This window comes from Oryctolagus cuniculus, chromosome 7 (genome assembly GCF_964237555.1).
Source record: "Oryctolagus cuniculus chromosome 7, mOryCun1.1, whole genome shotgun sequence".
In the NCBI taxonomy this organism is placed as follows: domain Eukaryota; kingdom Metazoa; phylum Chordata; class Mammalia; order Lagomorpha; family Leporidae; genus Oryctolagus; species Oryctolagus cuniculus.
The window spans coordinates 132,993,318-133,063,999 of NC_091438.1; the positions used below are offsets into that span (position 1 = coordinate 132,993,318).

Consider the following 70,682-nt stretch of genomic DNA (forward strand, 5'->3'; position numbering starts at 1 on the left):
TGGAGGACACAGGGCATTTTAAAAAAGCTTTACTTATTTGATTTTTTTAAAGATTTTTTATTTATTTATTTGACAGGTAGAGTTACAGACAGTGAGAGGGAGAAACAGAGAGAAAGGTCTTCCTTTCGTTGGTTCACCCCCCAAATGGCCGCTACAGCCGGAGCTACGCCAATCCGAAGCCACGAGCCAGGTGCCTCCTCCTGGTCTCCTCCGCGGGTGGAGGCACCCAAGCACTTGGGCCATCCTCCACTGCCTTCCTGGGCCACAGCAGAGAGCTGGACTGGAAAAGGAGCAACTGGGGCTAGAACCCGGGGCCCATATGGGATTCCGGCACTGCAGGCGGAGGATTAGCCAAGTGAGCCATGGCGCCGGCCCTATTTGATTTTTTTAAAAAAACATCTATTTATTTATTTGAAAGGCAGAGCTACAGAGAGACAGAGAGAGAGAGAGAGAGAGAGAGAGACAGAAACAGAGAGATCTTCCACCCACTGATTCATTCCCCAAATGGCCAGGGTGAGGCAGGCCAAAGCCAGAACTCAGAAGCTTGGGCCAGCTTCCATTGGTTTTCCCAGGCCATTAGCAGAGAGCTGGATTGGAAGTGGAGCAGCCAGGACTTGAACCAGCACCCAAATGGGATGCCAGAGCTGAAGGCAGTGGCATTTACTCACTATGCCACAGTGCTGGCACCAAGATCTATTTATTTGTAAGGCAGAGGGACTGGCGCTGTGGCATAGTGGATAAAGCCACTGCCTGCAGCACCAGCATCCCATATGGACGCTGGTTTGAAACCCGACTGCTCCATTTCCTATCCAGCTCTCTGCTGTGGTCTGGGAAAGCAGTAGAGGATGGCCCAAGTGCTTGGGCCCCTGCACCCATGTGGGAGACCCAGAGGAAGCTCCTGGCTCCTGTCTTTGGATCAGCACAGCTCCAGCCATTGCGGCCATCTGGGGAGTGAACCAGCAGATGGAAGACTTATTTCTCTTTCTCTGCCTTTCCTTCTCTCTCTGAGTAATTATAACTTTCAAATAAATAAATAAATCTTAACAACAACAACAACAACAAAAAAAAAAAAAAAGAAAGAAAGGCAGAGTGACAGAGAAAGAGGGAGAGACACAGAGAGAGATTTTCCACTTGCTGGTTCACTCCCCAAGAATGCAATAACCAGGACAGGACCAAGCTGAAACCTGAAACTCCATCTGGCTCTCCCACTGGGTAGCAGGGACACAAGCACTTGGGCTACCATCCACTGCCTCCTAGGAACATTAGCAGGAAGCTGGATCAGAACAGCTGGGACCCAAATCAGCACTGCAATATGGGATGCAGATACCTCAAACAGCAGCTTAACCAACTGTACTACAAGGACTGTCTTTGGCAGATACAGGTCTGAGACTCATCAAGGCAGAAAGATGATTGAAGCCCAGAATGATAAGTTAGAGATATAAAGGGGCTGGAGATATAAAGCAGAGAGCTTGAAAGAGTCATGAGGGGGCTGGCGCTGTGGCATAGCAAGTAAAGTTGCTTCCTGTGGCGGTGCTGGCATCCCATATGGGCGCCGGTTCGAGTCCTGGCTGCTCCACTTCCAATCCAGCTCCTTGTTAATGTGCCTAGGAAAGCAGCATAAGATGGCTCAAGTGCTTGGGCCCCTGCATCCATGTGGGAGACCCAGAAGGAACTCCTGGCTCCTGGCTTTGGGTGGGCGCAGCTCTGGCTGTTGCAGCCATTTGGGGAGTAAACCAGAGGATGGAAGACCTCTCTCCCTGTCTCTCTCTGCCCTTCCTTCTCTCTCTGTGTAACTCTGACTTTCAAATAAATCTTTTTTTTTTTTTTTTTTTTTGACAGGCAGAGTGGACAGAGAAAGAGAGAGACAGAGAGAAAGGTCTTCCTTTTGCCGTTGGTTCACCCTCCAATGGCCGCCGTGGCCGGTGCATCGCGCTGATCCGAAGCCAGGAGCCAGGTGCTTCTCCTGGTCTCCCATGCAGGTGCAGGGCCCAAGGACTTTGGCCATTCTCCACTGCACTCCCGGGCCATAGCAGAGAGCTGGCCTGGAAGAGGGGCAACTGGGACAGAATCCGGTGCCCCGACCGGGACTAGAACCCGGGATGCCGGCGCCGCAAGGCAGAGGATTAGCCTATTGAGCGTGGCGCTGGCCATAAATAAATCTTAAAAAAAAAAAAAAAAAAAAAAAAAGGAGGAGGAAATGGAGCAGCCGGGACTGGGGACTGGATCTGGTGCCCATAAGTGATGCCAGTGCTGTAGGCTGGGGCTTTAACCCACTGCGCCACAGTGAGCACTATGCTTTTAAAGCTAGAATTCCTTTGCTAACAATAACGTGCATCCTTACCTCTACACACACACACACACACACACACACACACTTACAGTGAGAAGCTCTCCTCTTAAGCTTTTTTTCAGAATTGAGTGAGCCATACCTCATCCAACCCCATAGAAGATGGGGAAGGAGGTGGTTGGGGACACTATCTGGGCATGTGTACAAACGGCTTCTCTGACTCCCTTTTGCCTTCTTTTGTCTCCTTATTACTCTGCAAAGCTTCCCATTAGAGGGTTGTACGTTGTTTTCTAGAAATACTTATTAACTCCTGGTCATACACTGTAATTTCCCAATTGTCCCTGGGACTTAATGTCTCTAATTAGAATTTCAAGTTACAGAATATCTTTCAGGAACTATTTTTAGTATAATTTAGAGTTCAACATATTATTAGGGAAACAGAGTTACAAATAAAGTAGCCTAAGGTATGTATGAGGTGGGGATTTGGCATAGTGGTTGAGACTCTACTTGGGATGCCTGCCTTCCACATCTGAGTGCCTGGGTTTGTGTCTAGGCTCCATTTCTTATTCCAGCATCTTGCTAATAACACTCACCTTCGGCAGGCAGCAGGTGATGGGTCAAGTAGTTGGGTCGTTGCCCTGCCATGAGAGGAGAGCAAGATTGAGTTCCTGGTTCCTGGCTTCAGCCTGGCCCAGCCCTGGCTATTGAGGGCATTTGGGGAGTGAACCAGTAGGTGGGAGATGTTTCTCTGTCTCTGCCTCCTTCTCTCTCCATATCTCTTTACCTTTTGAAAAAAAAAAAAAAAGACGACAAAAAATGAATAAAAAGCATTACAAAATTTGTCTCCATTCGCTTTTGAAGAGACTGGCAGGATTACAAAGATGGAGATGGCGCTCTGTTTTTCTCACTTCTCATCTGTTTTGGACCACAGGCTCCATCCTGATTTAGGAGTCGTTCCTGCTCAGCATTTCAGTGATAACTCTCCCCATGGTCTACAGGATCCCTGTTCTCCTTGTTTCTATAGCAACAGTCCTGTGTTGCTTGGCTAGAAGCAATTTTCTGCTGCTGTGGTGAAGCCCCATTTTTTCATTCCTTTCTTCCCAGTTGCCTTGGTAACCAGTCTCTTCCTCTTCTGGTCTCCCAGTGGTAAATTCCACCCCCACCCAACCACCCCCCTTCTGTTTTTCTTTCTAGTAACAGTCACCTGCTCCTGACTTGGACAGTGCTAGCCCATCTGTGAGTGAGCATACTCTGTCATAGTCAGATTGTCATCATGAAATCAGCCGCCCCTTTGCTTTATTTGCATGATTTCTCTGGTCTGCCATCTTTCTAGTGGTTGTCATGGCAACTGTACCCTCTGAAAGTCTCCAGGCAAAGGCTCTACAGTTAACAACCATCATGTGAGAGTGTCTGCCAATATGTGGCCACACATCTCCATTTTAAACCTGGTCCCAGGCGGGTACCACAAATGGGAGAAAACAGGGCTTTTGATCGAAGTAGGCTGGATGGAGACTCAGAACTGGGACCTGGTGTTTATCAGACAATGTATGTGTTTATGAGGTTTAGATTGGGTCTGTAAGAGTGACCATTATTCCAAGGATAATTCAAGTGACTGAGAGATGTACTCCTGTTGACAGTTATTCCCGGCAGCCTAATCAAGGGACGCTGGTCTGACCAGAGAGCAGGAAGAAAGCAATTAGAACTCTTAAATTGACTAACAAGGGGTTAGCACAATAGGTACTTAAGCACTTTTACACATCACTGAAAATTTCTCTGTCTTTAGGCTATTGTTCTCACCTCTTTACCAAGGCAGATGGGATGTCACCATCATAATAAAACGAAGTATTCAACAAATGGTAGTTGTTAAGTGTCAGGGCACTGTAGCTGGCGCTTTTCAGACAGCACTTCATAATCCTTATGGCAATCTGCAGACACGTTTTAAGGTAAGTTCCCTGAGGTCGGGGTGGGGGGGCTATGGCACAGCTGGTTAAGCTGGTGCTTGAGACACCTGCATTTCACGTTGGAGTGCCAGTGTGAGTCCTGGTGACTCTGGTTTTGATTCAGTGTTCTGCTAATGTGTCCCAGGAGCCAGCGAATGATGGTTCAAGTGCTTGGAGACCCAGATGGAGTTCTGGGATTCAGGCTTCTGCGGGCATTTGGGGAGTGAACCAATGGAAGGAAGAGCTCGCTTTGTCTGTCTCTGTCACTCTGCCTTTCAAGTAGATTCAAATAAATAAAACATAAACATTAAAAATAAGGAAATCTGAGGTTAAGAGGTCACACAGCTGGTAAATCACAGAGCTGGCATTTGAACTCAGGTCCATCTGACTGTGAATCCATTTTGTCTCCTCTCTTCTCGCTCTCTCTTTCTTTCTTTCTTTTTTTTTTTTTTTTGACAGGCAGAGTGGACAGTGAGAGAGAGAGACAGAGAGAAAGGTCTTCCTTTGCCGTTGGTTCACCCTCCAATGGCCGCCGCTGCAGCCGGCGCACTGCGCTGATCCGATGGCAGGAGCCAGGAGCCAGGTGCTTTTCCTGGTCTCCCATGGGGTGCAGGGCCCAAGCACCTGGGCCATCCTCCACTGCACTCCCTGGCCACAGCAGAGGGCTGGCCTGGAAGAGGGGCAACCGGGACAGAATCCGGCGCCCCGACCGGGACTAGAACCCGGTGTGCCGACGCCGCTAGGCGGAGGATTAGCCTAGTGAGCCGCAGCGCCGGCCCTCTCTCTCTTTCTTAAGATTTATTTATTGGGGGTGGCGCTGGGGTATGGCAGGTTAAGTATCTGCCTGTGGTGCCAGCATCCCACATGGGTGTCAGTTTGAATCCTGGCTGCTTCACTTTTGATCCAGCTCCCTGATGATGGCCTGGAAAAACAGTAGAAGATGGTCCAGGTGCTTGGGCCCCTGCACCCACATGGGAGACCCGGAAGAAGCTCCCGGTTCCTGGCTTTGGATCAGCACAGCTCTAGGCATATGGCCATTTGAAGAGTGAACCAGTGGATGGAAGACCTTTCTCTCTTTCTCCCCCTTCTCTCTGTATGTCTGCCTCTCAAATAAATAAATAAATAAATCTTTTAAAAAAATTTACTTATTTACTTGAGAGGTAGAGTTACAGAAAGAGAGGGAGAAAGAGAGGATCCAGATCTCCCAGGTGGGTGGTAGGGACCCAAGCATTTGGGTCATCTTCTGCTGGGTTCCCAGGTGCATTAGTAGAGAACTTGATCAGAAGTGGAGCAACAGGTACTTGAATGGCCTCTCTCTCTCTCGCTCTCTTTCTCTCTCTCTCTCTCCTCAGGGGTCCAAGGACTTGGGCCATCTTCTGCTGCTTTACCAGGAGCATTAGGAGGGAGTTGGATCAGAAGAGGAACAGCTAGGACTCAAACTGGCTGCTACTGCAGATGGTAGCTTAACCCACTATGCCAAGTGCTGGCCCTACAAAGCTCTTTCTTTCTTTTTTTTTTTTTTTAAGAGATGTATTTATTTATTTATTTGAAAGTCAGAGTTACACAGAGAGAGAAGAGGCAGAGAGAGAGAGAAAGAGAGAGAGAGAGAGAGAGAGAGAGAGAGAGAGATCTTCCATCCACTGGTTCACTCCCCAATTGACCACAACGGCTGGAGCTGGGCCAATCCGAAGCCAGGAGTTGGGGGTTTCTTCCGGGTCTCCCACGTGGGTGCAAGGGCCCAAGCACTTGGGGCCATCTTCTACTGCTTTCCCAGGCCATAACAGAGAGCTGGATTGGAAGTGGAGCAGAAGGACTTGAACGGGTACCCATTTGGGATGTCCGTACTGCAGGTGACAGCTTTACCAGCTACACCACAGCGCGGGCCCCCAAAGCTTTTTCTTAAAAGGGTGTGAAGTCTCCTGAATTTTGGTCCTGTTCTAATCTGAGGGTTGCTATTAAGTTTTTCCTTTTGCCTTCTAGCCATTTCATCTTCCTATATTGTAGGTTGTTGTTTAATTACTTGTTTTGCTCTGTGCTCACCCTACCTCTTGCATCCTTTGGCCAAAGGGATGGAACGTTTGTCCTGCCTTCTGATTGTGTCTGAGGCTGCACCATAGAATGAAAACAGTATGGTAGCTGCCCTTGCCTGAGAACTGGGCAGATATGATTCTGGAGAATGTCACACCCCAAACTCCCGGGCTTCAGTAGTGATAGGGAAGTCATTTTCTTTATTTAACAATTAATTGGGTGTTTATTTACTAGTTACTGTGCCAGACATTGGCGATACAGCAATGATTTAGACCCTTGCCTTTATAGAACTAACAGCTGGAGTAAACAAGAGGCTAATATATAATTCTATTTATTTATTTTTATTATTTTTTTTTGACAGGCAGAGTGGACAGTGAGAGACAGAGAGACAGAGAGAAAGGTCTTCTTTTTCTGTTGGTTCACCCCCCAATGGCCGCTCCGGCCGGCGCGCTGCTGCCAGCGCTGCGCCGATCCGGAGCCAGGAGCCAGGTGCTTCTCCTGGTCTCCCATGCGGGTGCAGGGCCCAAGGACCAGCCATCCTCCACTGCACTCCCGGGCCATAGCAGAGCACTGGCCTGGAAGAGGGGCAACTGGGACAGAATCCGGCGCCCCAACCGGGACTAGAACCCGGTGTGCCGGCACTGCAGGCGGCGCCAGCCTAATACATAATTTTATATTGTAATTAGTGCTAGATGCCGTGAAAGGAAGATTAAGGACAGATTTATTCTAGATAAGGCTGTCAGTCACCATTCAAGGGAGCAAAAAGTCGAGGTTCTGACACGAGGTAGTTGCTAGCAGTGCAACCCTGGGTCTCTTAAGCTTGGGACCTCAGGCCCACAGGCTCCCTCTGCGCTTAGCACCCGCCCCACCGGGGACTGAGATCTGCGCAGGCGCGCTGACGGTTGCCATGGTGACAGCTGCTTCGGCGCAAGCGCAGAGGCCTTCAAGATGGCGGCGGTGGCGGCTGCTCGAGCGGTGCCTGTGGGCTCGGGATTCCGGGGTCTGCGACGGACTTTACCTCTGGTAGTGATTCTCGGGGCCACCGGCACTGGAAAATCCACCCTGGCATTGCAGCTAGGCCAGCGGCTCGGGGGCGAGATCGTCAGCGCAGACTCCATGCAGGTATGACCGCGCGGCTGACCCCAGGTCTGGGAATCCCGGCGGCCGCGTGCAGGCCTCTGGCCGAAGTGGTCTCCCTATCGCGTGGTGGTGGTGGGTGAACCCCGAGCTTGCGGGGGGCAGAAAGGGTAGGTGGAGCGAGCCTGTACCCAACTAGGCGCCCACCATACGCCAGACACAGTGCCGAGCGTTCCCTTTCATCGTCGCGTTAACTTCTCCCGTCGTTACCATGGGTTGGCTACTGTTGTTAGCTCCAGTATAGGCTCCTTAGGGAATTGGAGCCTAGGGAGCTGAAACGATTTTCCCCGTGTCACACAGCGAAGAAGTGGAAGAGATGATATTCGAACCCACAAGGTTGACATATAGGCGTCCATCACGTATTTGTTGAATGAAAATTACTCTAGAGGTTTTGCTAGAATCCCACCCTTAACCCAGCGAGACCAGGTTGAGTCGGATACCACCTGTGAGCGTCTTCTGGGGGACTGTAATACCGTGGACAGGCAGGAGACCTGGATTCCAGTCCGGAATCTCCACTTGGCCACGTGGTTTAGATGAATAAAATCTATTAGGACGTTGCTTTATTTATGTGTAAATGGAGAAAATATCTCAGAGGACTGTGGTGTTTAGTAAATGAGATCTCGAGTGTTAGAATGAAAAACAGTGGCCTGTTGCAAAGAAGACCAAGGCACGACATAAATGCTTGTTGAAGCTGAGGTTTTTAACTTTCCTGGCTGATCTGAGTTGAGGGGGCTTTGTCCTCTTCTTTGAGCTGGGAGGCTCAGAGGAAGTGTAGAATTCAGGGCATTTGGGAGCATTTGTGCCCCGTGGAGGGTGAATGACATTCTGGGTAAATCTCTAGTGGAGGGAGTACAAGAGCTGTTTGTGGAAGAGAATTACTACTCCCAGTCTTCACAAGATGAATGAGATATTGGGCATAAAATGCCTAGCCCTAAAGCTAGCATCTGTTCTGTACTCAGCAGGGAAGGGCAGTCCTTGTCCCCATTCTAAGCCTCCAGGCATGGTTTCTACCCTCCTTAGTTTATTTGGGGTGGTAAGGGCATCAACATATGTGAAGACATAGGGTAATTCAACAAGTATTTGCAAGCCTACTCTGTGGAACTTAAGGAGACAGAAGTTAACTTAAATCCTGACTCTCTTTTCTAAGGTAAATGACTTCAGCCTACCCTCTTCTTGCCTTTGTTTCTTCTGTAAAGTAGGAAGAATATCAATAACACAACATTCTTGTGGTGACTAAATGAGATAAAGTATGTGATGCACTTGATATGTGTATGGCACACAGTAAGAGCTAAAAATATGGTAGCTGCTATTTTCTTCAAGGCTGTGTTGGAGAGACAAAACCATAATCCCTATCCTCAATGTTTAGTCCTGCTGACCTTGTAACAGGGCAGAGATAATAAGTGAACAGAGATGTTAATGATGCTTTCAAGGTGGGTGGGGTTGGGAGAGGAGAGACTGCAAGTGCTAGATATTATGATAAACTATTAAGTTCTATGTAAATTCAGAGACAGGAGAAATGAATGAAGTTGGACATATTTGGAGAAAGTTCTGTGTAAAATGGCTTGAAAAATAGGTTTGGATAGGTGAGGTAGAAGAAAAGATATATCAATGGAAAGAACATGAATGAAGGTTTAGAAGTTGAAGTGGGCATAGTGTGACAATAGGACAGTGAAATGAGACTGTTCAGTGGGGGAGGTGTTGTAGGTGGGGAATGGGAGATGAATAATGTGATGAGGGCATTTTATAAAGGGCATTTATTTGAGACCAGTAGGCATGGTGAGTTGGATTGGAAATGAGTGGGAGGAGTATTAAAAAAAAATCCAAGTGTGGTGTAATAGAGTTTTGGCCTGATACTTAAAGGACTTGAGTAATGGCCTTCAGTAATGATGAGTTACTTTGATGATCTCTAAAATCCATTCAGTCTTTATGTTCTGTAATTTCTGTATTTTCTGGTTGGTGTGGTGTTAGTGGGGATGGAAAGGAAGAGAAAGATGTATTATTGTGAAAGTAGCATCCTGTTACATTATGGCTTGGTCACTGTTTGGGGGAATGAGAGTTTAGCACACAGTATGAGCAGGATTCAAGTTTGGGTGTCTGGAGAGTATGGTGAACCTGGAAGTCAGGAAGATCTTGCAGGGCACAATGGGAGTAGCAACCAGGCATCCAAGCAAAGGGAAGTCCAACTAGTGGATGTTTGGAGAACACTGCAACGTGAATCTGCTTCTGGAACCTCTGCTCCTATATAACCTAGTGGCTTACTCTCTTTCTTTAGTTGGATCTTTCCTTTTTAAGAAAAATTATCTAAGTGAGTAAGTGAGAGAGAACTCCTATCCACTATTTCACTCCGCAAATGCTTGTAATGGCTGGGACCAGGCTGGGGCTGGACTCAGCCTCGGCCAGGTTGACGGTGAAGGTAGGAGGATGGATCTCAATCCATGTTTCCCACATGGGTGGCAGGAACCTGATTACTTTATCCATTACTGCTGCCTCCCAGGGTCTGCATTAACAGAAAGCTGGATTCAGGATTGTAGGTGTTATGAAACATAGGTACTTCCTTGTGGTATGCGAGCATAGCATAATTTTTTTTTTTAAGATTTATTTATTTATTTGAAAGGCAGAGTGGGGCTGGTGCTGTGGCATAGCGAGTGGGTAAAGCCACCACTTGCAGTGCCGGCATCCCATATGGGCACCAGTTCAAGTCCTGGCTGCTCCACTTCTGATCCAGTTCTCTGCTGTGGCCTGGGAAAGCGGTAGAAGATGGCCCAGTCCTTGGGTACCTGCATCTACACCTGTGTGGGAGACCTAGAAGAAGCCCCTGGTGCCTGGCTTCAGATCAGCACAGCTCTGGCCATTGCAGCCAATTGGGGAGTGAGTGAATCAGTGGATGGCAGACCTCTCTGCCTCTCCTTCCTTTCTCTGTGGAAAAAAAAAAAAAAAAAAAAAAAAAGAAAGAAAAAAAAAGGAAGAAAAGCAGAGTTACAGAGAGAGAGAGAGAGAGAGAGGGAGTCTTTCATCCAATCTGAAGCCAGAAGACAAGAGCTTCTTCTCTCTCTCTTTTTTTTTTTTTTTTTTTTTTTTTTAAGATTTATTTGTTTGAAAGAGTTACAGAGGCAGACAGAGGTCTTCCATCTGCTGATTCACTCCCCAAATGGCTGCAACAACAGCCAGAGCTGGGCCAATCCAGAGCTGAGAGCCAGGAGCTTCCTCTGGGTTTCCCACGTGGGTGCAGGGGCCCAAGGACTTGGGCCATCTTCTACTACTATCCCAGGCCATAGCAGAGAGCTGGATTGGAAGTGGAGCAGCCAGGACTTGAACCAGCGCCCAAATGGGATGCCGGCACTGCAGGCGGCGGCTTTACCCTCTATGCCACAGCGCCGGCCTCTAATTAATGTCAACTTATCGAGGCCTGTCTCTGACCTCACTCACACACATCACACATAGTCCCTGTCAAGAAAGTGTTTTCAATAATTCATCTGAATTTTATATATATTTTTAAGTAAATGGGTTCTGCAATGAGGGTTGGGTTTGTAGCTCTGTAATAGCTATTCCATTCTCAGAAGTGTTTCTTGGGGCTGGCATTGTGTTGCTGTGGGTTAAGCATCTACCTATGATGTTAGCATCCCATTTGAGTGCTAGTTTGGGTCCTGGCTGCTCCACTTCTGATGCAGCTCCCTGCTAATGCAGCTAGGAAGGCAGCAGATGGTGGTCCAAGTGCTTGGGTCCCTGCCACCCATGTGGGAGACCCAGATTGGGTTCCAGGCTTCTGCCTGGTCTAGCCTCGGCTGTTGTGGCCTTTTGAGGAATGAAACAGCAGATGGAAGATCCCTCTTTCTCTGTCTCTCTCTCTCTGTAACTCTACCTTCCAAATAAATAAAATAAATCCTTTTTTAAAAAAAAGTGTTTCTTTACTCATAGCTGTGTGTGGTAAGGATGGAATTTGCTAGTTTTTGCTTGCTGTAAAATAGATCAATGGGAATCTATGACTTATATAGTGTTAATGAGATGATAGATCTCTAATATTTGATGAAATATCTTATTAAAATGGTTTCTTTCATTCTTCAATGCTGTGAGGATTAATATATGAAAACACTAAAGATTATTGAGTTTTCTGAATTGACTACAGATTGCTTTTAATTTTGACTATATCTTGGATATTCATGACAACTCTTCTTGATTCCCTACTGGGAAACTTTGATGTTTGATTTTTACTTTTTTTTTTTTTTAAGATTTATTTATTTGTGGGACTGGCATTGTGGCCTAGTGGTTAAAGCTGCTGCCAGCTTTGCCAGCATCCCATATGGGTGCTTGTTTGAGACTCAGCTGTTCCACTTTCTGTCCAGCTCCCTATTAATGAGCCTGGGAGAGCAGCAGAGGATGGCCCAAAAGCTTGGGCCCCTATACTCAGCATGGGAGATCCAGAAGAAACTCCTGACTCCTGGCTTCGGCTGGGCTCAGCCCCCACCATTGCGGCCATTTGGGGAATGAACCAGCAGATGGAAGGTCTCTCCTTCTCTGTCTCTCCTCTCTGAAACTTTGATTTTCAACCAAATAAGTAAATTTAAAAATAGACTTATTTTTAAAGATTTTTATTTATTTGAGAGGTAGAGTTACAGAGAGAAAGGTTTTCCATCTACTGGTTCACTTCCCAAATGGTTGCAAAAGCTGGAGCTGAGCTGATTTGAAGTCAGGAGCCAGGAGCATCTTCTGGGTCTCCCATGCAGATGCAGGGGCCCAGCACTTGGGCTATATTCCACTGCTTTCCCAGACCGCAAGCAGAGAGCTGAATCAGAAGAGGAGCAGCCAGGACTCAAACTGGTGCCCATATGGGATACCAGCGCCCCAGGCAGAGGCTTACTTTACTGTGCCACAACACTGGCCCCAGTAAACACATTTTTTTTTTTTTAAGGAGTATTTATTTATTTGAAAGGCAGAGTTATAAAGAGAGAGAAGGAGAGATGGACAGAGAATTTTCCATTTGCTGGTTTACCCTCTAAATGGCTGCAAAGGCCAGGGCTGGGCCAGGCTGAAGTCAGGAGCCAGAAGCTTCCTCTGCGACTCCTATGTCGGTGCAGGAGCCCAAGGAAATGGACCATCCTCTGCCGTCCTCCTAGGTGTACTAGCAGGGAACTGGATCAGAAGTGGAGCAGCTGGGACTGGAACTGTTGGCTCACTTAGGTTGCTGGTGCCGTGGCTTAACACACTGTGCCATAGCACCACTGCCTCCCCACCTTGTTAAGATTTATTTTATTTATTTGAAAGGTACAGTGACAGAGAGAGAGAGAGAGAGAGAGAGAGAAAATCTTCTAACTGCTGGCTTACTCCTCAAATAGCTGAAGTAGCCAGGGCTGGGGGCCAGTCTGAAACCAGAAACTTAGAATTCCATCCATGTTTCCCACATGAGTGGCAGGGGCCCAGCTAATAAATATGGCCATAGTCCACTGCTTTTCTAGGTACATTAGCAGGGAGCTGGATTGGAAGTGGAACAGTGCCCATATGGTTTGCCAGTTTCATAGGCAGCAGCTTTACCAGTTGCGCCACAATGCTGGCCCCTTGATTTTACTTTTAAGTTGAGATAATGAAATAAAGTATCTGTGTCTCACTTGCTATGGTATATATAATTCTTTTCTTTTTTAAATATAAGATTTATTTATTTATTTATTTGAAGCAATTACAGAGATAGAGGAGGGAGGGAGAGAGAGAGAAAGAGATTGATTTTTCCATCTGCTGGTTCACTTCCCCACATGGCTGCAACAGCCGGAACTGGGCAAGGCCAAAGCCAGGAGCCAGGAACCCCATCTGTGTCTTTCATTTGGATGGCAGGGGCCCAAGCACTTGGGCCATCTTCCAGTGCCTTTCCAGGTGCATTAGCAGGGAGCTGGGTTGGAACTGGCACAGCTGGGACTGGAATGGCACTCATATGGGATGCTGGCATCACAGGAGGTGGCTTAACCCACTACACCACAACACTGGCCATAATATATACAATTCTTTTTTATTTTTAAATTTGTTTATTTTATTTGAAAGGCATACAGAGAGGCAGAGACAGAGAAATCTTTCCACTCTTTTACTCTCCAAATGTCTGCAATAGCCGGAGCCTATCCGAAGCCAGGAACCAGGACCTTCTTCTGGGTCTTTCACATGAGTCCAGGGGTCCAAGCACTTGGGTCATCCTCTGCTGCTTTTCTAGGCACATTAGCAGGGAGCTGGATTGGAAGTGGAGCAATTAGACTTGAACCTGTGCCCATATGGGATGCTGGGCCACAGGTAGCAGATTTACCTGCTGTGCCACAGCACTGGCCTCATTTTTTTTTTTTTTTTAGATTTATTTATTTTATTTGAAACCTGGTATACACAGTTCTTAACTTATGCCTTTGCTCACCATCCTGCCCCTAGAGTAGCAGTGCTACTCTGTTTGTTTGTTTGTTTGTTTTTTCAAAAGAATTATTTATTTATTCATAAGGCAGAGTGACTGAGAGAGATACCTTCCATCTGTTGGTTTACTCCTCGGGTGTCTGCAGTGTCTAGGACTAGGCCAGGCTGAAACCAGGAACCAGAAACTCCATCTGGGTCTTCCATGTGGATGTCAGCGACCCATGTTTTCCCCCAATGCATTAGGACGAAGCTGGAGGGTAGCAGAGCAGCTGAGACTTGGGAACCAGCACTGCAATATGGGATGCCAGCTTGCAAATGGCAGCTTAACCTGCTACACCACTAAGCTAGCCGCACTCTGCCTTTTTTTTTTTTTTTTTAGAAGTAGATTTACAGAGAGAGAAAGGGAGAGAGAGAGAAAAAGGTGTCCCATCCGCTGGTTCACTCCCCCATATGGCTGCCATGGCCAGAGCTGGGCTGATCCAAAGCCAGGAGCCAGGAGCTTCTTCTAGGTCTTCCACATGGGTGCTTTCCCAGGCTATAGCAGAGAACTGGATCTGAAGAGGAGCAGCGGGAACACAAACCTGTGCCCATATGGGATGCTGGCACTGCAGTTGGAGGCTTAGCCTGCCATACCACAGTGCTGGCCCTTCAGCTTGCTTTTAAGACCGTAGGAGACACTGTTTTCTAGGTGACTTGAGGTTGACTCAGAAAGTATTCAGAAAACATGTGAACAGAATGAAATTCTTTTTTTTTTTTTTTTAAGTTTTATTTATTTGTTTGAGAGGCAGAGTTACAAGGAGAGAGGTCTTCTGTCCGCTGGTTCACTCCCCAAATGGCTGCAACAGCCAGAGCTGGGGCGATCCAAAGCCAGGAGCCAGGAGCTTCTTCCCGGTCTCCCATGTGGGTGTAATGGCCCAAACACTTGGGCCATCCTCTGCTGCTTTCCCAGGCTATAACAGAGAGCTAGATCAGAAGTAAAGCAGCTGGTACTCAAACCATTGCCCATATGGGATGCTGTAGCCATAGGCAGGGGCTTAACCTATTATACCACAGCACCGGCCCCCATTCTTAGTGTTGTATCACCAACTCCTTGAAAGAATGTTTTCAGTTTCATGTAAGTCCACAGGCAAAATAATTAACAACTCAGATTTGTATATCAGTGTTTATAATATCATAAAATAGATATTAATCATTTCATGATTAAAGATCTGGCCCAAGGTCTCAGAGCAAGTAGCAGACCTAAAATTGAACATTGGTCTCTACTTCGAATGTTCAGTGCCTTTTCCTTTGCACAAAGTCATCCTCCACGTGAGGCAGAAACTGGGATTCAGTCATTATGGGGTGGTTCTTTGCTTGTATGCCACTTAGCCTCCACAAGAGTGTGCTGCATTTTGATCAGGATATATAATATATTGGAGGATTATAGTGCTGTCAGTTGGGAGTTTTGACCTGATTGATGGCGGCGGCGGCTGCTGCTGCTGCTTCTGCTTCTTCTTCTTTTCCTCTTCCACTGCCTCCTCCTCCTCCTCTTCCTCCTCCTCTTCCTCCTCTTCTTCTTCTTCTTTTTTTTTTTTTTTTTTTAATTTCAGTCAGTTATGGGGTAGGGGAATAGGGGAGGAGGTCTTCCATCTGCTGATTCAATCCCCAGGTGGCCACAACTGCCATGGCTGGCTAGGCTGAAGCCAGGAGTTCAGGACTTCTGGGTCTCCCATGTCAGTGGCAGGGGCAAACACACTTGGACCATCTTCCACTGCTTTCTCAGGCACGTTAGCAGGGAGCTGAATTGGAAGTAGAGAAGCCAGGACACAAACTGGTGCCCATATGGGATGTCATGTTGCAAACAGCAGCTTTATCCACTATACCGCAGTACCCAACTGATGGCTGCCTTTTTTTTGTTGTTTTTTTAAGATTTTATTTATTTCTTTGAGAGGTAGAGTTACAGACGGAGGGAGTCAGAGAGAAAGGTCTTCCATCTGCTGGTTCACTCCCCAAATGGCCACAGCACCAGAGCTGAGCTCATCTGAAGCCAGGAGCCAGGAGCTTCTTCCAGAACTTCCATGTGGGTGTAGCTTGGGCTGTCTTCTACTGCTTTTTCAGGCCATTGCAGAGAGCTGGATTAGAATAGGAGCAGCTGGGTCTCAAACCAGCGCCCACATGGGATGTTGGTGCTGCAGATTGAGGCTTAGCCTACCATGCCATAGTGCTGGCCCCAACTGATGGCTTCTTGATGCGTTGCTTTGGGGGTTAAAACTTGCTGCAGCTAAGAGTTATAATTTAATGTGAAGTTGATACTAAAGACACAGAGTGTTTACTGGAACAAGGGGGAAACGACCTCGTGGAGAGTCTTAACAGAACTGTAACAGACCAAAGGGTGATCAAATGGAAAGTGATAATTAGAGGGCTTTTTCAAGTTTCCAAACTGAGTTTTTAGAAACCGATATTTGCATTTTAATAATCCCTTTTGGTATGCTGCTCAGAATTTTGTATTCAGAAGTGTAACAGTAACTCAGAAACAATTGTAGGGGTAGGCATTGTGGCACAGTGGACTGAGCTGCCACCTGGGGCCTGCATTCCATATTGGAGTGCTTGGTTTAACTTCTGGCTACTCTGCTGCAAATCCAGTTCCCGGCTAATGCACCCAGGGAGGCAGCAGATGATGACCCAAGTACTTGAGTCCCTACCACCCTTGTGGGAGATAAGGATGGAGTTCCTGGTTCCTGGTTTCAGCCTGGCCAAGCCCTTGTGGCCATTTGGGAAGTGAACAAGCAGATGGAAGATCTTTGTCGCTGTCTCTTTTCTGCTCTGCCTTTCAAATAAATAAATCTTAAAAATTTGTAAAACATTGCCTTAAATCGTAAATTGCCTTGCACCTCCTACTTATGTCAACCCTTGTCTTACCTTAACTGTATGGTGATCCTAAGGCAAACCCTACTGGCATTTCGTTTCCAGGGAAAGTGCTTGTTTTTTGTAAACTTGAATAAGTAGGTGTTTTAAGTATTGAGGTAGCTTCCATGAGGTAAAACTACAATGTGGTGGTTAAGTGTAGTATGTCCAGCATGGTAATTTCTCCGTGGAACCTGATATGCAGTGACTTGGATCTGTAGCCACCAAGCATCTCAAGGTCCTGCCTGGCCTCTTGCTTCCCATTCTTTTGTCTGTGATTTGTAGAGTGGAGGTCAGAACTGCCAGCTGAGGGATTATTTAGTTGCTCAAACACTTGCTGGGTACTACTACAGATTTCTTTTGCCAGGAATGAGAAACTACATTTGTGCTTAATTTTCTGAGCTTTCCGAACCCCAGCACCTTTGCAGATTGTAGACGCAAACATAAATATTCTCATTCAGTAATGGAGAGTCTGAATTCCAGGATAGACAGGTAATGCAATCTTTGTTTTCCAAGATGGAAAAACTGAGGCACAGAAAGATTACAGAGCAGACCAGAGATCACACTGTGAGACACTCACAGCTGGGAATTGGATCTGGGTCTTCTAGCTCCTGTGTAGAGTCTGATACATTTCAGGAAGATGATACTCACGGTCTTCCTTTCAGCCCAAGTCCTATCTTGGCACGTAAATTCAAGGTACAATGCATAGCCTTCAGTGACCAGATGGGACATTGTTCTGAGAGACTTGAAGGCACTGGCCACACATGGCCAATGACTGCCTGGAAGTACAGACCACCAACTATATATGCTGAGAAAAAATAAACAAAGAGCTCTGTTTGGGTTTACAGAGAGGAAGTGTCTCTAATGCCTTAAGTCTTCAAGTGCTGTGGAGACACAGCAATCAGACCCAGAAGCGCAATTCCCTTTGTGTTTGCCTAAACCTACAAGGGGAGAAGCAAATGATTTTTGGCAGACTGACTGGTAATCAGGGTATGTGTCATCTAATAGAAGTGGAACTCTGTGTTCTTTTTGTCTGCTTTGGGACATAATTTAGGAACAGTGTTTTGTACCAAAGGACAGTCTGTCTGATAGTGCTCCAGGGAGACCTGGGATGCATAGGGGAGGGATAGGAGAGGTGGGATGGTAGATCACGGTGGTTTACCAGAACATGAAATTAAAGGCATGAAGGCTGATAAGTTGGGAGAGACCAGGCCTATCTGGGGGCCCTTTGACATAGTTGGCAGTGGAGGTATTTAAATGGAATGAGACTGACAAGAGGCTAAAGAGGAAATCTCAGTTTTTGAAACATATGTATGTGACTTTCAGGTCCCTTGGGCCTCCTCCATTGTAAATGGATTTCATTTTCCTTTGGCTACAGTATTAAGTTAGGTAGATTGCACAGATATGTCCATTTTTTTGCTCTAAAGGGAGAACTTGGAGTTAAACCTATGTTATTTAAAGAAGGAGAAGTGACTACTGGCCCACTGGGAAAGTGTAGGCAAGCAGGCAGGAGGCTTGCAGATTCAGTTCTGTGAGAGGGAGGTGCTGCCCTTATACTTCAGGGCCTGGGGCAGGGTGATGAATCAGCACCACTTCAAAAAAGAAATGCTGGTATATGTTAAAAGAACAAATGTGACTTGGGTGTATGGGGATTCACACATGTGCTCTAGTGTGATTTAATGGAATTGGTTTGGTTTCTATGTTTGTTGGATTCTTTAGATATATTTGACTCAGAGCAGGATTTTTTTTTTTTTTTTTTTTTTTTTTTTCTTTGCTTACTTTGGTGCCTGATTCTGACCAGGAGCCTCACTGTTCCATCCTTATTATGGCAGCTGGGTTTCCAAGACTCACTAGTGGGCTATGATGATGATAATTATACAGAATATAGCAGGAATAATATATATGTAGGCACTGTTCTAAAAATGACATATTATCTCATTTAATGTCTTTGTCACAACCTTTTAGGATGGGCACTATTATAATCTCACCTCTATGGAAAAATACATTCTTTTTTATTTTCTTAATATGTGTCTATTATGTATTTGAAAGGCAGAATGACAGAGAGAGAGGGAGACACACACACACACACACACAAATATGCATGTACAGAAGAGAGAGATCTTCTATTTGTTGTACTTCTCAAGTGCTCCCAACAGCTTTGGCTGGGCCAGGCTGAAGCTGGGAGCCTTGAACTGTGTCTGGGTTTCCCACATGGGTGCCAGGGACCCAAGCGTTTGGGCCATCCTCCGCTGCCTTCCCTATACATCAGCAGGAAGCTGGATCTGGAGTGGAGCAGGTTACATGTGAACTGGTCTCTAGCATGGGATATGGGCATCCCAAGTGGGCAGTTTAACCCACTGTGCCATGCCAGCCCTAGAAGTTACCTTTTTTTAAAAAAATACTTATTTTTTTTTTTTATTTGAATGGCAGAGTTTCGGAGAGGCAGAGGCAGATGGCCATAATGGACAGAGCTGGGCCTATCTGAAGCCAGGAGCCAGGAGCTTCTTCTGAGTCTCCCACATGGCTGCAGGGGCCCAAGCACCTGGGCCATCTTCTGTTACATTTTAGGCCACAGCAGAGAGCTGGATCAGAAGTGGAGCAGCAGGACTTGAACCAGCACCCATATGGGATACTGGCACCACAGGTGGCTGGTTTACACTGACCCCCAGAAGCTACTTTTTTGCAACCCCTCATCTGTGTGTTATTTTGTATTTTCCCTTCTACTTTATGTTTATCCATTCATCCTCCTTCCCATTCTTTGCCTCAGTAGCACTGTATATTTTATCAGGCAGAGAAGAGGAAGGACTATTTGTGACAGAACAGCATGAGTAAAGTCAAAGAAGAGTAAAAATGCATATTCTTTTACAACTCTGGCATACGGAGTCCTGAGGGATAGTTGTAGGAGGTGAAACCAAAAATATAGACCCTGGAAACAAGTTTTTGAGGCCCTTGAAAGCCATACATGAGGTATGGAATTTTAAACAAGGAAGTGATAGTAGATCTATTAATGAAATTACTCTGATGGCCGGTGGAGAGTGGGTTAGAGAGGCAAAAATTAAGATTCTCTTATGTTAACCTGGGTATGAGGGGCTAGAGTTGGCCTTTGCTGGGAAGAAGAGGTAACTTAGGAAACTTTCAAAACACAATCAATGGTTAGTGAATTGGGAGCATTAGTGGAAAAGAACAAAGCCTTTTTGTATTTGGGATAAATGACACTTTCTTATTGAAAAAATTCCGCTAGCACTGAAAAGTACAAGAAAACAACAACAAACTAGTCCTAACATCCAGGAGTAACCTTTTTAAATCATCTTGGTACACATCCTTCCAGACATTTGTGTATGTATTTATGCATATGCATTCTTGTTTTTATATTACACATTCATGCTGTTCTATGTTCTGCTTTTTTGTCTCTTGGCAATATAGAATGGGCATCTTTATATGTTAACATATATAATGCTGCATTAGAGATTTCAATTTGGGGGCAGTTTCGCTCCCCCAGGGGATATATCTAATGGCTGGAGAATTGGATTCCTGACATATTGTGGGTGGAGGCTGAACACCCCTACTAAGCATAAGATAGTCTCCACAGCAGAGAAGTGTCTGGCTCAGAATAGCAGTATAACACTGAGATGGAGAAACTGTGTTCTATGTTGTTATTATTTTTTAATTTTGAAATAATTGTATATGTAAACAAGAGATTCGAAGATATTACAGACCATTCCTGTAAACTCTTCATCTAGGTTGTCCTAATAATATCTTGTGACATCATTATGGTACATTTATCAAAACTTAGAAGTTGACATAGGTACAATACTATATTGTTTTAAAGTCTTTAATTAGAAAATTATAGTTAACAGGGAGAGGGATAGACTGAGAGATATCTTCCATCTGTAGATTCACTCCCCATTTGGCTGAAATGGCCAGGCTGAAGCCAGAAGCCAAGAACTTCATTTAGGTCTTGCAGGGGCCCATACAGTTGGACCATTTCTGCTGCTTTTCCTAGGCCATTAGCAGGGAGCTGGATCAGAAGTGGAGCAGTTAGAACTTGAACTGGCACCCATATAGGATGCTGGTGTCATGAGCAGTGACTTTACCTGCATGCTGCATATTTTAAAAAAAATATTTATTTGGGGCCGTGACTGTGGCATAGTGGGTAAAGCTGTCTTCTGCAGTGCTGGCATCCCATATAGGCACTGATTCAAGTCCCAGCTGCTCTACTTTCAATCCAGCTACCTGCTAATGCACCTGGGAAAGCAGTGAGGATGGCCCACATCCTTGGTCCTTGCACCTGCGTAGGAGACCCAGAAGAAGCTCCTGGCTCCTGGCTTCGGATGGGTGCAGCTCTGGTCGTTATGGCCAGTTGGGGAGTGAACCAGCAGATGGACACTCTCTCCCTCTCTCTGCCTCTCCTCTCTCTGTATAACTCTGACTTTCAAATAAATGAATAAATCTTTAAAAAAAGAACCTTATATATATATATATATATATGTGTGTGTATATATATATATATATATATAAACCTGCACCCAGATGGGACACCTGTGCTGCAGGTGGTGGCTTAACCCACTGTGCCACAGCACTGGGTACCCCCTTCAGTGAGTTTTTCAGACATTTGTAATAGTTAGATTTACTTTTTTGTAATCTGCAGTTTATTCTGGGTTCCCCAGACATTTTATTTTATTTTTTATTTATTTTTTAAAAAGATTTATTTTATTTATTTGAAAGAGTTACAGAGAGGGGGGGGGTCTTCCATCCGCTGGTTCACTCCCCAGATGGCCGCAACGGTCAGAGCTGAGCCAATATGAAGCCAGGAGCCAGGAGCTTCTTCCGGGTCTCCCATGTGACTTGGGCCATCTTCTACTGCCATCCCAGGCCATAGCAGAGAGCTGGATCGGAAGAAGAGCAGCCAGGACTTGAACCGGTGCCCATTTGGGATGCTGGCGCTTCAGGCCAGGGTTTTAACCTGCTGTGCTACAGCGCCAGCCCCTCCCCAGACATTTAAATTATTTTAATTTGCTTGCAATAACCGGTGAATGGAAGATCTCTCTCTGTCTCTACCTCTTGGTAACTCTGGCTTTCAAATAAATAAATAAATCTTAAAAAAATAACTTATAAACTCTCATATATAGTTTTTTTGTTTTGTTAAAGATCTATTTGAAAGGCAAAACAACAGAAGGAGATGGAGAGGCAGAGATCTATCATCCACTGTTTTATTCCCCAAATGGCTGCAGTGGACAGGGCTGGGCCACGCTCAAGCTGGAAACCTGGAATTCCATCCTGGTCTCCCACATGGGTAGCAGGGCTCAGGCTGGGCTGTCTGCTGCTGCCTTCCCAGGCTCATTAGCAGGAAGCTGGATCTAAAGTGGAGCAGTCAGGACTCAAACTGGCACTCATATGGGATGTCAGTGTTGTAGGTGGCTTAACCCGCTGTGCCACAACTGTGTGCCCGCATGTACAGGTTTTTGAGTGAACTTACATTTTCATTTCACATGAGTGAATACCTAGGAGTGGGATTACTAGATTATATGGTAATTTTATGCTTTACAGGAAATTGCCAAACTGTTTTCAAAAGGGACTGTACTTTTTTTTTTTTTTTTTTACTATTTATTTATTTACTTAAAAGAGTTACACAGAGAGAGAAGGAGAGACAGAGAGAGAAAGAGAGAGAGAGAGGTCTTCATCCACTGGTTCACTCCCCAGTTGGCCACAACGGCTGGAGCTGCGCCAATCTGAAGCCAAGATCCAGGAGCTTCTTCTGGGTCTCCCACACGGGTGCAGGAGCTCAAGGACTTGGGCCATCTTCTGCTGTTTTCCCAGGCCATAGCAGAGAGCTGGATTGGAAGTGGAGCAGCCCAGACTCGAACCAGCGCCCATATGGGATGCGGGTACTGCAGGCAGAGGCTTTACCCGCCACGCCACAGCGCCAGCCCAAGTGACTACTCTTTCTCATTCTCACCAACACTGAACTAGAGTTTCTGGCTCTGTATTCCTTCCAGCATTTGGTAATGTCAGATTTTTTGTTTTTAAACCAGATTTTTGTTTATAAAGATTTATTTATTTATTTGAAAGGCATAGTTACAGAGAGGCAGAGGCAGAGAGAAAGAAAGATCTTCTGGGCCGGCGCCGCGGCTCACTAGGCTAATCCTCCGCCTAGCGGCGCCGGCACACCGGGTTCTAGTCCCGGTCGGGGCACCGGATTCTGTCCCGGTTGCCCCTCTTCCAGGCCAGCTCTCTGCTGTGGCCAGGGAGTGCAGTGGAGGATGGCCCAGGTGCTTGGGCCCTGCACCCCATGGGAGACCAGGAAAAGCACCTGGCTCCTGGCTCCTGCCATCGGATCAGCACGGTGCGCCGGCCGCAGCGCGCCAGGCCGCGGCAGCCATTGGAGGGTGAACCAACGGCAAAGGAAGACCTTTCTCTCTGTCTCTCTCTCTCACTGTCCACTCTGCCTGTCAAAAAAAAAAAAAAAAAAAAAAAAAAAAAAAAAAAAAAAAGATCTTCTGTCCACTGGCTCACTCCCCAAATGACTGCAACAGCCAGAGCTGAGCCAGTTTGAAGCCAGGAGCCAGAAGCTTCTTCCTGGCTTCTTGGGTGCAGGGGCCCAAGGACTTGGGCCATCCTCTGCTGTTTTCCCAGGCCACAGCAGAGAGCTGAATCAGAAGTGGAGCAGTTGGGACTCCAAGTGGTACCCATATGGGATAACCGGCATTGCATGTGGCGGCTTTACCCACTATGCCACAGTGTGGTCCCCTAAACCAGGTATTTTATTGTGGTTAATTTACATTGCCCTGAAGACTAATGATTTTTATTTATTATTATTATTTTTTTTTTGACAGGTAGAGTGGACAGTGAGAGAGAGAGAGACAGAGAGAAAGGTCTTCTTTTTCCGTTGGTTCACCCCCCAATGGCCACTGCGGCCGGCGTGCTGTGGCCGGCGCATCACGCTGATCCGAAGCCAGGAGCCAGGTGCTTCTCCTGGTCTCCCATGGGGTGCAGGGCCCAAGCACTTGGGCCATCCTCCACTGAACTCCCGGGCCACAGCAGAGAGCTAGACTGGAAGAGGAGTGACTGGGACAGAATCCTGGCTGAAGACTAATGATTTTAAACATCTTTTCATATGCTTATTTGATATTTATGTATCTTTAGTGAAGAGTCTATCAGATTTTTTTTTAAAGATTTATTTATTTGAAAGAGTTACAGAGAGAGAAGCAGAGGAAGAGAGAGAGGGAGAGAGATATCCCCCATCTACTGGTTTACTCCCCAAGTGGCCACAACAGCCAGGTGAAGCCAGGAGCTTCTTCCACATTTCCCATGTGGCTGCAGGGGCTCAAGCACTTGGGGCATCTTCCATTCATTGCTTTCCCAGGCACGTTAGCAGGGAGCTGGATGGGAAGGGGAACAGCCTGGACTTGAACCTGCACCCATTTGGGATACCAGCGCTTCAGATGGTGGCTTAACCTGCTGTGTCGCAGTGCTGGTTCCTATTAGAATGTGGGTTCAAGTCCCAGCTGCTCCACATCAGATCTAGCTCCTGCTAATTCATCTAGGAAGGCAAAAGGGGCTGGCTTAAGGACTTGGTCCTCTCACTTAAGTGAGAAACCCAGATGGAGTTCTGGGCTCCCAACTTCAGCATGGTCTAGCCCTGGTTGTTGTAGGCATTTGAAAAGTGAACCACTAGATAGAAGATCTTGATACCTCTCTCTCTCTCCCTCTCCTGATTTTTCCCCAATCCCTCTCCCTCTCTCTCTATAGCTCTGCCTTTCAAGTAGGTGAAAATAAATAAACATTTTTAAAATGTTTAAAATAGGTCCAGGCAAATGACAAGTACTTGACATTATCCATAATGAAATGGTGATAGTTATACAAAAAATTAAAAATAGGAAGCTATTCTCTTGTTGCTTAACCCACTGTGCCACAATGCCTGGGCCTGAAATATGATTGTAATTGATAAAAATATTCCCATAAAAATGTATAATTTAAAGCTATACAGCTCAATAAATAATCACTGGTTAAGATGCAACTTGGGGTGCCTGCATTCCACATTGGAGTGCCTGGTTCAAGTTCTGGTTCTGCCTCTAATTTTAGCCTTCTGCTAATATGCATCCTGGGATGCTGCAGATGACGTTTTAAGTTGTTGAGTCCCTGCCAGCCATATGAGAGACCTGAATTAGGTTCTGGGCTCCTGATTTTGGCTGGCCCAGCCCCAGCTATTGTAGGTATTTGGGGAATGAACTGTGGGTCAAAGATTTGTCTGTATGTCTCTGTCTCTGTCTTTCAAATAAAGTGAAAATACATGTGTAACCACAACTCGGTTCAAGAAATAAACATTGGGGATGCCACAGCGCCGGCATCCCATATGGGCACCGGTTCTAGTCCCGGCTGCTCCTCTTCTGATCCAGCTCTCTGCTATGGCCTGGGAAAGCAGTAGAGGATGGCCCAAGTCCTTGGGCCCCTGCACCTGCGCGGGAGATCCGGAAGAAGCTCCTGGCTCCTGGCTTTGGATCAGCGCAGCTCCGGCCATTGCAGCCAGTTGGGGAGTGAGCCATCAGATGGAAGATCTCTCTCTCTCTCTGCCTCTCCTCTCTCTGTGTAACTCTGACTTTCAAATAAATAAATAAATCTTAAAAAAAAAAAAAAAGATTCTCTCTGTCTCTCTCTCTCACTATCCACTCTGCCTGTCAAAAAAAAAAAAAAAAAAAAAAGAAACAAACAAACAAACAAACAAACATTTGGGCCAGTGTGGTAGCTTCAGGCTAAACTACCATGTCACTGGCATCCCGGATGAGAGTGCCCAGCTGCTCTCTGCTTCCAATTCCATCCCCCTGCTATTGGACCTGGGAAGGCAGCCGATAATGGCTTGAAGTGCTTGGGCCCCTTTCATCCATGTGGGAGACCTGCATGGAGTTCCAGGCTCCTTTGGCCTGGTCATCCTTGGCTATTGTAGGCAGTTAGCTAGTAAACCAGCAAATGGAAGCACTCTCTCTCTCTGTGTCTCTCTCTGTCTCTTTCTCTTCGTATCTGTCACTTTGCCTTTCAAATAAATAAATAAAAATAGAACATTATTAATTCTCAACAGAATTTTGAAAATTTTCTTCATTGCTAATATTCACTAGTTTTTCCTTGTGCTTAAAATCTATCATCCAGATCTTTTTTATTGGGGTAAAAATATATAACATAAAATTTGCCAGTTTAGTCATTTCAGTGGCCATCTTTTTTTTTTTTTTTTTTTTTTTTTTAAAATTTGACAGAGTTAGAGAGAGAGAGAGAGAGAGAGAGAAAGGTCTTCCTTCCATTGGTTCACCCCCCAAATGGCAAATGGCCACTATGGCCGGCGCCACGCCAATCTGAAGCCAGGATCCAGGTGCTTCCTCCTGGTCTCTCAACGCAGGTGCAGGTGCCCAAGCACTTGGGCCATCCTCCACTGCCCTCTGCCCTCCGGGGTCACAGCAGAGAGCTGGACTGGAAAAGGAGTAACCGGGACTAGAACCTGGCGCCCATATTGGGATGCCGGCACTGCAGGCAGAGGATTAACCACGTGAGCCACGGTACCAGCCATTTAGTGGCCATCTTAATAATTTTTTAAAAAGATTTATTTATTTGAAAAGCAGAGAGTGAGAGTGAGAAAGGGAGGGGTGGGGGAGGGAGAGAGAGAGGAGAGAGAGAGAGAGAGAATCTTCCTTTTGCTGGTTCACTCCCCAAATGGCTGCAATGGGTACAGCTGGACCAATCTGAAACTAGGAGCCAGGAGCCTCCTCCAGGTCTCTCAGGTGGGTGCAGGGGCCCAAGGGCTTCAGTAATAGGTGAGCTTTCCTTTCTATTTGCATTAAATTTACCTGTTTTTTTTTGTTTGTTTGTTTTTTGTTTTTTTTGTCTGAACTTGTCATCTTAGGGGCAGACTTCAAGATGAGTTTAACAAATAGCCTTTTGCATCACTGAGAATGTGCTGGTAAAGATATCTAGATATCTCCACTTGGTTACAATTTGAGGGGTGGGAAGTTATACATTTGCTGCTATGCATTTCCTTAATATTCATCTTAGAGTGAAAAATATGAATCCTTTTTACTGTAAGGGACTCACAAGCTTTCAGAAATTCTCTATTGGCAAAATCTAGATGTTGCTATGTGAAAATAAAGATTTATTTTATTTATTTGTAAGAGTTACAGAGAGAGGCAGAGAGAGAGAGAGAGGTCTTCCATCTGTTGGTTCACTCCCCAGATGGCCTCAACTGCCGGAGCGGCTCTGATCCGAAGCAGGAGCCAGAAGCTTCTTCCGGTTCTCCCACGTGGTTGCAGGGTCCCAAGGACCTGGGCTATCCTCTACGCTATCCCAGGCCATAGCAGAGAGCTGGATTGGAAGAGGAGCAGTCAAGACTAGAACCGGCGCCCATATGGGATGCCGGCACTGCAGGCCACAGGGCTTTAGCCTGCGGCGCTACAGCACTAGCCCCATTATGTGAAGTTTTTAACACTGGGTCATTTGGAATTCTCAATTACTGCAGAGGCAGCTAAGGTTTGTGGGAAAAAAGAGAGAGAGAGAGAGAGAGAGAAAGCGAAACACATAATTATTAACTCCTTTTCTCCTGTTAGTTTTCTTAAGTCGTACAGTGGAAGACATCTGTGTATAATGCGCCCTATGACTTTTATCAGCAGAATAGGAAAAGGAGACACTATGACTTAGATTCTGTCAATATTCAAGTGTTAAGAACACAGTTCTACAATGGAAGGAAGACTTTCTTGTCTTTCTCTCTGTGTATCTCTCACTGTCTAACTCTGTCAAAAAAAAAAAAGAACAGTTCTATTGTTAGGCATAGGTAGAGTTAAAAAGTCAGAGGTGGTACTTTCCAGTGGTTGATTTGTTATTTTTTTTCCTGTGTACTGTTTTATTGTTTAACAATTTTATTTATTTTATTTATTTCTTATATCCTTGCAGGGTAACTAAATCTCAGTAGCTGAGAGCACAGAGGCTTCAGGTTAAGCCGTGAAATTGAACTTTCTCTGTGTTGTGATCACAGTGGTGGTTGGTGATAGTAATACTCATGTAGGTAGTAACATAATGATTCTTATATGGCGCTTTCAGTATGCCAGGCAAAAGTAGTGCTTTTTTTTTTTTTTTTTTTCCCTGAATTACCTCATTGACGACAACCCTATGAGAGAGATACTGTTATCCCCATTTTGGTTATGAGGGATTGAGATACAGAGGTTCGTAACAGAGTATTCCAAGAACAAGTGGCAGAGCTAGGAATTGATCTGAGGCAGCCTGGCGCCAGGCTTCTTCCTTCTAACCATTACACTGTACTGTACTTACTTGACACCCATATAAGTAAAGGGAAACGTGAGATAAAAAATGCTTTTAACATCTTTGTGGGCTCCGCGGAACTTATTATTTGTTCATTCAGGGCTCCCTGTAGAATCAGTGATTACAGAGAGAACATTTAATCCCAAAGCATTCATCCCTGTTTTCAAACTAGTATTTTCAGATCTGTCCTCCATCTAAGACCTTACATTTAGAGAAAATATACTTGAACTTTTTAGTTGAATTGGCAGATCAAGAGCTTACAGACAGGATATTGCCTTTGAGTATTTAGACTATATCTGCTGACCCCCTGAAGCAGTAATTTGGATAGATCACAATGTTTCCACCAGAGTACAGCTGCAGTATTAGGGGTTCTAACTTCAAAGTATGTATGTGTGTGTTTTATGTGTACCTTTGTAGATAGGCCACTTCTCCACAAATGGAACCAATCTTATACAAATTCTAAAAACCTTTTAAAGCCATTTAAATCCAAGAAATATCTAAGCATTTAGAATTATGAGCAATGCAGAATGTTACCTTTTTGGAGACTTGTGGTTATGTAGAATAAGTAAGACATCCTGCCCATTTAAAAAATGCTTATGCTTAAGGCCTAAAGAACCTCCTTTTTTTTTTTTTTTTTTTTTTTTTGACAGGCAGAGTGGACAGTGAGAGAAAGAGAGAGAAAGGTCTTCCTTTGCCGTTGGTTCACCCTCCAATGGCCGCTGCGGCTGGTGTGCTGTGGCCGGTGCACCGCACTGATCCGAAGGCAGGAGCCAGGTGCTTCTCCTGGTCTCCCATGGGGTGCAGGGCCCAAGCACTTGGGCCATCCTCCACTGCACTCCCTGGCCACAGCAGAGAGCTGTAAGGCCTAAAGAACCTCCTTTTAATCTAGCAGAATTAATTTTTACTGCAGAATTAATTCTTACTTTGGCATGGATTTATTTACCCTTCTTATCTTAAAGTCTGAGCTGTTTGATAAGAAAGCCAATGCTCTATTTTCTTTTTACTTTGTATGGATTTTGTGGATCTGGCTGTGCTCTCACAACACAGAGCAGACCTGGTGTTTTGATAGGTCAGGTGTTTGGCTGAAGGAAGACTAGATCTCCATTTCTACCCATCAGCCATGCATTTTGTGGAAGCAGATGACTTTCTCATGCTTTTCTTTTCACCTAGGTCTATGAAGGTTTAGACATCATCACCAACAAGGTTTCTGCCCAAGAACAGAGGATCTGCCAGCATCACATGATCAGCTTTGTGGATCCTCTTGTGACCAATTACACAGTGGTAGACTTCAGGAACAAAGCAACGTCTCTGATATCCTTTGGAAACACAGTGACCAGTCCTGATGATGGGCAGAGCAGCCCAACCCCAAAAGGTTTTCTTTCTTCTTCCCCCACCCCCTTTTTAAAAAATTTATTTGTTTTAGTTGAAAGGTAGTTACAGAGAAAGATTAGGAGAGAACTTCCATTTGCTAGTTCACTCTCTAAATGGCCACAACTGGGCCAGACTGAATTCAGGAGCCAAGAACTCCTTCTGGGTCTCCCATGTGGATGCAGAGCTGCAGGCACTTGAGTCATTCTTCGCTGCCTTCCCATGCACATTTGCAGGGAGCTGTATTGGACGTGGAGCAACTAGGACTCAAACCAGTGTTCATATAGAATGTCAACATTGTAGGTAGTGGCTCAACCTGTTGTGCCCCAGTGCTAGCCCTGGCAATTTCTTCTTCTTCTTCTTCTTCTTCTTCTTCTTCTTCTTCTTCTTCTTCTTCTTCTTCTTCTTCTTCTTCTTTTTTTTTTTTTAAAGATTTATTTATGGGGCTGGCGCTGTGGTGCAGTGGGTTAATGCCCTGGCCTGAAGCGCCTGCATCCCATATGGACACCGGTTTGAAACCCAGCTGCTCCACTTCCGATCCAGCTCTCTGCTATGGCCTGGGAAAGCAGTAGAAGATGGCCCAAGTCCTTGGGCCCCTGCACCCACGTGGGAGACCCAGAGGAAGCTCCTGCTCCTTGCTTTGGATTGGCACAGCTCCAGCTGTTGTGGCCAATTGGGGAGTGAACCAGAGGATGGAAGACCTCTCTCTCTCTCTCTCTCTCTCTCTCCCTCCCTCCCACCCCCTCCCCCTCCCCCTCTCCCTCTCCCTCTCTGTCTCCCCTCTCTCTGTGTAACTCTTTCAAATCTTTAAAAAAAAAAGATTTATTTATCTTTTTTGAAAAGCAGAGTTAGAAGCAGAGAGAGAGGTCTCCATCTGCTGGTTCACGTTCCAAATGGCTGCAACAGCTGGAGCTGTGCCAGTCCAAAGCCAGGAGCTTCTTCCGGGTCTCCCATGTGAGTGTAGGGGCCCAAGGACTTGGGCCATCTTCTATTGCTTTCCCAGGCCATAGCAGAGAGCTGGATTGGAAGTAGAGTAGTTGGGTCTTGAACCAGCATCCATATGGGTTGCCAGCACTGCAGGTGGCGGCTCTGCCCACTAGCGCTAGCTCCGAGCCCTGTGATTTTTATTGGATAAATCGTTTATTACTCAACTCCACTCAGCTTTAGCTTCCTGCCTTTTAAGTTGGGATACAGAATTAATTTGGAAATACAGTAGAGTTACATTTCGGAATTTCACAGGGATTGTTGTGGGGAGAAGGACAAAATAGTTCTGGGTAAGACCAAGTAATGTTTGAAAAAACATAATATAAGAAGTACTGGGGTCGGCGCCAGGGCTCACTTGGCTAATCCTCCGCCTGTGGTGCCAGAATCCCATATGGGCGCCGGGTTCTAGTCCCGGTTGCCCCTCTTCCAGTCCAGCTCTCTGCTGTGGCCCAGAAAGGTGGTGGAGGATGGCCCAAGTCCTTGGGCCCTGCACCCACATGGGAGACCGGGAGGAGGCAGCTGGCTCCTGGCTTCAGATCGGCGCAGCGCACAGGCCGTGGCAGCCATTTGGGGGGATGAACCAACGGAAGGAAGACCTTTCTCTCTGTCTCTCCCTCTCACTGTGTGTAACTCTACCTCTCAAATAAATAAAAAATAAAAATCTTTAAAAGAAAACAAGTACTGCCCTGGGGCCAGCACTGTGGCACAGCAGGTTGATGCCCTGGCTTGAAGTGCTGGCATCCCATATGAGCGCTAGTTCGAGACCCGGCTGCTCCACTTCCCATCCAGCTCTCTGCTATGGCCTGGGAAAGCAGTAGAAGATGGCCCAAGTCCTTGGGCAACTGCGCCTGTGTGGGAGACCCAGAAGAAGCTCCTGGCTCCTAGCTTCTGGCTCCTGGCTTTGGATCGGCACAGCTCCGGACATTGCGGCCAATTAGGGAGTGAACCAGCATATGGAAGACTTCTCTCTGTCTCTGCCTCTCTTTTCTCTGTGTAACTCTGGCTTTCAAATAAGTAAATAAATACATAAATCTTAAAAAATAAAAAGTACTACCCTTATGTTTAATACCCAGACTGCCTTTTATGTATGGGCTGCCAGATATGGAAATATATTAAAAAGTCATAGTAGTTACAGTAGTAGCCTGTTTAATATTTGATAAATTTATTGTACAGAATAGAAAACCCAGATATAGATTAAAATATCTGTATTATATTTATCTTATAATCAAGGTGGCAATTCAAAACAATGGAGAAATAATGAAATAGTTCATGATTCTTCCTGGGGCAGTTAATTGTTTTGGAAAAAATTAAAATCAGGTCTTCATTATATATGATGCATTAAGTACAACATAATAAATTCCTGATAGGTTTGAAATTAAATGTATATATTTATAATGAAACTTCAAAACAAGTAAGAGAATATATAATTGAGTAGGTAGTTATGTGTGTGTGTGTGTGTGTGTTTAAAGATTTATTTATTTATTTGAAAGGCAGACTTAGAGAGGGAGAGACAAATGGCCACAGTGGCTAGAGGTATACCAATCCAAAGTCAGGAGCCTCCTCCAGGTCTCCCACGTGAGTGCAGGGACCCAAGGACTTGGGCCATCTTCTGTTGCATTCCCAGCTGCATTAGCAGGGAGCTGGATTGGAAATAGAGCAGCCAGGAATCTAAAGGTGTCCATATAGGATGCTGGTGCTGCAGGTGGCGGCTTTACTCACTAAGCCACAGTGTCAGCCCTGGATTTCTTTCTTTGAAAGGCAGAGCAACAGAGAGAGAGAGAAAGACAGATCTACCTGCTGGTTCACTCCTCAGTTATTTCAGCTAGATCTGAGCCAGGCTGAAGTCAGGAGCCAAGACCTTTATCCTGGTCTCCATGTGGGAGTACTTACGCCATCATCTGCAGCATTCCCAGGTGCAATAGCAGGAAGCTGGATCAAAAGTGAGGGTAGGGGGGCTAGCACTGTGGCTTAGTGGGCTAAGCCTCTTCCTGCTTCCCATATGGGCACCGGTTCATATCCTGGCTGCTCCTCTTCTGATCCAGCTCTCTACTATGACCTGGGAAAGCAGTAGAAGATGGCCTAACTGCTTGGGTCCCTGCATCCATGTAGGAGACCCAGAGGAGCTCTTGGCTTCTGGCTTCGGATTGGCCCAGCTCTAGCCGTTGTGGACGTTTGGAGAATGAACCAGCGGACAGAAGATCTCTCTCTCTGTCTGTGTCTCTCCCCACCCCTCTGTCTGTAACTCTCTCTCTCAAATAAATAAATAAATAAAATCTTTCTTTAAAAAAAAAAAAAAGCAGAAGTAGGACTCGATCCTGGGCTCTCGATATTTGATGCTAGTGTCCAAGTAATGACTTAACCCACAGTGCTACTATGCCCATGCCATAGTAAGGCTATAGTAATGCCATTTTAAGCTTATTTATTCATTTGAAAGAGAGAGAAATATTTCATCTGCTGGTTCACTCGCCAAATAGCCACACCAGCCAGGGCTGGGTCAGGTGGAAACCAGGAGCCAGGAACTCTATCTAGGTTTCCCACATGGGTGGCAAGGACCTAAACACTTGGACCATCATCTGCTTTCCCAGGTGCATTAGCAGAGAGCTAGATTGGAAATGGAGCAGCCAGGATTAGAACTGCTCTGTGTGGCAGCTTAACCTGGTATACCACAGTGCCAGCCTTCATAGTACCTTTTTTTAAAAAAGGAAAATAGCTGGATTTAAATATTTAAGAATTAAGACTTGTATTGGCAAGTCTAGATATCCACCAGAACTTTAGGTGTACACCTGAGAGGAACTCTTGCCACAAGTCTATTAGGAGATCTTTGGTAGATCTCATTCATAACAGCATTGTATTTAATAGCAGAAACATGGATGTACCTAAACTTATGAAGGATATGTACAGAGGTCGGCACTGTGGTGGTGGCATCCCATATGGGTGCCTGTTCAAGTCCCAGCTGCTCCACTTCCAATCCAGCGCTGTGGTGTAGTGAGTAAAGCTGCTGTGTGCAGTGCCCGCATATCCCATATGGGTGCTGGTTTGAGTCCCAGTTGCTCCACTTCCAATCCAGCTCCCTGATAATGTGCCTGGGAAAGCAGTGGAGGCTGACCCAAGTCCTTGGGCCCCTGCACCCACATGGGAGACCTGGAAGAAGCTCCTAGCTCCTGGCTTCGGATTGGCCCAGCTTCAGTCATTGCAGCCATTTGGGGAGTAAACTTAGTAGATGGAAGATCTCTCTCTCTCTCTCTCTCTCTGTCTCTGTCTCTCTCTCCCCCCCTGTTTCTTTGTAATTCTGCCTTTCAATTAAATAAACAAATCTTTTTTTTTTTTTTTTTTTTTTTTTTTGGACAGGCAGAGTGGACAGTGAGAGAGAGAGAGACAGAGAGAAAGGTCTTCCTTTACCATTGGTTCACCCCCAATGGCTGCTGCGGCCGGCGTACCGCACTGATCCGAAGCCAGGAGCCAGGTGCTTCTCCTGGTCTCCCATGCGGGTGCAGGGCCCAAGGACCTGGGCCATCCTCCACTGCACTCCCAGGCCATAGCAGAGAGCTGGACTGGAAGAGGAGCAACCGGGACAGAATCCGGCGCCCTGACAGGGACTAGAACCCGGTGTGCTGGCGATGCAGGCGGAGGATTAGCCTAGTGAGCCGCGGCGCCGGCCTAAATAAACAAATCTTAAAAAAAATGGCATGAGCAATAATTCACAGAGGAAGAGATACAAATGATGATAGACATGTAAAAGGTAACCTTTCTGTTAATCAGAGACATGCAAATCAAAATAATTAAATATTTTTTTGCCTTCTCTACCTGCTTTATAAGGCTGTTGTATCAAATGAGATAATGTTTATAAAAAAAAAAAACCCTTTGCAAGTAACAGTATATCAACGAATGTCAGTTGTTGGTCTGAGACAGTGGGTTGTTCAGAATTGATACAAAAAGGTGTGCTGAAAACTTCAAAGGAAAACAACAGGAGATGACTTAATCAGATCACTTAAGAGGCTGGGAGATTTTTTTTTAAAGGTGTATTTATGTTTATTTGAAAGGCAGAGTTAGAGAGAGAGAGAGAGAGAGTGATTGATTGATTGATTGATCGATCTTTCATCCATTGGTTCACTCCCTAAATGTTTATATTGACTTGGGCTGAGCCAGGCCGAAGCCAGGAGCCAGGAGCTTCATTTGGGTCTTCCATGTGGGTGTGGGGCCCCAGTTATTTGGGCCATCTTCTGCTGCTTTCCCAGGTGATTAGTAGGGAGCTGAATTGGAAGTGGAGCATCCAGAACTCAAACTGTCGCCTATATGGGATGCTGGTGCTGCAGACAGCAGCTTAACCTGCTGTTCCACAGTGCCTTTCCCTCTTTTCTGCTCTTTTTCTCTTCTGGTATCTCACCATTTCCAGCTTCCTCTTTTCTACCTTGTTTCTTTTCCCTTTGTTAATCATATTATGTAATCAAAGTTTTATTTTACTGTGTAATTATATGTTTCCTATACTTAATTTAAGGGGGGGTGTAGAGACTTTTTCTTTTTAAAACAAATAGACAGGAGTGGGTATTCAGTGTAGCAGTTAAGATGCCTGTGTCCTGCATCAGAACACCTGCGTTTGACTCCTGACTCCAGCTCTGGTCCAGCTCCCTGTTAATGAGGACCCTGCGAGGCAATGATGAAGACTCACTCCATTGGTTGGGTTCCTGCCACCCACATGGGAAACCTGTATTAAGTTCTTGGCTCCCAGCTTTGGCAACATCTAGGGACTATTGCAGGTGTCTGGGTAGCAAACCAGCAGATGGAAGCTCACACTCTTGCTCTCTCTGCCTTTCAAGTAAATAAAAAACAAAAACAATCAGACACTTTTTAAAAAGTGCTTTTTGTTTATGCTCCTTGATTGGAAACATCTTTCTTTCTACCCTACCCAATCCCTTAAGGATTAGGGCTTCCCTCTTTGAGATAGAAAAGAGATCATCTGTCTCAATGTCTACAGATTGACTGGCAAAGAGAAGTGTATGAATGACTTTTTTTTTAAGATTTATTTGAAAGTCAGGGTGACAGAGATGTTCTGTCTTTTGATTTACTCCTCCCGTAGCTGTAACAGCAGGGCTGGGCAATGCAGGAGCCAGAAACTCATGGGTGTCAGGGGCCCAAGTACTTAAGCAATCTTTTGCTGCTTTCCCAGGTGTATTAGCAGGAAGTTGTATTGGAAGCAGACAGCTGGAACTCCAACTGGCATGCTGATTTGGGATTTCAGTTTCTTTTTTTTTTTTTTTTTTGACAGGCAGAGTGGACAGTGAGAGAGAGAGAGAGAGAGAAAGGTCTTCCTTTGCCGTTGGTTCACCCTCCAATGTCCGCCGCGGCCGGCGCCCCGCGCTGATCCGATGGCAGGAGCCAGGAGCCAGGTGCTTCTCCTGGTCTCCCATGGGGTGCAGGGCCCAAGCACCTGGGCCATCCTCCACTGCCCTCCCTGGCCACAGCAGAGAGCTAGCCTGGAAGAGGGGCAACCGGGACAGAATCCGGCACCCCAACCGGGACTAGAACCCGGTGTGTCGGCGCCGCTAGGCGGAGGATTAGCCTAGTGAGCCGCGGCGCCGGCCGGGATTTCAGTTTCACAAGCAGTGGCTTAACCTGCTGTGCCACAATGCCTGGCCCATTAAATGATTTTTTGATTTTTTTTAAAGAAAATTATCTGTAGCAAAGCCCTTGTTAAATCAGATAATCATCTAATTAACAGAGGTTCTAAAGAGTAGAATTCAAAGTAGCAGGGACATCAAAACAATAGTGTCTAAAGTGAATTGAATATCATTTTTCAGACATTGTGACAGGTGCTTTTTGTGCATTGTCATATTTAATGCTCCTAAGAACTCATGGGGATTTTACAGGGCAGAAAACTGAAGCTCAGAAAGGTTGAGTAACTTGATTAAGAGCTAGACCAGGAAGTTGAAGTCTAATTTTTTAAAGATTTATTTATTTGAAAGTCAGAATTACACAGAGAGAAGGAGAGGCAGAGAAAGAGAGGTCTTCCATCTACTGGTTCACTCCCCAGTTGGCCACAACGGCCAGAGCTGCGCCAATCCGAAGCCAGGAGCCAGGAGCCTCCTCCGGGTCTCCCAAGTGGATGCAGGGGCCCAAGAACTTGTGCCATCTTCCACTGCTTTCCCAGGCCATAGCAGAGAGCTGGATCGGAAGTAGGGCAGCCAGGACTTAAACCGGCACTCATATAGGATGCCGGCACTGCAAGCTGCAGCTTTACCACTGAGCCAAGGCCTGAAGTCTATTTGTCTTTTTTTTCTTCTTTTTAAAGAATTTATTTATTTATTTATTTGAGAGGTAGAGTTACAGTGAGAGGGAGAGACAGAGAGAAAGGTCTTCCATCTGCTGGTTCACTCCCCAGATGGGTGCAATAGCTGGAGCTGCACTGATCCGAAGCCAGGAGCCAGGAGCCTCTTCCTTGTCTCCCATGTGGGTGCAGGGGCCTAAGGACCTGGGCCATCCTCCACTGCTTTCCCAGACCACAGCAGAGCTGAACTGGAAGAGGAGCAGCCAGGACTCGAACTGGCACCCACATGTGATGCCAGCACTGCAGGCGGAGGCCTAACCTACTGCGCCATGGCACCGGTCCCTCTATTTGTCTTTAAAACCTGTGTTTATTAATCTATCTGATGAGGTTTCAGGTGCAGTATTATCTCGTGATGTGGTGACTGGCTCTGTCCAAGAATCATCACTTGGAGAAAACAGCTTGTGTTTTGCCTTAGAAGGCAGAGCCAAGCCATGAATGTCATCTTTCTGGTGGCTTCTTGAGCAACTGACACTTGGTTCAACGAGAGTCCTTGGACTGATTTGGAACACCCATAAAACTCCTAAAGTGGGGCCCATGCTGTGGTGCAGCGGGTTAAAGCCATGGCCTGCAGCGCTGGCATCCCATATGGGTGCGGGTTCGAGTCCCGGCTGCTCCACTTCTGATCCAGCTCTCTGCTATGGCCTGGGAAAGCAGCAGAAGATGGCCCAAGTCCTTGGGCCCCTGCACCCACGTGGGAGACCCAGAGGAAGCTCCTGGCTCCTAGGTTCCGATCAGCTCAGCCCTGGCCATTGCGGCCATCTGAGGAGTGAACCAGCGATAGAAGACCTTTCTCTCTCTCTAGTTCTACCTCCCTCTGTAACTCTGTTTTTCAAATAAATAAAATAAATCACTAAAAACAACAACAAAGAACTTCTAAAGCAAGGCCTAGAAAGTTATAGAACTGGGAAGAATTACCATTATGCATTTGTGTCTAGTTTCTGTAAATATCTCCAGAACTAATTAGAAATGATTCTGAGAACTAAGGAGGAATATTAAAGTCTGATATTAGATTACGTTGGTTTCTACCCTTTCTCTTCTGCTCTTTAGACAAAAGAATGTGATTTCTTGCTAATACTCTGCTTCCCAAGATAGTCAGGATTCTCTTCTTGATATTGAGTATTGTGATGTCTTTCTTAATGTTCACATTGAAGATATATTTTCCCGAGACAAAATTCCTATTGTCGTGGGAGGAACCAATTATTATATTGAGTCTCTGCTCTGGAAAGTTCTCGTTAGTACCAAGGTATGTTTAGTTTGTTTGTAATTCACTTAGGAATGGTTCCTCTTTCTTGCTAGCTAATTTCAGTGGGAGGAGGGTTGGTTCTTGCCTATTTCTTATACTCAACAACTGTAATTTTCCTACTTAATATTCTGAAGCAAATGCCACCTCCGTATGTGAAGTGTGCTCCCTCAGGCTGGCCTCAGGGCAGGGGCTGTGTGTGGGAAAGTGCTCCTGTGTGGCTTAATTAGCATCTTTCTCTAAGTTAACAGTGCATCAGTCTGATTCAGCGTTTCTTGGCTGGCAGCACAATATATATGTCAGGGAAGTGTCCACACTGACCCTTTGTGCCTGCAAAGAGTGAGCCTTTGCAGTTGGTAATGTACTGGCAATTCTGTTCTGGTCTTTGGTCACCTGGCTGAAAAGACTGGACTCCTGGAAATGTTAAAATAGGTGTGGTAACACCACTACCTGTTTGTACATCTGAGAAGGAAGTAGCGTAGCTGAATACTTCCCTGTGCAGTAAATCCTCCTTCCCCTTTGTTTGCTGTGGCGTCAGAACACTTACCACAGCATATTGGAATTTTTCGTTTACGTATCTCTTGCTGTATGGCAAGATCGACTGATTCACCTCTATTCTGTATTCCTAAGCATTAGCAAAGTGCCAGATGCATGTTCACTGTCTCCTTGTTGAATTAAGTTTACTCTAAACCTTCATGTAATAGCCCCAGGAGATGGGCAGTGAGAACACAACTGACCGGAAAGTAGAGCTTGAAAAGGAGGATGGCCATGAACTCCACAGGCGCCTAAGCCAGGTTGACCCAGAAATGGCTGCCAAGCTGCACCCACATGACAAGCGCAAAGTGGCCAGGTAAGAAAGCCCTGGTTCACCAACCCTGCATTCCTGTAGAGTTGGGGGACTGCCAGCTCTTGAGTTTGCCTGGTTAAGGAGAGTTTTGGTAATAGCCATTAGGGGAGATAGATCTGTCGTTCTGGCTCAGCAGGTTGGGAGGCCCTGAGTTACTGCCTCCAACTCCCTCATAAATAGTTGCATCCTACTTTGTTGTTACGTTTTAAATGCATAGTACAATATCGTTTTTCCCTAGGGCCTATGTAATCTTGCTTCATTTTGTATTTGATCTTTGCTTGTATAACAGTTTTCATATAAATTTCTTCTGGCATGCAGTCCGTTTACATTGTGATTTGGGTTTCATAATTGGTTGTGCAATGCTGAGTTCTGCCCCAGCAACTTTCCCAGTGGGAGGTGGATTTTATAAACTGTCTCATAGATCAGCTCCCCTTTGCACATGGAGATTTTCTTGTAAGGATGAAAGGTGATGAATGAACTCATAAGGTCATGTTTGCTTAGATTGTTTTGACATTGCAGCCTCATGTTAGCTTTAGTTTTCTGCAGTGTTGGGAGTGATACAACATCTGTCATAGTAGAATGCCTGACAAAGGACCTGTTCTATGGATGATTGTACAGATTATTAATGGTCACATCTCATATTGATAGAGGTTATGAAGTATTCCATCCAAATGAATTTCCTAGATCCTTTTTTCTTTATTCCCCAATAAAATTTAATACTAAAGACTAAGATCTCAGGCCAGGTTGTCCTTGGAGAGCCTCGTAATATTGTAATGGCTCAGCTTTTTTGGCCTCTTAGAGGCAGTCTAACCCTGGGGAGAGAATACATGTTCTAGATGTATAAAGCTTATACTTTTATTTTTTTTTTTTTAAAGATTTATTTATTTATTTGAAAGAGTTACACAGAGAGGAGAGGAAGGGGGGGGGGGGTCTTCCATCTGATGGTTCACTCCCCAACTGGCTGCAATGGCTGGAGCTATGCCGATCTGAAGCCAGGAGCCAGGAGCTTCTTCTGGGTCTCCCACATGGGTGCAGGGGCTCAAGGGCTTGGGCCATCTTCTTCTGCTTTCCCAGGCTACAGCTAAGAGCTGCATAGGAAGTAGAGCAGCCAAGTCTCGAACTGGCGTCCATATGGGATGCTGGCGCCCCAGGCCAGGGCATTAACCTGCTGCACCACAGTGCCGGCCCCAAGCTTATACTTTTTAATGTCCCAACATTTTATCTTAAACAATTTAATAGAAACCTTTGAAAAATTCAGTTTTATATTTTTATGACAGGATTCTAGAGCTCGATCTTTGTTATTCTCTCCTTTTTTAAAAAATTTTAAAATATTCTCTCATTTTTTTATTTTTATTTATTTGAATGACAGGGTTACAGAGAGAGGTAGAGACACACAGAGAGAGAGAGGTCTTCCATCCACTGGTTCATTTCCCAGATGGCTGCAACGGCCGGAGCTGTGCCGATCCAAAGTCCAGGACCTTCTTCCGAGTCTCCCACGTGGGTGCAGGGGCTCAAGGACTTGGGCCATCTTCTACTGCTATCCTAGACCATAGCAGAGAGCTGGATTGGAAGAAGAGCAGCTGGGACTAGAACCAGTGCCCACATGGGATGCCGGTGCTTCATGCCAGGGCATTAACCCACTGCACCATAGCACCGGCCCCTGTTCTCTCCTTTTACTAGTCTTTCTTGTTACCTCCTCATTTTGATGCATCTAAAAGAGCACAATACTTGAGTTGGTCTTAGTAAGAGGCAGTAGGTTCCAAGCATTATATAGCATTAAGGACTTTTTCTATCTTCCTTTTGATTTGAAGTTGTATTCGAACCTCCAGATGAGTGAGATATCCATTACTGCATTATTTGCCCTCTCATAGATCCTCTTTGAGTGACTGGTGATACTGAAAAACAAGGGGTCTCTACTCTTGTGTTACGGTTTCAGGAAGTAGAATTGGGTCAGGAAGGGAAAGATCACTTTCAAGTTGATAAGTTGCAATCACCCAGAGTGGTGCAGTATAGATTTGGGTATCAAATTACCTGGGACTGCTTAATATAATAGAAAGCAATGGAAGTGGATTGTAGCTTAAGAGTAAGTGTGTGAGTTCTTTCCTCGGTGATCTTTGTGCCAGTAGAGTAGTGGATTAGTCAGGAGCATTCTTCATTAATTTTAGATATATTTTAAAAGAAAGTTGATGAGCTGGATATACAACATACTTTCCTACTGTGGGAAAGGCACTCCAGCGAGACCAGACCTGTTGGCTCTTAACAAAGTGTCCCTACAAGCTCTTTATTGCTTACCTGGAAATGAGTCCCATTCTGTTGAAGTCTGTTGTTTCTCAACGTATTTAACTGATTTCAGAAAAATTTGTGTGTTTAAAAGAATAATATTATTTCTTATTCTATCTAAAGTTTTCTTGAGTTATGATAGGACTGCAATAACCCTGGACACTCATGTTTTGGGGACTTAGGCAGTGAAAATGACAATGAGATTTCTTTTCTTTTTTCTTAAGATTATTTATTTGAAAGGGAGAGTTTCAAAGAGAGATATTTTCCATCCGTTGTTCACTCCCCAAATGGGTACAAGTGCTGGGGTTGGTCCAGGCTGAAGCCAGGAGCTTTTCGGTCTTCACATGGGTGCAGGGCCCAGGCACTGGGGCATCTTCTGCTCCTTTTCCCAGGTGCATCAGCAGGGAGCTGGATTGGAAGCAGAGCAGCCAGGACTTGAATCGTTGCCCAAGTGGGACGCTGGCACTGCAGGCCACTGCTTAACCCGCTATGCCACAATGCCAGCCCCAACAATGAGATTTCTGTAATGAACAGCCTTTCCCCTTGTTTCACTTGTATATGAATATTCCTAATGGCCTATATGAATGTGTCACCCTTGCCCCTCACCCTGTCCCTTTTTGAACACCTTAGGAGCTTGCAAGTGTTTGAAGAAACTGGAATATCTCACAGTGAATTTCTTCATCGTCAACATGCAGAAGAAGGTGGTGGTCCCCTTGGAGGCCCACTGAAGTTTCCTAACCCTTGCATCCTCTGGCTTCATGCTGACCAGACAGGTAAAGGCCCTTTGATGTCCTAGCGTCTGTCTGACATGGAACTTAGGGTGATAACTTCCTACGTGAGGGAACTTCAAAAAATTTGTGGAAAAATGGAGTTAAAAGGTGAAATTTTTTAGCCGGCTCCATGGCTCACTAGGCTAATCCTCTGCCTGCGGCGCCGGCACACCGGGTTCTAGTCCTGGTTGAGGCGCCGGATTCTGTCCCGGTTGCCCCTCTTCCAGGCCAGCTCTCTGCTGTGGCCCGGGAGTGCAGTGGAGGATGGCCCAAGTCCTTGAGCCCTGCACCCGTGTGGGAGACCATGGAGCACCTGGCTCCTGGCTTCAGATCGGCGCGGTGCACCGGCCGCAGCGGCCATTGGAGGGTTAACCAACGGCAAAGAAAGACCTTTTCTCTGTCTCTCTCTCACTGTCCACTCTGCCTGTCCAAAAAAAAAAAAAAAGGTGATTTTTTTTTTAAAGCAAAAAGTTTTTAGATCCATGCATAGTTTTTCATAATATACATATCTATGAACTAAAACTCCCTTATATATGAAATGCTTAGGACCATAGGTGGCTCGTAATAAACACGAAACAAGTGTTAATTATTAAATTTATCATCACTGCCATTATTCATTGACTTAGGCACAGTGCCACTACCAGATATCTATCTGGAAAGGGAGGAAAGGCAGCTGTGGCACTAGGATAAGATATCAGGAGTAGAGATAGGTGTTATAGCACAGTGGGTTAAACTGCTTGCATCCCATATTGGAGTACTTGGTTGGAGTCCTGACCACTCTGCTTCTGACCCAGTTCCTCATTAACGTACATGGGACGCAGCACATATGGCCTAAACACTTGCATTCCTGCCACCCACGTGGGAGACCAGGATGGTGTTCCTGAGTCCTGGATTTGGTCTAGCCCAGACCTGGCTATTGCAGGCATTTGGAGAGTGACCTAGGGAATGAAAGATCTTTCTCTTTCTTTAGCTTTCTCCTTGTCAATCTGCCTTTAAAAATAAATAAATAAATAAATAAATAAATATCTTTTTTTTTAAAAGTTTATTTTTTATTTATTTGAGAGGTGGAGCTACAGAGAGAGAGAGAGAGAGAAAGATAAAGAAAGATCTTTCTATCCATTGGCTCACTCCCCAAATGGCCACAATGTCTGGAGCTGAGCTGATCTGAAGCCAGGAGCCTGGAGCTTCTTCTGGGTCTCACATGTGGATGCAGGGGCCCAAGTACTTGGGCCATCTTCCACTGCTTTCCCAAGCTATAGCAGGGAGCCAGATAGGAAGAAGAGCAGGCCGGCGCCATGGCTCATTTGGCTAATCCTCCGCCTGTGGCACCGGCACCCCAGGTTCTAGTCCTGGTTGGGGTGCTGGGTACTAGTCCCAGTTACTCCTCTTCCAGTCCAGCTCTCTGCTGAGGCCCGGGAGGGCAGAGGAGGATGGCCCAAGTGCTTGGGTCCCTGCACCCACATGGGAGACTGGGAGGAAGCACCCGGCTCCTGGCTTCGGGTCAGCGCAGCACCGGCCGTGGCGGCCATTAGGGGAGTGAACCAATGAAAGGAAGACCTTTCTCTCTGTCTGTCTCTCACTGTCTATAACTCTCTCTGTCTCTCTCTCACTGTCCACTCTGCCTGTCAAAAAAAAAAAAAAAATTTTATTTAAAAGGCAGAGCAACACAGAGAGATCTTCCATCCACTGGTTCACTTCCCAAATGGCCACAACTGCCAGGGTTGGGCTAGGCCCAAACCAGGAGCCAGGAGCTTCATCTGGATGCAAGGGCCCAAGCACTTGATCCATCTCCCAATATTTTCCCAGGCGCATTAGCAGGGAGCTGGATCAGAAGTGAAGTAGCCAGGACTTAAAACTGGTGCTGATATGGGATGCTGGCATCATAGGTGGTAAGCATTTCCCACTACACCAAAATGCCAGCCTTCAGAATCTATACTTTTAATCCTAACATTATACTGTCTGTCCACATAATAATTACATCTTTTCAGACACAGCTCATAAGTTACCTCTACAAACTGGTCCCTGACTTCTCCCAGTGAAGGCTCATCATCCCTCCTGTGGCCCCACAGCACTCTGCATCTGTTCTAGCCCAGCAGTGATAACCATTGCAGTATATATCTCATGGTTTCCTTCACCAGACTGGGAGCTCCTGAAGAGCAGGCACTGTTTCCTTTTCATCTCTGACATCCAAGTACTATGCAAAATACTCGGCACTTCATTGAAAGCTTACTGAATGTTTGATGAACAAGTTGTTAGTATCACAGGGGACAGCAACAAGAGTACCATCAGCCCAGCTGACTAATTCTCATTCTCACTTCTTAAGCCTACTGCTTTTAGTATAATCAGTGACCCAGCCTCCAGATAAAAAGGTCTTCCTTTTGCTGTTGCCAATGGCCGCCGCAACCTGCACACTGCGGCTGGCGCACCGCGCTGATCCAAAGGCAGGAGCCAGGTGCTTCTCCTGGTCTCCCATGGGGTGCAGGGCCCAAGCACTTGGGCCATCCTCCACTGCACACCCGGGCCACAGCAGGGAGCTGGCCTGGAAGCGGGGCAACCAGGACAGAATCCGGCACCCCGACCAGGACTAGAACCCGGTGTGCCGGCACCGCAAGGCGGAGGATTAGCCTAGTGAGCCGCAGCGCCAGCTAAATAAATAAATATTTTTAAAAAATACAGATTCTGGAGCTGACCATCTCATTTCAGATTTGTGTTCCATTGTCCTCTCTAGCTTGAGTTTAAAAAAAAAATTTTTGTTTACTTATTTTCATTTTATTTGAAAGGATAGAGACAGAGAGAGATTGATCTTTTATTTAGTTGCTTGTTCACTCCCTCAAATGCATGCAACAGCCAGGGCTGGGCCAAGCTGAAGCCAAAAGCCTGGACCTCAATCCAGGTCTTCCATATGGGTGGCAGGGACCAAGTACAAGCTATCATCTGTTGCCTGCAAGGGTGAGCATCTTTGTAAGTTTTAAGATGAATTAGTCTCTCTCTGCCTTTGCTTCTTTATAACTCTGCCTTTCAAATAAATTAATAAATCTTTTTAAAACAACCAAAAGGTGGGGGGCGGTGCTGTGGTGTAACAGGCAAAGCTGCTGCATGCAGTGCCGGCATCCCATATGGTTGCTGGTTCGAGTCCCAGCTGCTCCACTTCTGATCCAGTTCTCTGCTAATGTGCCTCTGAAAGCAGTAGAGGACAACCTGAGTCCTTAGGTCCCGCACCCACATGGGAGACCTGGAAGAAGCTCCTGGCTTTGGGTTGGCCCAGCTTTGGCCATTGTAGCCATTTGGGCAGTTAAACCAGCGGATGGAAGGTATCTCCTTCCCTCCCGCCCCATGACTGCCTTTCAAATAAGTAAATAAATATTAAAAAAATGATGAGTTAGTTTACATTTTTGTGCCCCGATTGTTCTGTAAAATAGAGAAGGCAATAACTATATATATCTCCTGGTATAATTGAGGATTAGATGAGTTGATACATATGGGATACTCAGAATATACCCAGTGCATGGTAAGTAGTCAATAAATGCAAGCAGTTTGGGAAGATAGGAAGAAAGAGTTTACTATCATTGCAGACTAAGACATAGAGATGATAGAGATGTAGAATAGCATAATTGACTTTTTTCCCCAAATTATTCTGTTTGTGGAAAAATTTTTCAGTAATTAAGTTTTGTTAAGTGAAACTTACACAATTCATCGGGGTAACTGAATCATAATGAAGTTCTGTTTGACCACCCCATCTAAGCAGTTATGACCTCTTACTACAGACAGAGATCTTCCATTTACTGGTTTACTCTCCAAATGCCCACAACAGCCTGGGTAAACCAGGCGGAAGTCAGGAGCCCCCAATACAGTCTAGGCCTCCTATATGAGTGGTAAGGACATAAGTACTTGAACCCTCATATGTTGTCCCCCAGGGTGCACACTAGCAGGAGGTTGGAGAATCTGGGACTCACCAGGCACTCTGATGTCAGATAGTGGCATTCTAAGCTGTGACTTAAATGCTGCATTAAACCCCTGCCCCGACCTCTTATTACTCTTTGCTGTTTTGTCGAGTTCTATAGTTGAAAATACAACTAGGATGGCTTTAAATTAAAATTCCTTATTCTTGTCCGAGGAAGAAGTTCTTAGGTAGAAAATTACACAAAGTTAAAGTAACAAATATAATGAAAAAAGTAGAGAGGTAGATCAAGGGACTCTCAGCCACCTCTGAAACATATATTCTATGCAAGAATAAACTATTTGTCCTTCATAGTAGCTGTAATTGTAAGCTCTCTTTCTTATGTATGTGCTTCATTCTGGCTATTTTTATTTGGAGTTTCAGTCTTAATGTGTGTAAATTTAATATGAATTATGTAATCTTTGAAGTCCAAATATTTTCTTCCATTTGAACAAATTTGCTTTTTGGCAGGCTGTTCATTCACCATGAAATATATAGCAGGCACCCACAACTTGTTGGTTGATGAACTAATTTGATTCAAGTTCTAGATGAGCGCTTGGATAAGAGGGTGGACGACATGCTTGCTGCTGGACTGTTGGAGGAACTAAGAGATTTTCACAGACGCTATAATCAGAAGAATGTTTCAGAAGATAGGTGAGGATTTGGCTGCTACCCTGACCTGCTCTCCATCCCTTGCCTGTGGTTGGCTTCACATCTACTTATTTATGTGCCTTGGTGGAAGGAGGTTTGGTATACTTATTACAGTTGCAGTTTTCTAATCTTTCAGACATTCCTGAGGAGTTACTTTTTGAGGAAGTAACCTGGGACCTGGCGGGGAGGGTAGAGGAGAATTTCAGAGTCAGTAACTGCTCAGGATCTTAGTTCTCTCATCTCTGAAATGAAATGGCTCAGCTAGATCATCTCCAGGCCCCTGCTAGCTTTCAGAAGCAATGGCTCATCCGTTGATGCTCTCCTGTTCCCAGCCAGGACTATCAACATGGTATCTTCCAGTCAATTGGCTTCAAGGAGTTTCACGAGTACCTGATCACTGAGGGAAAATGCACACCAGAGACTAGTAACCAGCTTCTAAAGAAAGGTGTGAATTCCTCCTAGTCTTGGACATCCTGGGGTGACAGAATACCTTGCTGGTATGGTCTGAGAAAGTACTGAGGCTGGAAGAGTTCCAAGTAGCCCTCTGCTCAGAATTGAGACTTTGATCCAGCATGTCTAAGTGTACTGACTTTTTCTCCTGGGCGGGGTGGGGCTGCCTCTTGCAGGGTCAGAAGTGATTACCTGGATGTTCTTTTATCCGCCATATCTTTCAGGTATTGAGGCTCTGAAACAAGTAACTAAGAGATATGCTCGGAAGCAAAACCGATGGATTAAAAACCGCTTTTTGAGCAGTAAGTCTCATTTTTTTCCTACCCCCAGATTTGTTTTCTTTTAAAAAAAAAATTATTTATTTATTTGAAAGTCAGAGTTATATAGAGAGGAGAGGCAGAGACAGAGAGAGAGGTCTTCCATCTACTGGTTCACTCCCCAATTTGCCACAAAGGCTGGAGCTGCGCCGATCCAAGGCCAGGAGCCAGGAGCTTCTTCCGGGTCTCCCACATGGGTGCAGGGGCCTAAGGACTTGGGCCATCCTCCACTACTTTCCCAGGCCATAGCAGAGAGCTGGATTGGAAGTGGAGCAGCTGGGTCTTGAACTGGCGCCCATATGGGATGCCAGTGCTGCAGGCCAGAGCATTAACCTGCTGCGCCACAGTGCCAGCCCCCAGATTTGTTTTCAGTAGACTAGTTCTCAGCTCACCCAGAAAATGCACTTTGGTTTCTGAGCCTGTTCTAAGATTTTGGACCTGACTTGGGGAAGGTCTCTTGCATAAGTGATTATTCAAGAATATTTTCTTGGGCCGGTGCCGCAGCTCACTAGGCTAATCCTCCGCCTTGCGGCGCCGGCACACCGGGTTCTAGTCCCGGTCGGGGCGCCGGATTCTGTCCCGGTTGCCCCTCTTCCAGGCCAGCTCTCTGTGGCCAGGGAGTGTAGTGGAGGATGGCCCAAGTGCTTGGGCCCTGCACCCCATGGGAGACCAGGATAAGTACCTGGCTCCTGCCATCGGATCAGTGTGGTGCGCCAGCCGCAGCGCCCCAGCCGCAGCGGCCATTGGAGGGTGAACCAACAGCAAAAGGAAGACCTTTCTCTCTGTCTCTCTCTCTCACTGTCCACTCTGCCTGTCAAAAAAAAAAAAAAAAAAAAAAAGAGAGAGAAAGAAAAGAAAAAAGAATATTTTCTTTTCATATCTTAGGTAAAAAAAAAAAAATCAAGTTTCCATTGAGTCTGTTTTACTTCTTGACCAGATGGGGACTGGCCGCAGACAAGTTAAGAGTGACACAACAGTCAGTATCTTAGCAGAGCAGTGTTTCAGGCTGACTGGAACGCCAGTTTTTTTTTTTTTTTTTTTTTTTTTTTTACAGATTTATTTATTTATTTGAAAGGCAGAGGGACAGAAAGGAAGATAGACAGACACATAGATTGTCTGTCCTCTGGTTCACGCCCCAGATGACTGCCACAGCCAGGGCTGAACTCTTATCTATCTTGGTCTCCTATATGATTGGCAAGGGTGCAAGTCCTTTGGCTGTCATCCACTGCCTTCCCAGGCCCATTAACAGGGAACTGGATCAGAAGTGGAACAGCTGGGACTTGAACTGGGGCTTCAGTATGTGATGCCAGCATCACAGGTGGCTTAACCTGCTGCACCACCATGCTGGCCCCTGGAACTTTCATTTTGTACCTGAAGAGGAGTCAGGTTTCTGTCAGTGCGCTTTCTTAATTATCATGGTTTTAGATGAGATGAGCAATATAAAAAAACAAACCTTTACCACTTTTCCCAGCATCTCCAGATACATGGTGTTTGAGTTTGCTTTAACTGAAAGTTTAGTTAAGGGAGTGGAATTCACTGACTATGTGCTGTGTCTTTGGCACTGAATTTGGTGCTATATAGACTTTTTATTTAACCTTCAAGGTAGGTGTTATTTTAAATAAGAAAGTGAAGGCCTACATAAGTTAACTAACTTCTAAATCCCAGTTACTAGGCATTAGAGAGTGAAAAAAGGCTGGCCCCAAAGTCCATACTCTTTGCTTTATACTGCTCTTCCTGTTTCCATATCTATGTCAGCTAAACATAATTAGTATTTGCATTGGATAAGAAATTGTTTGGTTATGAGCTGAAAGATGAATTTAAATGAAATTCCAATTTTATCTTGTGGCTATTTTGTAAGTCTACCTCTGGATCATCCCATATTTACCTTTTTTCCAGTAGACTTCTGCTTTCGGTTACAGATAGGGCCAACTGAAGCCTACCCCCCTCCTCACTGCCTCCTTTCACCCTGATCTGTGGTGCCACCACTCATGGCTGTGCTAGTTGTCTCCAACTCCCCCGTGTCAGCTCTCTACTGGGATTCTGGTGCCAAGAGTCTCTTTATGTTTTTTTTCTTCAAAGCCCTCTTTTCCCGGCATGTCCTGTTAGAAGTCTGAGTAGCAGCTGAAGTTCAATACTACAGATTTCTAATGCATCTTCTCTTCTTCCCAAGTCTGACAAAAAGTCTATAACAAAAGACTTTTTTTGTAATAATTTGGAAGTTCCTACTGTGGTCAAACCACAGTAACTCCCCCATGTCTGAGCTGGGGTGGGGTGGGGGCACAGTGTCATATGCCTATTCCTCGGGTGTCTGCCGGCACAGTCCTGGTACTACAGTGAAAGGCACAGCTGCCCTGTAAATCAGGAACTGCATGTGATTGGCCAGCGCCGATCTGCTGGGATATGGTTCTGGCAAGGAGCCAGAGGGACTTCCCCACCCCAGCTTGGCCTTGGACCTGAGCCAGAAATAGCAGCTGGGAGCCGAGAACTTGTTGAAAGGTGCTTAGACAGGGCACAGAAGCCCAACAAAGGGCTTAGAGGAGAAAGGAAAATGTAGAGTGGCCTGGAAACAGGTGCAGAGCTTAGCCAAGGCCAGGTGTGCTGTGGGTGCCGCCTGCACTCTCCTAGTCTCACCTTTCCTTGTGGTGGCAGGTGCAGCCCAGTCCAGTCTATGAAGAATCTTATTTGTGGTTGGCACAATCAAAAGGCCAGCACCTGCCAGCCGTTGGCATCCTGATGCCTTTGATGTTTTGTCCATGGGCGATGCTCTTTGCCTTTAGGCAACTGACTTAACCTAGCCATGAAGGGGATGGAGTGTGTTTGTAGGCTGGGTCAGCTACCCGAAGGGACTGAGCTCTTGCAGTGTTGTTGGTTGAGAAGGTGAAGTGTTCTGCTACCTCCAGGCTCGTTTCCATTCCAAAGTGTTTACCACAGGGTGCTTCTTGAATACTCCTCTAGATTGAGGTGTTTTTTTTGTTTTTTTTTTTTTTTTTTTTTTAAGATTTATTTATTTCTTATTTGAAAGGCAGACTTCCAGAGAGATAAGGAGAGACAGACAGAGAGAAAATCTTTCATCTGTTGGTTCACTCACCAAATGGCTGCTATGGCCAGGGCTGGGCCAGGCTGAAGCCAGGAGCTTCATCCAAATCTCCCGTGTGCAAACAGGGGCCCAAGCACTTGGGCCATTCTCTGCTGCTTTCCCAGGCACACTAGCAGGAGGCTGGATTGGAAGTGGAGCAGCAGGGCCTTGAACCTATACCCTAATGGGGTGCTGGCACTGTAGGTGGAGGCTTAATCTGCTATGCTACAATGCCAGCCCAGAGATCTAGTTCTTAAAAGAAGTGCTTCAGCTTGATCATCTCCAAGGCTTTTTAGTTCTTGGATTCAAGCAGCAATTTGGTATGTTGATCCCAGCCCATGATTTTTTTGGCATGCTGCCAAGGAGTATCATGAATGCTAGGATAACTAAAGGGATACACACTGAATGTCTCTTATCTGTAATGCTTCAGATCAGAAATTTTTGCCATTTTGGAGTTTTTTGGATCTTGGGTTATTTGTGTGTACGTAATGAGATATCTTAGGGATGGGGCCCAAGTCTAAACATGAAATTCATTTGTGTTTTATATACTTAATCTTGCACATATAGCATGAAGCTAGTTTTATATAATATTTCCATGTACCTGCATTTTATTTATTTGAAAGACAGCGTTACAAAGAGAGGAAGGGAGAGATAAAGAGAGAAAAGAAAGACCATGCTCTGCTGATTCACTTTTCAAATGTCCAGGCTGAGCCAGGCCAAAGCCATGAGCCAGGAACTTCTCATAGCCATGTCTCCCACCTGGGTGATAGTGGGCCAAGCACTTGGGCCATCTTTTTCTGCTTTCCCAAGTGCATTAGCAGGGAGCTGGTTTCGAAGTGGAACTCAGCACTTATTTGGGATGCTGATGTCACAGGTGGCAGCCAAGTATACTGTGCCACAGTGCCAGCCCCTGCACCTGCATTTTAACTATGACCTATTGCATGCGGTCAGTTGTAAAATTTTCCACTTGTGGTATCACATCAGTGCTCAGATTGTTTCAGATTTTGGAGCATTTCAGCTCTCATAGCATTCTGGGTTTTGGATTTTCAGATTAGGGATGCAAGCCTGAGACTAGTCTGTTCCTAAAGAAAGCTGTGAGCTCTCTGGCCACAGAGTGACCTTACTATAAGGTAGAACTAAGAATGGGCACCTATCTAAAAATGTTAGTGTTTTTCCTCTTGTGATGTGTTATCTTTTTTTTTTTTTTTTTTTTAAGATTTATTTATTTGAAAGGCAGAGAAAGAAAGGAGGGAGAGAGAGAGTCTTCCAGCTGCTGGTTCATTCCCCAAATGGTCACAATGGCTAGGGCTGAGCCAGGCCAAAGCCAGGAGCCAGGAGCTTCATCTGAGTCTCCCACATGGGTGCAGGGGCCCAAGCAGTTGGGTCTTCTTCCACTGCTTTCCCAGGCTATTAGCAGGGAGTTGGATCAGAAGTGGAGCAGCTGGGACTCAAACCGGCACCCATGTGGAATGCCAGCACTATAAGCTGAGATTTAATCTTCCACACCACAGCCCTGGCCTCAGGGCTCAGATGTGTCATCTTTATGTGTTAGCCCACACAGTTGTCACCTGAGTTGTTGTTGCTCTATTCTGGCTTCCTGACTGATCTGGAAGATGCTGCATTTGAGTTTCTGGATTTTACAGTTGGATTTACTGGCTGCTTTTTAGGTCTTTCTTGGATTGTGGTTCATGTTTGTCATTAGAATGAATAGCATGGTCTGAATGTTTATTCCTTGGACACTGTGTGTTTCCCTTGAGGATTTTTGGAGTCCTGAGAGGAGAATAGGTTGGGTTTTGTAAGCTGACCTCTCACAACTTTTCTTTGTCATCATTAGGACCTGGTCCTAGTGTCCCACCAGTGTATGGCTTAGAGGTATCTGACGTCTCCAAGTGGGAAGAGTCTGTTCTGGAACCTGCTCTTGAAATAGTGCAAAGTTTCATCCAGGTGATTATTAATTATCATACCGTCTGTTGTCTGATTTTCAGAGCACTTTCCTTAGCTGACACCTTTATTGCTATGTTGGGGAAGCAAGCCTTATTTTCCATAGAATAAGGCAGAAGGGCTGGCTGCTTTTAGATCCATAACGGCTGTATTTCTGCTTTTACATTTAAAAAGGTTGTTCTTAAAATCTGTTCACAACTCACCTGTTCTGTTGGATGAGAAAAAGGAATCTTGAATCCCACTCCCCTTAATATCAGAAAGTTATACTTAAAATTTGTTCACTCAGATACCTCCCCACCCTCCTTGTTCTTTTAGGGCCACAAGCCTGCAGCCACTCCAATAAAGATGCCCTACGATGAAAATGAGAACAAGAGGAGCTATCATATGTGTGACTGCTGTGATCGCATTATCATTGGGGACCGCGAATGGGCAGGTAGCGTATGAGGAAGGGCATGAGGAAAGCCGTGCAGATGTCACATTGACTTCCTGAAATTTAAGATCTTTGAAAGACTGAATTCTGCAGTCTGCTTACTTACAAAGGGACAGCCAGATTATTCTAAGAGTCTGTGCTTAAATTCCTCGGAGGCTTTCCCAAATCGTTGGGGAGTCGTCTCTATTCTGAAATTCGAAGGAAGATCGTATGCCCTCTAGCTTCAGCTAGAATACAAGTTTTATACTGAGAATTTTTTATACTGTTGACTTTCTAGAGCTCCGTTGACTTCGTGATCTTGCCTTGGAGGAGTTTCTTGACCTTTCATGTTTTCACTCAGTGGGGGTGAGTGAGGCTTTTGAGGAAAACCAGGCAGTTCATCCCAGAGAAGCCGAAGCATAGCTGGGAGGGAGCAGGACGTGCAGTTACTCCTTCTCGGTACGGCCTTCAAAAGTATTATCTTCTTGTGATTTTTCAAGTACTAGGTTGAAATGGTGGGAGTTGCACCAACTGTGATGGAAGGCTGTTAAAGCAAACTGTGAGAGCAGCCTGTCAGACATATATGTGGACAGAGTGGTGCCACTCCAGGCCCAGGCCTGTGCTCAGCTTCTGCCATAGCTGCATTGTACTCCACCGTCAGATTTCTGTCGTCACCCAATCAAGTCCCAAAGGGTTTCTTCCCCAAGCCTTGAATTTACATCATATTTAGAAACATGTGTGAGATTCACTCATTTTAGGCACAGTAGGGTTTATAGTTTACGCAGTGGCTGGAATCCTTCTGTTCAGAGTTCTGCATTGCATGGAATTCTCAGAGAAGTACAGCCAATGGAATGATTAGGTCTACTAACTGGTAACCCAGGCAAAATGAACTCCATTGTCAGACTGGGGACGGCTGTGATTGCCCAGCCAGCAGAAGAAGCCTCGATTGTCGCTGGTTTATAATGATGAAAGGGGAAGAGAAAGAGAGTGTTTGATTGTTTTTTCTAAAGGAAACTTAGTGGTTCGATTTGTCGAATGTCCTTCAGGGAGAGCTCAGAGCAGCAGCATGTGTGAGCCGTTGTACGCGCTGCCTGTGTGAGCCCTTCTATAGTGCCATCTGTCCAGTCCTCGCTCCCCTCGCCTGCTGCCAGGGAGAGCCGGGCCAGAGCTCCGTTTCTGCCTTAGGCGCTAGCTGGAGAACAAAGCCGATTTTTCTCCCAAGTAAACTTTTCTTTGACTTCTAACCTTTTCCTTACTTATTCTTGCTTCTAGCCCCTTAAAAATGATCCTTTAAATATGAGTAAAAGAGAATTTAGTCTAGTCATCTATTTCTTTAGGTATTCCCAGATGAGATCGCCTATATGAGTTAGACGGGGAGGGGGACCGCCTTGGGGTGAGAGGCAGACACTTGCTATCAGACAGCAGTGGCCTTTCAGCTTTATTGCACCTGACTGACTGGGGCAGCATGTAGGGAGATTGGGAGCCTTGTGGGTCAGTCCTTCAAATGGCTAATCTGACACAGGTTGGGGGGGTGGTGAGGCAGGACCACCCGTGAGATCAGGGAAGAAGTGGAACAGGCAGTCATATTCCTGGCATTTGTAGGACTGGGTACTGCAATGTGAGGTACAACATGGCATCTGTCCTGCAGTACACACAAGAATTTGAAATGCATCTGAAACAGGAAGCCCTGCACTATAGAGACCTGATTCTGGAAAGTGGGATCTCTTTCCAAGGAGCTGAAGATCTAACCAAACAAGTACACCTGCTGTGGGACGCTGGACACAAGGTGTAAGACCTCTCTAAACCTGGAGAAGTGTAAAGGAGATGAGGCAGGTAGCAGGGCGCACTTGAAACATGGTCGCTTACTCTAGTTTGCTAGCTAACTATTGTAATAAACCAAACAGCCATACCGGTGTGCCTGTTGACACAGTTATTTATTGTTAAAGAAAAGGATTGTGTAGTTAATTGTGTTTATTTTTAGAATTAATCCTAGAAAATCCTAATTTTATTTGATTGACTTGATTTTTTTTTTTTTTGTCTTATCAGCTCATATAAAATCCAAATCCCACTTGCATCAACTGAAGAAAAAAAGAAGGTTGGAATCAAATGCTGTCAACACCAGAGAAAGTCAGAGTATCTCCCCTGATTGTGACAGAGAACTTAAAGAGAAGGGGTGCCCAGGGCAGAATGATGCAGAGCTGATATGCAGCACATAAGAGACATATTCAGTAACCTTGGTAAAGGTGGTGGAGACCCCATTCAGGAGGGCGGGGCCTTCTCTCCTATTCTGGGCTGAGGAGTGCTATGCACAAAGCCCCCGCCATTTTATTTCATTTAGTGTTGTGGCTGTGAACTGTTCTCTGAAATGGGAGTGGCAGACCTCGTGAGCTCCTTGTGTGGCTGATGTGTCTGGCAGTGACGTATTTCCAGAGGGATTTTTTTTTTCCTTTGAACCTTATAGGTTTAAAGAAAGGCACAGATTGTACATTTTTATACTTGTGAATCTCTTAAATAGTGAATACCAGCATTCACTATATCCCTTAAAAGAAGTTTTTTTGTTCCGGACGCCAGCTAAAAATATCTCATGTCCAGATGCTTTTGTAGATGACTGAAGTATTGTGAGCTGCAAATCAGGAGGTCTGGATCTGAGTGAATTGCAGGAAAGAACCAGCCCCTGTGAAGTGATCAAGTGAACACAGATAGTTCTTGGAATTCCTGAGAGCAAGGATCAGATCAAGGTGTGGGACATGGAACTTGAAATCTAAAGACTTTGAAATGTGTTGAGCTGCTCCTTTGTGGTAAGACACTATCACTGGTGTCTCTCTATTGAGTTATAAATCCATATTCTTGCTGAAAGTTAAATAAAGAAAAAGTCTGCAGGAGCCTTTTTGATGCTTAAAAAGATAGGTATGTTCACATATCGTTTATATACAATATGCTTTTATTAACGTGGTAACTTTTCAACAGATTTGACCTTCATAGATCATGCTGTCTTCACTTGTGTAGCAGGTGTTTGCTGAGCATTTGTATTCCTAGAAAACATCCAGACAGACTCTTTTTGTAGATTTGTTATTTCTAGTTGAAATCCTCTTTCTGGAATGACCGGAGCTGCCAGCAATATTATATAAATATTTATTTATATGTAACATGAAATTAAACATTTTGCACTTGTAATTCACAGCATTGATACATTCACAACACTGTAAGTCATCACTGTTATTTTCAAAACCTTTTCATCACTGAAAACAGAAACTCAGTGCTCATTATGTAATAATTTCCCACTCAGATTTTTTATTCAGAATCTACTGGACTAGGCTAGTGGATACAGGCTAGAAGGGCTGGCTCTGTGGTATAGTAGGTTAGGCTGCTGCCTGCAATGCTGACATCTCTTATGGGCAGCAGTTCGAGTCCTGGCTGCTCCACTTCAATCCAGCTCTCTGCTATGGCCTGGGAAAGCAGTAGAAGATGGCCCAAATGCTTGGGCCTCTGCACCTGCATGGAAGACCCAATGGAAGCTCCTGGCTCCTGGCTTGGGGCTGGCCCAGCCCAATCTGTTGCAGCCATTTGGGGAGTGAACCAGCAGGTGGAAGATTCTTTCCATATCTCTGCCTTTGAAATAAATAAATGAATAAATCTTTAAAAACAAAAAAACAGAGATGCATGAGCTGTGCAACTTGTTTTCAGGGACTTGCAAAGTAGACTTATGTATACACAAACAACCAGTCTAGATGGTAGAATACTGAAGGTCATAAAATTTGCATGGGGGCAGACATTTGGTGCAGCAGTTAAAGAGCTGTTTGGGATGGGATAGCCACATTCCATATCAGAGTGCCTGGTTTGAGTCCTGGGTCTTCCCAGGACTTCCTGGGAAGTCCTGCTAATGCTCATTAGCTTCCTGCTAATGCTCATTGTTGGAGGCCATAGGTGATGGCGCATGTACTTGGTTCCTTGACACTCAAATGGGAGACCCAGATGGAGTTCTAGCATCCTAGTATTGGTCTGGCTCAGTCCTGGCTGTTTTGGGTGTTAGGGTAGAGAACCAGTAGGTGGAAGATCTCTGTCTCTATCTCTGACTCTCACTGCCTTTTAAATAATAAATAAAGGAAATTAATAATTTTTAAAAGTATTTATTTGAAAGGCAGAGTTAGAGAAAGAGCTTCCATCCACTGACTCACCCCCCAGATGACCACAACAGCAGGGCTGGGCCAAGCTGAAGCCAGGAACCTGGAATTGCATCTGGGTCTCCACACATGGAGCAGGAGCCCAAGTGTTTGGGCCATTTTCATTGCTTTCCCAGGTGGACTTAGCCAGAGCTGGATCGGAAGTAGAGCACTTGAACCAGTTCCCATATGGGATGCCGGCATCAGGTGGCAGCCTAATAGGCCGTACCACCACAACATTGCCAGCTTTTAAAAAGCCAGGCAGAATGTTATTTTAAAGAGCTGTGTAAATTTTTAGTTTAGAGGGGAGAGGGAGGGATCATGGAAGAAAGAACATTTCTGTTGGACCTTAAAAAGCAATTCTCAGGTGTTCCCGTGTACATACAAAATGACACAGAGGAGGCCGAGAGAAAGAACTATAACTTGATTGACTTTTTTTTTTTTTTTTTAAGATTTATTTATTTGAAAGGCAGAGTTACAGAGAGGCAGAGGCAGAAAGAGAGAGGTCTTCCATCCGCTGTTTCACTCCCCAGATGGCTGCAATGGCTGGAGCTGGGCTGATCCAAAGTCAGGAGCCAGGAGCTTCCTCCAGGTCTTCCACGCGGGTGCAAGAGCCCCGAACTTGGGCCATCTTCCACTGCTTTTCCAGGCAGTAGCAGAGAGCTGGATCAGAAGTGGAGCAGCCAGGACTTGAATCAGCACCCATATGGGATGCCAGCACTGCAGAACAGGGCTTTAACCTGTTACACCACAGTGCCGGCCTCTTGATTGACTTTTTAAAGCTATGGAATTACAGAGCTTCATCCCCCACTTTGACTGATTTGACTCAAAAATAAATTTATGGTTTTTTTTTTAAAGATTTATTTATTTATTTGAAAATCAGAGTTAACACAGAGAGAGGAGAGGCAGAGAGGTCTTCCATGCATTGGTTCATTCCCCAGTTGGCTGCAATGGCCAGAGCTGCACCAGTCCGAAGCCAAGATCCAGGAGCTTCCTCCGGGTATTCCCACATGGGTGCAGAGGCCTCAGGATTTGGGCCATCTGCTTTCCCAGGCCATAGCAGAGAGCTGGATTGGAAGTGGAGCAGCCAGACTTGAACCGGTGCCCATATGGGATGCCAGCACTGCAGGTGGTGGCTTTACCTGCTATGCCATAGTGCCGGCCCCAATTTATGTTCTGATCAAAGAAGAAATCATCTTTGTATCTACTGCATTTTGTTTTCTATGTGATATAATTTTCGCAGTGAGTTTATTCCCTAAGAGCTAACGGTGGAAAGCTACATTTCCCCGCTAGGAGTGGAGATGTGTATTTGCTATGAGCCCAGCATTGTCAGGCACTTTGTCACACAGCCCTGGGGGGAGATGCTGTTCCATTGAGTTACCCAACTGGGAGAGCAAGGCCCTCCAGCCAGGAGTGGCAGAGCTGGAGGTGAGGCGAGGGCTGGAGACTCGAGCTGTTCAGTGCTGTGTTGAGCTGGATCTTTTTAGTGAGGGGCCTTGGGCTTGGAGATGTTCTTCACCCAAATTGCTAAATATAGAAATTTCAGTGGACAAGCAGGAAAAACTAGTTGCAGCAACCCTACCTCAGAAAGTCTATTCCTTCTATCTGAAGTACCTGGAGCAGTAGCTTCTCATAAGAATCATTGCAGTCTAAGACAATTGGAAAGCATGATTGATACACACACACACACACACACACACACAATCAAAGTACCTGATATCTTTGAAGTGCTTGCTAAGTTCAAGGCACTGTGGGCGAGTCCACTGCTCCTGTTTTTTAGAAATCAGATCCAGCAAGGTGGGATTCCTTCACAGCATCAAAGAGCCTGTGGCAGGCAGAGTACTCACTGGAAACCTGCCCGTTGCCCTGGTGGGAGTGTTGCCTGGGGTACACCTCCTGCTCCTTGCCTCCTGCCCTCAGGAACTTTGCTGTTAAGTATAGAGAGGGAAACTAGTTCTGCCTTGTCGAGAAGAGAGTCGCCAGCCCCTTCTTGTGCAGATGGGGAAACAGGCCCAAAAACATGATTCCAAGTCAGAGCAAGTTTGACAAAATCAGGACAAACCTCAGGTCACCTCTCAACTACTAAATCTCACTCCAGTCTTATTTGAGATCTGGGAGTGACAGCGGAGCAGCGCTGGGCTATTGGCCCATCCTGGAGTGAGGATGAGGAGTGCTGTCTTGCAGCATCCGGCTTTAGCTAATCCCCGGACAGGCGAGGCCCTGCAGTCCAGGTAGCCGGAGTCTCTGTTCTGTCACCAGCAGTGCCGTCTAAATGGCCTTGGGAATTAATCTAATGAATTCCAACACTCAGCAAGCTATGAGGTCTATCTGCCTCTGTCAGTAAAAATCTTGGTTACATATTAGACATACAGATCAGACCATTGTAAGAAACATTGAAAGCCGGTGCTGCGGCTCACTAGGCTAATCCTCCGCCTAGTGGCGCCAGCACACCGGGTTCTAGTCCCGGTCGGGGCGCCAGATTCTGTCCCAGTTGCCCCTCTTCCAGGCCAGCTCTCTGCTGTGGCCAGAGAGTGCAGTGGAGGATGGCCCAAGTCCTTGGGCCCTGCACCCCATGGGAGACCAAGATGAGTACCTGGCTCCTGCCATTGGATCAGCGCGGTGTGGCGGCCATTGGAGGGTGAACCAATGGCAAAGGAAGACCTTTCTCTCTGTCTCTCCCTCTCACTGTCCACTCTGCCGGTCAAAAAAAACAAAAAACAAAACAAAAAAAAACTCTTAAAAAAAAAAACACATCGAAAAGAGTTGGATTCTTAGAACGTTATGCTTGATCTTTAGGGCTAAGCAAGAGCATAGCTCATCTGTAGTCCAGGGGTATAGTTTGAGCCTTTGTGACTTGGTAATTATTTGTATATTGCTCCTCAGTTCCACATTCTACGTAGGGTTTTTCCACTGAAAACAAATTGCACAGCACAACGTTTAAAACAAAAAACCACCATGTACACACACACATTGGTTTTTATGAATGCAATGGCCTGTTTCTGTCCCCAGTGCCTAGAAACAGTCAAATATTTATGAATATTAATTGCATGGATGCATAAAAGCTAAATGGGTCTCTACATAAATAATCTGTTTCAGTCGTTAAATACCCTTTAGCCAGGATGAGGAAATCTTGGGATAGTAGCCACAGGCAGGAACTTCATTGTTTGATTATCACCTACTTGGGCAGTTAGGGCTGTTTTCTGAAATGATGGCTCACCAGTCATTTGTAATGCTATTCTGAGTATACACAAAGGAAGCTGCATGGTTGTGTTAGTAAGGGTAAAGGCTAAGCCTGCTGTAGCAAAGGGATTCAACCATGCAGTGGCTTCAAGAACAAAGAACTTGATTCTTTGTCACCTAACAGCTCTGGGGGGAGTTAACCTTTCTGAAGTGAGCTGTCTAGGTCAGTGGGGCAGCTGTACTCCAAATGGTCATTCAGGGACACAGTTCTCTCGGATCCTGTTGCTTCTCCCTCGGGAGTAAGCTTCTCATCTGCATGCTTGAAGCTGGGTCACCACTGGTCCCAGCCAGTGGGAAGGGAGAGGGAGCGGGGAGGAGGCGCACCCATGGCCCGGAGGCCTAGCCCCTGCAGCGGCGTGCATGCTTCTGCCCACTTTCACTGGCAAGAACTTAGTCATATGGCCACACCTGCCTGCCAGCAAGACTGGGAAATGTCATGCAGCCATGTGCCAAGAAAGAATGGGAGAACAGATTTTGGTGGACAACTTGCTGTCTCCACCAAAGTGGTGTCGTGGAAAGAACACTGAATTCCAGGCTCATTTAACTAATTAGCTCTGTTAGTTTGCTAGGGGCAAATCTCTCTATTTCCCATCTGTGAAATTAGTACACTGTACGGGCTGACCTCTGAAATATTTCAAAAAGTTAAGCTTGACAAAATCCTGGCTGGTGGGACTTTAACATGAGAATAAAGAAGTGTTATAGGGGCTGGCATTGTGCCACCGCCTGCAATGCCAGCGTCCCATATGGGCGCCTGTTGGACTCCTGGCTGCTCCACTTCCTATCCAGCTCCCTGCTAATGTGCCTAGGAAAGCAGTGGAAGATGGCCCAAGTGCTTGAACCTCTGCCACTCACATGGGGAACCCAGATGGGGTTCCTAGCTCCTGGCTTTGGCCTAGCCCAGCCTTGGCCATTGCGACCATTTGGGGAGTGAGCCAGCACATGGAAGATCTCTCTCTCTTAACTTTGCTTTTCAAATAAATAAATCAGTCTTTTAAAAAAGAACAAAAGCAGCATTACGGGCACTGGCAAGAGTGTGAGGCATGGTGAGGAAGCACACCACAGTGACTGACACCTACCTCCAGACCCTTGACAGAGGCAGGGGAAAACCCCCCACTACTTGTATCTGGATCCTTCCCTGTCCAACGTGCCGTTGTGTGACCTTCAGGAAATTGCTTAAGCTGCCTCAATTTCCTTGTGTGTAAAATGGAGCTGTTAGCTCCATGCCAGGGGACACTGTTCAGGGCCAATGAGGTCTGTTCGTAAGGAGTCTAGTATCTTGGCACTGGCAGACAGAGTAGGCGGTCACTGTATGTCGGGTTTATCTGCTTCCCTGAGGAAAGACTTAATGCTGCTAAGTGTTGGTTGGGTTAGGGGTTAGTGTCAATTCTCAGAAGTTCCCAGGGCCAGAGCTGACCTGTAACTAACTGGTTTACACAGCAGTGCCGCTAATAGCCAAAACTGGTGCTTCAGGCTTTATCTGCCACCCATCTAGGCCGCAGCCATTAGGTTTTGTTTGTTTGAATGCATGTGATGTCTGGGTCATTTGCTTGAGGTTTTTTTCCCACCTGAAATCCCTTTGAGTCTCCGTCTAGTGAACTTCTGCACATGCTTTAAGGCCCCCAGTTCTCTTGCTCTGCCCCTCTGGGAGGCTGACTTTCTCCTTTTCATGTATGTGCCCTCGCAGTATTAATACTAGTGAGTACTTGCATAGCACTCGGCACCAGGCTCTCTCTTGAGTACTCTTGCACACGGACTCGTTGAATCCTCGCAACAGCCCTGTGAGGTGGTATTGTCATCGCTGTCAGTAGCCCTGTTTTACGGTTGAGGAAGCCGAGGAGAGCTGTTCAGTGATTCTCCCCAGGGCAAGCTGAGATTTGAAACGAGGTGGGTGGCTCCCAAGCTCGTGTTCCTCATTATTCCACCACTGCACATCGCGCCCGTAACTCCTCTCTATCCCAGTGCAGAGGCAGCTAGGCCAGGGTGCGAGTCTGGTTGTACTACTCACGTAGACCAAGGAGGAGGCCCCCAGCACATACTGAGGCTGTTCATTGAGACATGGCGGGCTTCTGTGTCTAAACATAGACCTCGCCGCTCTTCCCTGGATACTTCCTGTGTGTCAGCATTGTGCGTTAAGCACATACATACCTTATATTGTTGCCTTGAAACAAATGGGATGGGTAACTTATCAGGGACACTTTTGTAAACAAGCAAGTCACTTCATTAAAAGAGTGGCTGGCACCAACTAGACATACAGATGCTTGCTGGGTGCTCAAAAGAACACTCTGGGAGCAGGAGTTCTTGTCTCTGGTTCACCGCTTTATCCCTGGCACCTATGAGGGCCTGCTTGAAAGGTACTCAGTAAACTTGTGTGTTTGTGTTTTGTTTTGTTTTTACTTTTTAACGCCATGTCTTAAAAATTTTTTGCCTGCTTTACTGAGGTATAATTGACAAAATTGTATGTAATTAAGGTATATAACACAAGGATTTCGTACATGGATATGTTGTGAAATGGTTTCCACAATCAAGTTAGTTAGCACATCCAGTAACATTTCATGAGCTCAGATCTGAAGCCAGTTTGGGCTGACTCCAAGCCCATGCTCTAACATATGTTCTACTTTTCCAAGGGCATTCTTTTTGGGATTTTTTTTTTTTTTAAGTTTAAAATTTGTACTTATTTTCATTTTATTTGAAAGGCAGAGAGACAGAGATCTTCCAGTTGCTGGTTCACCTCCCATAACAACTGGGGCTGGGTCAGGCCAAAGCCAGGAGCCTGGAACCGTCCAGATCTCCCATGTGAGTGTCAGGGACCTAAGGCCATCATCAGTTACCTCCCCCGGTGCAGTCAGCAGGCAGCTGGATAGGGAGCGTGGCAGCCAGGACTGCAGCCCCTTGACATGGGATGTGGTCCTCCCAAGAGGCAACTTAGCCACTGTGCCAACCACCCTTCCTCCTTAGGTTTTTTTTTTTTTTTTTTTTTTTTTTTTTTTTTTTGGACAGGCAGAGTGGACAGTGAGAGAGAGAGAGACAGAGAGAAAGGTCTTCCTTTGCCATTGGTTCACCCTCCAATGGCCGCCACGGCCAGCGCGCTGCGGCCGGCGTACCGCGTTGATCTGATGGCAGGAGCCAGGTACTTCTCCTGGTCTCCCATGGGGTGCAGGGCCCAAGGACTTGGGCCATCCTCCACTGCACTCCCTGGCTACAGCAGAGAGCTGGCCTGGAAGAGGGGCAACCGGGACAGAATCCGGTGCCCCGACCGGGACTAGAACCTGGTGTGCCGGCACCGCAAGGTGGAGGATTAGCCTAGTGAGCCGCGGCGCCGGCCCCTCCTTAGGTTTTAAAGTGTAAAAATGATTTATATTCATCTGTTTATGAAGAGGACTCAAAGGAGGAAAAAAAAACCCGCATCTTGAAGAAGTATTCTAAGATGTTTTGGATGGGCTTTTGGAGCAGCTGGTTAACCACCGCCACCGCCTGGGACATCCACATCCCATATCCAAGGCCAGGTTGTGTCCCAGCTCATTCGGCTTCTGATCCACCTTCCTGCTAATGCACCTGAGAAGGAGGCTGGTGATGACCCAAGTACTTGGGTCTCTGCCACCCATGTGGGAGATCTGGATTGAGTGAGTTCCAGACTCTTAGTTTCAGCCTGGACAGCTCTGACTTGTGGCCATTTGGGGAGTGAACCGGAAGATGGAAGATTGTCTTTTTCTTCCTTTCTCTCTCTCTCTCTCTCTCTCTCTCTCGGTTTCATTTGAAAGGTAAAGTTAGAGAGAGAGGTCTTATATCCTCTGGTTTACTCCTCAAATGGCTGCAACAGTCAGGGCTGGGCCAGGCTGATGCCAGGAGTCAGAAACTCCCATCTGGGTATTCCATGTGGGTGGCAGGGGCCCAAGTGCTTGGGCCATCCTCTGGTGTTTTCCCAGGCACACTAGCAGGGACCTGGATCAGAAGTGGAACAGCTGGGACTTGAACCTGTGCTCACATGGGATGCCAGCATTGCAGACTGTTGCCCAATCCACTGTGCCACAACACTGGCTCCCCTCCCTCCCCCTCCCCCTTCTCCCCCTCCCTCCCTCTCTTCCTTCCTTCCTTCCTTCCTCCCTCCCTCCCTCCCTCCCTCCCTCCCTCCCTCCCTCCCTCCCTTCCTTCCTTCCTTCCTTCCTCTTTCCCTATCCCTCCCTCCCTCCCTCCCTCCCTCCCTTTCTCTGCCTTTCAAATGACTAGGTCTTTAAAAAAAAAGTTTGTTAGTTAAGACTCTCAGTAGCAAATGAGACAGGCATAACCAACATAAGTAAATGGTGAGTTTATGATTGGGTTACTAAGGTGTTTCATATTCAAGGACAGGAAAGCGTGTGCGCCCAGACACAACTTGCACTATCTAATCTGCAGCTGCGGAGCCTCCCTGTCTCCCTTCTCTGCAAATCGCCTCGCCTGTCTCCCATTGCAAACAGGCGTTCTCTGTGTGGCGGGAGACAAGGCTACTGGTGGCACCCATGCTTCACCTCTTACAGTTTTGACAACTGGAGAGAAATTGTGCTGATGCTTTTTCTCTGGTTCCAAGTTCAAAAGTCCTAGGTTATTTTGTACTCATTAGAATGGCTATTAACAAAAACCATGAGGCTGGCACCTGTAGCATGGGCATTCCATATGGGCACCAGTTCGAGTCCCCACTGCCCCATAGATCCCTGCTAATGTGCTTTTGAACATAGTAGAGGATGACTCAAATGCTTGGGCCCCTGCACCCAGAAGAAGCTCCTGGCTTCTGGCTTCGGCCTGGCCCAGCCCTAGCCATTATCCCATTTGGGGAGTGAACAAGAGGATGGAAGACCTCTTTGTCTCTGTCTCTAATTCTGTCTTTCAAATAAAAATAAATCTTAAAAAAAATAAAAGACAAGTGTTGACAAGGAGGTGGAGAAGTTGGAACTCGAGGCAATGTTAGTGAGAAAGGGAAATGGGACAGTTGCTATGGGGAACTGCAATGGTTAAGACACTGGAGTAGGGGCTGGCGCCGTGGCTCACTAGGTTAATCCTCCACCTGCAGCACCAGCATCCCATATGGGCGCCGGGTTCTAGTCCCAGTCGCTCCTCTTCCAGTCCAGCTCTCTGCTGTGGCCCGGGAGTGCAGTGGAGGATAGCCCAAGTGCTTGGGCCCTGCACCCGCATGGGAGACCAGGAGGAAGCACCTGGCTCCTGGCTTTGGATCAGCACAGCCCTGGCCGTAGCGGCCATTTGGGGAAGGAAGGAAGACCTTTCTCTCTGTCTCTCTCTCTCACTGTCTATTAACTCTACCTGTCAAAAATAAAAAATAAATATGGCTGGTGCCACGGCTCACTAGGCTAATCCTCTGCCTGCGGCGCTGGCATACCAGGTTCTAGTCCTGGTCGGGACACCGGATTCTGTCCCGGTTGCTCCTCTTCCTGTCCAGCTCTCTGCTGTGGCCTGGGCGTGCAGTGGAGGATGGCCCAAGTCTTGGGCCCTGCACCCACATGGGAGACCAGGAGAAGCACCTGGCTCCTGCCTTCGGATCAGCGCGGTGTGCCGGCCACAGCGCACCTGCCGCAGCGGCCATTGGGGGTTGAACCAATGGAAAAGGAAGACCTTTCTCTCTGTCTCTCTCTCACTGTCCACTCTGCCTGTCAAAAATTAAAATTAAAAAAATAAAATAAAATAAATTAAAAAAAGAAATTATGTCTAAAAAAAAAAGACACTGGGGTAACCTGCATTCCATATCAGAGTGCCTGGGTCTAGAACCAGCTCCACTTCTGATTACAGCTTCCTGCTAACGTGCACCGTGGGAAGCAGCAGGTTATAGCTCGGGTGGTTGGGTTCCTGTCGCCCATATGGATTCCAGGTTCCTGGTTTTCAACCCTGGATTTTGCACACATTTGAGCAGGTAACCAGTGAATAGAAAATCAATCAACTTCTATTTCTTTTTCAAACAAATAAGAGAGAATTTTCTTGTCCAGCAGTTCCACTTGTGGGTATGTGACCAAAAGAACCAAAAACAAGGTTTCAAACAGATGCTTGTCACAGCTGTGTTAGTCACAGTAGCCAGGGGGGAGAAGCAGCACAGATGTTCACCAAGGAATGAGTGGATGGACACATGTGGTCAACACCTAGGATGGACACATGTGGTCTACACCTAGGACAGCATATTCAGCACAGCCTTAAGAAGGAAAGGTTGGCCGGTGCCGTGGCTCACTAGGCTAATCCTCCGCCTGCGGCGCCGGCACACCGGGTTCTAGTCCCGGTCAGGGCGCCAGATTCTGTCCCGGTTGCTCCTCTTCCTGTCCAGCTCTCTGCTGTGGCTGGGAGTGCAGTGGAGGATGGCCCAAGTACATGGACCCTGCACCCGCACGGGAGACCAGGAGAAGCACCTGGCTCCTGGCTTCGGATCGGCGCAGCGTGCCGGCTGTAGCAGCCACTTGGGGGGTGAACCAACGGAAGGAAGACCTTTCTGTCTCTCTCTCTCACTGTCCATTCTGCCTGTCAAAAATAAAAATTTTAAAAAATTAAAAAGGAAAGGAAAGGAATTCTGGCACGTGCTACAACATCAGGAACTGAGAAGAGATCATGCTAAATAAGCAACTCACAAAAAGACAAATACTGCATGATGCCACTTCTGAGTTCTCTAGAGTTCGTGGAGACAGTAAGGTGGGGAGATTGGCAAATGGAGAATTGTTTCATGGGACAGAGTTTCAGTTTTGCAAGATGACCAAATTCTGGAGATTGGTTGTGGAACAAGGTGAATGTACTTAATTCTGGAGATTGGTTGTGGAACAAGGTGAATGTACTTAACACTACTCAATTGTACACTTACAAGTGATTCAGTGGTAAGATTTCTGTTACATGCATTTTACCACAGTTGAAGTCCCAGGAAGGGATGCATACGTGAACCCAGCGTGGGTCCAGTGCCTGCCCTGGAGCCCATCAGCCAGGCTGGACATGGATTCCTGTGAGGAGTAGGCAGTGCCCATGGAAACCCAATAGATGGAGAGGAGGCAGCATGATCCTAGGAGTGTAGGCTGGAGGAAGGGAGGGCGGCTGGGCAGCCGCCGTGGAGCTCCTGCCTGCCTGCCTGCGGTCAGTGCAGCCTTGTGTTCCTAGCAGCGGGGCAGAGCTGAAGGGAAGTCCAAACTCCACCTGGGTATCACCGGCCATTGTCTTCATCATCCGCTATTGGTAGTCACGCGGCACAAATGGACAGCTCGGCACGGTGCTCACAGAGCATGCTGTCTCACTGGTCCTTGCCACAGCCTTTCCGGTAGTTCCTACCAATGAAGAAACATTCAGAGCTGTTTAAGCAACTTAAAGCAGGTGAGTGAGTGTGTGTGTGGCTGTAAGGGACTAAACGCCAATTAGAGCTCATTGAGCTATTAAGGAGGATTTACAGGCTCACGGTACCCAAGAAGAGTCCAGTCACCGGCAGATGGTTGCCGCGGGGCCTCAGGAGCCTCTGCCGCCGTGGGCCCCGTCACCGCCAGCGCCTCTCTGCCTCGTTTCTCTTCTCTGCCCGTTGACTTCCCCTTCTCCCTCCATGCCAAGCAGCCTCCTGCGATGGACTTAAAGCCTGCACACCTCGCGCCTCACAGCTGTCCTCCCTCCAAAGAAGCAGACGCTGAGGCCCAAGTTTAAAATCCGCGGGACAGACACCCCCGAGGGCCGAGTTATTTTGTCCGCCCTTGCATGCAGCAGGAGAGCCCACCGTGGAAGATCTGCCAACTTCCTGTAGAATGTGGGAAGAGCGTGAGCCGGGGCGGGGGCCAGAGATCCTCCGAGAGAGGGTGAGGACGGAGTCGGCCCAGTGACAGGTGCCTGCGGCAGTGACGAGTGACTCCTCCCCTGTGGGACACCCTGACAATTCCTGATCCAGGTTAACCTCTCTCTATTTAGCAGGCAGATGGAGACTGAGGCCCAGAGAGGGGCGTGAGTCACGCACAGCAGCACAGGAGTTGACAGTGGCAGAGCTGTGGCTGTCACTCTGTCCCCTGGTTTAGGAGTGGATTTACTTAGCAGTGAGATCCTCCATCCGCTAGTTCACACCCCAACTGCCTGCAACAGCTGAGGCTGGGCCAGGCTGAAGCCAAGAGCTTGGGACTCCATCCAGGTCTCCCATGTGGGTGGCAGGGACCCAAGGACTTGAGCCATCACCTGCTTCCTCTCAGGGTGCTCATTGGTGGGAAGCTACGTTAGAAGTGGAGGTGGGACTCAGTCCCGGGCACTGCCCAGTGGGATCTGGGTGATCCAATGGTGGCTCAACCCACTGCACCGCAACGCCCGCCCAGGAGTAGTTGCTTTTCCGCTGTGTGCTACTTTGAGCTGTTCTGAATGAACACTCCAACAAAAGCAGTAATGTTTTTCTTGAGGTTCATGGTAGCTTGACCTGGACTAACATGAAGGCAAGGAGAGGACTTGGGGAGCCTAGCAGATAAGAGCTTTATAATTAGGAACGTCTGTTTGTTAATTTATTCAGCAGACATTTAATGAGTGCTAACTTTATCATTCTAGGGGCTAGGGATAGCGGCAGACAGATAATTCCCATCTTCAAAGAGTTCAGGGCTCCCCTGCTGTTTGGGTGGATGTGAGAACTGCTGTAATAGAGGCGTTCAGAGAACACAAGGTCACACCAGACCTGGCAGACCTGGCCGGGAGAGCCTGGGAAGCCTTTCCCAAGGAGGGGAGCGCCGCGGGGAACGGCAGAGCAGTCTGCGGGCTGCAGGAACCGGGCACGGAAGCCCTGCCACTCTAAATCCTGGAGCGACTGCAGCAGAGTGCTTCCCAGCCACAGCACACTAAAGCAGCGACAGACACCTAGCAGGTGGAGTTCGCAGGACCTGACTAGGTAGTGGTGCCGAGGGAGAGGAAGGCTCAGGTTTCTGACTGGAGCGCTGGCTGGATGGCGGCCAGGACCAGAGAGAAGAGTTGCAGCTCAGCGTGGGGCTCACTGATGGAGCACCCGGGAGGGAACTGGACCTGCAGGCGGGGCCCAGACTGCATTCCGGGCTAGCGATAGGGATCTCTAGGTCCCCGCGGCTGTGGAGGGTGCAGTCACTGGGGCAGGGGGCATAGAGAGAACAGAACAGCCCAGAGCAGAACACTGGAGAACATCCAAGCAGCATCTCAAAGAGCTTTGAAAGGGGGCAGGTGTTTGGTGTGAGACAGGGCAGGGGAAGGAACCGGCACTGTGGCACAGCAGGTTAACGCCCTGGCCTGAAGCGCCAGCATCCCATATGGGCGCCGGTTCGAGACCCGGTTGCTTCACTTCCAATCCCACTCTCTGCTGTGGCCTGGGAGGGCAGTAGAAGATGGCCCAAGTCTTTGGGACCCTGACCCGGAATAAGCTCCTGGCTCCTGGCTTTGGATCTGTGCAGCTCCGGCCGTTGCGGCCATCTGGGGAGTGAACCATCGGATAGAAGACCTCTCTCTCTGTCTCTGCCTTTCTTCTCTCTGACTTTCAAATAAATAAATAAATAAATAAATCTTTAAAAAAAGAAGAAGAAGAAGACAACGACACGGCATGGGAAGCCTGTGTTCCATGTCGGAATGCCTGGGTTTGAGTTCCAGCTCAGCTTCAATTCCAGCTTCCTGCAGACACACACCACCAGGAGCGCCAGGTGATGGCTCAGGTAGTTGGTCCCTGCCACCCACGTGGAGACCCACACTGGGTTCCATATTCCTGGCTTCCTGCCCCAGCTGTTGCGGGCAATTGGAGAGTAAATCAGCAAATGGGAGATCTCTGTCTCTCTGCTTTCGTTAAAGGAAAATAAAATTTTTTGCCGGTGCCGCGGCTCAATAGGCTAATCCTCCGCCTTGCGGCACCGGCACACCGGGTTCTAGTCCCGGTCGGGGCGCCGGATTCTGTCCCGGTTGCCCCTCTTCCAGGCCAGCTCTCTGCTAAGGCCCGGGAGTGCAGTGGAGGATGGTCCAAGTGCTTGGGCCCTGCACCCGCATGGGAGACCAGAGGAAGCACCTGGCTCCTGGCTTCAGATCAGTGTGATGCACCGGCCGCGGCGGCCATTGGAGGGTGAACCAACGGCAAAAAGGAAGACTTTTCTCTCTGTCTCTCTCTCTCACTGTCCACTCTGCCTGTCAAAAAAAATTTTTTTAAAGATTTATTTATTTTTTATTTGAAAGGGTTAGAGAGAGAGGGAGTGGGCGAGAGATAAAGAAAGAAATCTTCCATCTGCTGGTTTACTCCCTAAATGTCTGCGATGGCCAGAGCTGGGCCAGTCTGTAGCCAGGAGCCAGGAGCTTCTTCTAGGTCTCCCATGTGGGTGCAGGGGCCCAAGGACTTGGGTGATCTTTTGCTGCATTTCCAGACACATTAGCAGGGAGCTGGATTGGAAGTGGAGCAGCCAGGACTAGAACTGGCGCCCATATGGGATGCCGGCACTGCACGTGGCGGCTTTACTTCCTACGCCATAGTGCTGGCCCTGGAAAATAAATTTTAAAAATTGCGAATGCGCTCTAGGAAAGGAGTGGCCAGCAGGGAAGGACGAGCAGAGCAGCCTTGTAGGATGAGGAGCGGGAAGCACCCGCTGCGGTTCAGTTCCAAGGCCCTCACTGGGGACCTCAGTAAGAGAAGCTTCACAGTGGAAGCCATATTTCAGTCTGCGGAGTGGAAAAGAAGAGAGAAGGCGGTGGCAGAGTGTCCGTGCTTTCAAGGCAGGGGAGGAAGGAGAGGGCGGCTTGCTAGACGGCAGCTGGGGCTCGAAGAAATTGTTCCTTTATTTCCAAGAGACTCTCCCGGG

At 46.6% G+C, this 70,682-nt stretch overlaps 1 protein-coding gene across 6 annotated transcripts; it reads left to right on the forward strand.

Annotated features, from left to right (window-relative positions):
- Positions 1 to 3,682: 3,682 nt before the first annotated feature.
- TRIT1 (tRNA isopentenyltransferase 1) lies at positions 3,683 to 55,413 on the forward strand. Of its 6 annotated transcripts, XR_007923673.2 has the most exons (13): positions 3,684 to 3,832; positions 4,071 to 4,230; positions 29,110 to 29,250; positions 37,758 to 37,856; positions 38,558 to 38,703; positions 41,611 to 41,753; positions 46,230 to 46,341; positions 46,671 to 46,783; positions 47,013 to 47,090; positions 52,016 to 52,125; positions 52,438 to 52,555; positions 52,830 to 52,990; positions 54,578 to 55,413. XR_007923673.2 is itself a non-coding variant. In XM_017346427.3 (12 exons), the coding sequence occupies exons 1-12, from the start codon at positions 3,756 to 3,758 to the stop codon at positions 54,745 to 54,747; spliced, it is 1,467 nt and encodes a 488-aa protein (XP_017201916.2). In that variant the 5' UTR covers positions 3,685 to 3,755; the 3' UTR covers positions 54,748 to 55,413. The 6 variants fall into 6 exon arrangements, 4 of the variants coding, with proteins under 4 accessions (XP_051712610.1, XP_017201916.2, XP_002715774.2 ...); XM_017346427.3 differs by lacking the exon at positions 52,830 to 52,990 and having other exon boundaries at positions 3,685 to 3,832; XM_002715728.5 differs by lacking the exons at positions 3,684 to 3,832; positions 4,071 to 4,230; positions 52,830 to 52,990 and adding an exon at positions 7,165 to 7,377.
- The last annotated feature ends 15,269 nt before the right edge of the window (positions 55,414 to 70,682 follow it).

Excerpts from the sequence above, each read along its gene's own strand:
- TRIT1 (XM_017346427.3), top strand. The coding sequence starts at position 3,756 with ATGGGAGAAAACAGGGCTTTTGATCGAAGTAGGCTGGATGGAGACTCA. Across the intron at positions 38,704-41,610 it reads GACAAGCGCAAAGTGGCCAG|GAGCTTGCAAGTGTTTGAAG; the intron begins GTAAGAAAGCCC and ends TGAACACCTTAG. Across the intron at positions 46,784-47,012 it reads TAACCAGCTTCTAAAGAAAG|GTATTGAGGCTCTGAAACAA; the intron begins GTGTGAATTCCT and ends CATATCTTTCAG.